We start from the raw sequence: 72,089 nt of genomic DNA on the forward strand, positions 1-72,089 counted from the left end.
ATGCACTTAGAAAATGTATACGTAAGTACAGTTACATGTTATATAATGTCCTTACTATTTGTTTATTCTACATTAATATAAGAGATAATGACCAAAATTTATTTTTATATTATTTATAGACTTATTTTTCTTTAAAACTTTTAACTTTTTACCAGCGTGTGATGAGGGATATCATGGAACTAACTGTAGCACAAAGTGCCACTTTCCTTGGTATGGAGTAAACTGTATGTCACAATGTAGCTGTTCTGAGACCGACTGTAATCATGTTCTTGGTTGTGTAGTGTCTAAAGAAGGTATGATATTTCTCTTCTTTTTTTTATTTCATACTGATTTTACATCTCTTCATTTTACTTGTATCCACATATACCTTATCAAACCAAGGATTTCTTAATTTCAAACTGTATTGTCCGAGACAATAACGTCCGCGTGTAAGTGTAATTATTACTCTTAATATCTTCATAGAATATAAGGAACAATAAAGAAATGATTCAACCTTTTATAAGTTTGTATATTTTTAAATCATTAATTTTAATCAATAACAGAAAGTAAACGAAATGATGTCAGTATAGTTCATCAGAATCATAGACAGAATGGTATTTTTTTTTTCATAAATATGTACTCTGGGTTTACTACAGTAGACCCAGAGTAGATCCGAGTTAACAAACAGTTAACCCAGAGTGGAAACAGAAAGTAAACCAAGATCAGAAGTATAACCCCGAAAGAAGACACTACATTTGTATTTTGAATATACAAGGCACACAAATTAATGCATTAAGATAATAAGATAAAAGACAGGTCTGCTTCACACGTTGGCCCATACAGAAGACCCCAAAAGCAAACCAAGAGTAAACCCAATCATCTCAAGTGGACCCACAGTAAAATTTTAGTGTTCAAATTTTTAAAAAACAGTCCCCCCCCCCCCCCCCCGAAAAATAACCAGAAACAAAAAAAAAACAAAAAAAAAACAAACTAAAACGACGTCATAATGCTCGAAAGGGGTGATATTTTCTACTGACTATGTATAGAATATACATAGTATCCACGTGACTGCTGTTAGCCAATGATTTTCCTACAATTTAGCAGGAGGTAAGATATATACAGATACATGCACATTACTATTCAATATCGGAAAGTTTATATGAGATATTTTCCGGAACATCTGTTTATGGATGGCTTATTAAGCAAATGAAAGGACCTTCATTTCACACATGAGCCTAACTAATTGATTTAAAGATACAGTTCAGTGCAATCATGTTTTATTGCAAGAATCACCACTATACCGACATGTACAGACAACTTTATATGTTGTCAAAAATTAACACATTAAACTGAGAGTGTTAATGGATAAAAACTATTTATTTTCAATTTTGTCTTAAATTATAAGTTACCATTTCACATATGTCCTCATTTTTGTAAATTAAATAGAAGTTGACTAAAATGATAATCTTAATATTTCTAGCTAAGAATAGAAAAACGGCACTTGATTACACAGTAATTTCAATCATAATACAAGTTTTTCCTTTAGTATAAAAAAAACATCCATCTGACAGATGTGACAGTGAATTATCTTAAACAACCTCTCCTATACTGCAATGAATGCATCATTAAAAATGTTATTATTGTGCACCTTGCAAAGTGAAAGAGGAAACACATCTGTTTAGTGAAATGTTTATTCTAAGATTCTAGTTGAAAAACGTCACTCCGATATGCTGTTTCATGTATGACCATATATCTACAATATGGATTATGTTCAAGTTCCCTGTTTCACAAAAATGCTATATACATGCGCAATTAAAAAATTGCAATATATAGCATTCCCTTTCGTCAACAAAAACCCTAAATAGGAAATTCAATAAGCTGATTTTCAATTGATTATTTTTTTATATAATACGCAACCATGTAAACAAGTTTTCAGCTCACCTGAGCTGAAAGCTCAAGTGAGCTATTCTGATCACATTTTGTCCGTCGTCCGTATGTCCGTCCGTCCGTCCGTCTGTCTGTCCGTCTGTCCGTCTGTAAACTTTTTACATTTTGAACTTCTTCTCTAAAACCGCTTATCCAATTTCAACCAAATTTGGCACAACACATCCTTATGGGAGGGGGGATATGAATTGCAGAAATAAAAGTCCAATCTGTATTCAAAGCGGAGAAAAACCTTGAAACTGTAGAAAAAGGGGGGGTGCATTTTTAAAAATCTTCTTCTCCAGAACTACCGAGGCAAATTCAACGTAGTTTAGCATAAATTATCCTTATGGAAGGAAAATATAAATTGCAAAAATTAAGGGCAAATTCTGTTTCAAATCTGAGTTATTACGAAAATAATGATAAAGGAAAGGCGTGTTTCAATCAGTTTATTAGCTTCGGGTTCGGCATCCGGTAAAATGGGAAGACAAGACTTGGCCTGGGCAAAACAAAAGATTGACAGTTATTAATCTGCCAATCTCATTAAAATTTCAGGATATTTGATGGACTAGTATATTTGTATTTGCTGTAAATTTTGCTGCAAAATAATGCGTATTTGGAATTGACGATTGCCGATCTGCCCCGGGTTTAATTTTGCCACGCCCCGGGTTTGCATACCCATTTTACCAAGACTCGTATTCCATACTTCTAAAACGAGGTTCTTTCTTTAAAGCAGCCATGACATACGAAAAAGGGTCGATCTGACTATGATGAATCTGCTTGTTGTGCAACAGTTCGCGTATGAAGGGAAATTTTGAAACATGCAAAATATATTGGTGCCGATTTTGTGAAGTAAATTGAGGCTAAATATTTCAATGCGTTGACAGTTTCCACACATGACGTTTGTCTTAGCTTGTTCTGATTTTCGTTTTGTTTTCATGATTTACGCTTTGTAACCTGGAAACCATCGTCTGTATTTCGTGATTTTTACGTATTAAATCAAACAGATACTTCGGTAAATCAAACAGTTAACTGTTTACCTGCGCAAATTAAGCAAAATCTGATGTAGGGGTACTGAAATACAATTCATTCTATCAGTAATTCGGCATTATCTTTTGCGTAATGGTAGATTAATGCAATAGGTTTTGTTGAGATGCTCGACATTTTCTCGAGTTTATTCAGTTTAAATAGAGTTTGATATCGCTGACGGAAATATGTAGGTATATACATGTATATATATGATTCATTTCGAAAAAATGAATTGTGTTCTTTGTTATACATGTAGTGCATGTTTCTTGTGTTTAATTGTTTACAATTTCTATTTACTAACCATATTTGAGTGTTAAGCTTCGAATTATAAGCAAGATACAAAGATTTGCTCACAATTCTATGTTTGTACACAGATCTTAAAAACTAAAGATTAAAAAAGTAAAAAATTTGTCATTATTTATTAAGAAAATTTTCAAAGTATGTTCCTCCAGAAACCAACTTTAACAACTTATTGTATTGCAAACTTTATCTTTTTAGCTCACCTTAGGGTGGGGCCACAATGGGGGGTCGAAGTTTAACAAATGAATATATAGAGTAAATCTTTAAAAATATTCTTCTCAGAAACCAATAGGCCAGGAAAGCTGACACTTGTGTGGAAGCATCCTCAGGTAGTGTAGATTCAAAGTTGTGAAAATCATGACCCCCGGGAGTAGGGTGGGGCCCCAATGGGGGTCGAAGTTTAACATATAATATATAAAGTAAATCTTTAAAAATCTTCTTCTCAGAAACTAATCAGCCGGCAAAGCTGAAACTTGTGTGGAAGCATCCTCAGGTAGTGTAGATTCAAAATTGTGAAAATAATAACCCCATGGTGTAGGTTGGGGCCACAATGGGGGGTCGAAGTTTAACAAATCAATATATAGAGTAAATCTTTAAAAATCTTCTTCTCAGAAACTAATTAGCCAGGAAAGCTAAAACTTGTGTGGAAGCATCCTCAGGTAGTGTAGATTCAAATTTGTGAAAATCATGACCCCTGGGGGTAGATTTGGGCCACAATTGGAGGTCGATGTTTTACATAGAAGTAAACAGAGTAAATCTTTAAAAATCTTCTTCTCAGAAACTAATCAGCCAGGAAAGCTGAGACTTGTTTGAAAGCATCCTCAGGTAGTGTAGATTCAATTGTGTGAAAATCATGACCCCCGAGGGTAGGGTGGGGCCAAAATGGGGGGTCAAAGTTTAACAAAGGAATATATAGCGTAAATCTTTAAAAATCTTCTCAGAAACTAATCAGCCAGATGATTCTTTATAATTGTTAAGACTTTGGCCCCAGGACAATTCTTTGGCCTCACGAGAAGGTTCAGAGTTTGATGTACATTTATATTCCATATATAAACTATTGTTAAGGATCTTTTTGAGAACTGCAATACTCAACATATTATATGAATATAAAATCATCCTGTTAGAAAAGGGACTAATGATTATAAACATAAGAATATCCAGGGGGAAATGGATTTTATATATACAGGATCTACATGTATTATTGTACATTGTCCAGATAGTTTGTATTATGACTCCATTCAGCTGATTTTATCATACCTATTGTTCCTCAGGTGAGCGATGTGGCCCATGGGCCTCTTGTTATTTTGTAGGGTTTGTATTCAACACCTTTCAAATATTAATGTTATTTTTGTGTTTAAGCGTGGCATTAAGTAAATAGTTATCGATATTGGTGTGGTGATATTTATACCATTAGAGGTCATGGGTGATTTTCTTTTTTGCAACCATTACCCACATTAGTATTTTTATCTCTTTTACGGTGTAATGTATTATTAATTTTTTTTTATCATTAAGTTGTTTTAATGTTGATTTTTAAACTAATGTTTTAGTGTGTTGAATCTTATAACTTACATGACCTCATTAGTACATGTAAATGTAACAAAGTAATTCTTTTAAAAATTGTTGAGAAGGCTTTTAGTAAATTTTAAAGCATTTTAAAGCTTAATATGTGCGCAATTATTCACATTTGCAATTTGCTTCGAAAAAATGGTAAACCACTGGTGATTTGGCACAGAACTTTATCATTCCTAGAGTTATTTTATCGTCCACTCGATTGCGACAGAAACGTTTTACTTGAAGAATTTGAATATTAGTTATATCTATAGGTAAAGAGTTCTTTAGAAGTATTACTTTGAAATACAAATCAAAACAGTCTCTATCCAACAAAATTAAATCTTAATGAAGCATGTTTCAACCAATATATAGCTGACCTTGAAATATTTTTTTGAGACTAATTCACGTATAAAACCGGAAGCGTATTAGTGTCACATTTGCACTTCGATTTTTCTTTTAAATTATCTATACTTTAAAATGCAAAATTCCCACTGTAATCTGTAAAATTAAAACTTTGATCTGTAAAATTCACTTGTTAAACTGCAAATTGTACATTTAAGCTGTTAAATTTACACTTTAATCTGTAAAAATTATATTGCGAGTTTTACACTCTAAAGTGTTCATTTTACAGTTTAAAGAGTAAAATTTACAGATTAAATTTTGAATTTTGCATATCAAAGTGTAAATTGCACAGATAAAAGTGTAGAATTTACAGGTTAAAGTGTGAATTTCATACTGTGTTTACAGTTTAAAATGTGATTTTTACAGATTGAGTGTGAATTTTACACTTTAAATTATATAGTGCATATGTGGCATCATATTTTTTTGCTTAAAGCAGGTTTTTGAAGACAACATTGAAAGGTTCAATCACAATAATTACCATTTATTTGATGATAGAATTTTGTCTATAGATAACATACAGAAAAAACGACTGTTCACACTGTAATTCTTTACACATTTTATTCTAAAGAATGTGTATTGTTTCATGTTTGCTCTTTTGGTGCTTTGTTAATTAAAACTGGGAATTTTTCCAGTGATATAAACGTATCTTCCACTTATTGTATGCACTTGCATAGCACATGTGTCAAATTTATTGTTTAGTATCATCATTTACTATTTCCGAATATAAGTATTTACATTAAAACATTTTATTCCAGTCAATATTATAGACAAGGAACAAGGATATAAAGAATACATATTGAACATACAAATCAATGTGAAAGGTTTATACAAGGTTTTTTTTCTTTCATAAAATGTACAAGAAGAAAATTTCAAAGAGAGCTACGTATAGAATGACAGTTTGCACTATTTTTGTCATATTGTTTCAAAATTTTGTAGTTGGGTCCTTGCGATTGTGTAACAAGTAAGTAAAAATTACAATTTTTTTCCCAATTACTGTTTCACTTTTGTTACACTAAATTAAAACAGTACTGTATTTTAACAACTTTGTAGCATAGATGGAACATTTAGTTGTTGCCAAGGTTACAAGCTGGATCAAGCACAAAATATGTGTATACGTATGTTACTTTTTTATTTAATACATGTATGCTTAATGATCAAGGATAATTTATCTAACACCCAAGCATAAACGTGTTTTCAAGAACCCTGCTCAGTATCTTGCAGAAGAAAAATAATTTTAATTTTTTGTTGATTATCAGTATTTCATGAAACATTTTCACATTATTACAAATTCATTAGAATTGAATATCGTTTATACAGCCTGTGACGCTGGATTTACTAGAAAAAATTGTGACACCACGTGCCGTTACCCTACGTATGGACATGACTGTCAGTCTTTGTGTGACTGTAATGCTACATTATGTGATTATGCGTACGGCTGTGGTAAGACTTCATATCCAAATTATTAATTATTATTATAATAAGCTCTATTTCACCTCTAATTTTAAATGGCAACACAGTAATATTGAGGATTTTATAAGATCTCAGTATGAAAGCAAATTACACCTAGGGTTTTTCATAATATTTGGTTTACAATGATTATTACTTGTTCTACGATTTCTCTAATGTGAATAAGATCAAGAATACTTTTAGGTAAAAAATGTCAATATTTTTGTCTGTGTTAAAGGTGCAATTTTGTTGTAGATCACCAGATTCAATCAAAATTACACATAGGCTATAAGAATGTCACAGAAAAACTTATGGTGAAAGATAGCGTCATTATAGATAAAAGTAAGTCCTTTTCTGCAAAGGTCAATTCTCATTTGTATTTTTAAATGTGTCTGTTTTTTGTCTATTTTGGAACGGTAGATTTAATGCTGAACGAAAACACATAATATACAGGTGACATATGTAGAAAAACAAACATTCCCTGGCTAAATCAACATGTACAAAAAGGCATTACGCATGACATTTTGTGAACATCTGGTTTAGTTTTGGGGAAATGATTCTGTTTTCGATATATACTTTGATAAAGATTGAATTATAAACGTGAATTATGTACATCTATTTATGATAAAATGTAACAACATATTATTTTATTATTGATAACAATGCAAGTCTTCTTCAGTTCATTTTCCAAAAACTAATAGTTAAGTGAGAAGAATTGTACTTACTAAAACAACTACAGAGAGTTGTTTTACATGTTACTCCGCGGTGTTAAAATTTAACGATTTCTATTAAAGTACCAATCGCGATGGTTTTAATTCTACGCTGCTTTAAAATGAATTGATCAGAATTTAAGCATTGAAACTTTTTTGAAATCTAATGATAGGATTCACGATGTGTTTAGTTTCGCGGGAAAATATTAAATCGCAAAACATAGTGAAATTAAAACCATCGTGATCATTTGCAAATCTACAGAATGTGGATTGTTTTATTTATTTAAATATTCATTCATTTATTCATTTTATGTTGTATTTTACAGGTACTTCCAATGTTACGGACAATGCGACAAAAATCTACACTTCTTCCTGCTATAATAAGGAAACGAAATCTAGTATGATTCACAGTTTAATGTTTGCAGTAATTGGACTAGCATCAGTGTCATTTTTCATTTATATACTGTATTTGTACATACGAGTGCTAGAAAATGGTAACATAAATTTTAACGCATTCACAGGATGAACGTCTGCAATGCAGTCATTTTAAATCTAAATCAAATGTCTGTAAAGTGGATTAAATGGGGAAAGGGGTGGGGTAAATATTCTGCAAAATTTATTTTGCCCTTTTAACAGACATCAGCGGTGTTTCTTATTGACTCTTAAATTATTTTTAACGTTAAGGCAAATACTAAATTTTTCTTTTAACCAATATACAAGATTGATAACTTTATACACACCAATTCAACTTGACTTTCTTAATAATAGTGATATGATATCGTTTTTCCCTGCGTGGTATCTTACTCACACTGATTTGTTGATTTAAACAAAAATGTGTAAAAAATTGAGAAACTTTATTTTTTAAACCAACTTTTAGTAATAACTGCTTCCCTTCGTGATTCAAAAGCGATCACATTAATTGAATTAATTGAAAAGAAACGCTTCACGACGATTACAAATCTTGCAAACAACGCATAGATTTTCAAAATACGGTCAATTTTTATAATATTTAAATAATATGTTATCAAACTAGTAGTTAAACTTAAGATCTATATAGTTCATTCAATTTTCCACTAGTGAAATTGCATAAATGGCAACTAGCTCAGGACTGCTTAGATTCTAAGATAAATTGTTAGCTAAAAAGCACGTACCTCAATACCAGTCATTTCCTTATTGATATGACATGAAGTTCAAACTAGGAGTGAAAACAAGATCTTGACTTTACACATACTTTCTTTTACAACTACAATGTACTGAAGCAGTTTAATATGCATCTTAATTGAAACGTCTGCTAAAAAGAAGTAAAGTGTGAAAGTTAATCTAGATTTTTGTAATTAGATATTATATTTGAAGTATGGTACACGTTTATTCCGTTAAAATGCATTATCTCCAGAACCACTTCCGTGCATACATACATGTTGAATGCTGTTCAGTCATCAATGTAAGTTGTAGACCAATTTTAGAGGATTTTGTTTGGAGATAATCCCTAGAATTAACTGATCATTGAAACGTTATTTTTAACAACGCATAGTATTAATAGAATTATTGGCAAGAAGTCTTGTATCTTTTAAACTGTGATTTTATTTAAATTTCTTAAAATTGACGAATATCAGTGTAGCCACGGTGCTCAGTTTAAACTTGAAATAATCTCAAATATCTTGGATTTCCTTTTGTTTTCTGAAAATGTCTCCGTTATTAATTGTTCGTGCTCTTACCTGGACTGTATGACTGATTCTTATTGCGAAATGGCAGTTTTGCGATTTTACGTGTCGCTAATTTGGTTGAAAATGAAACTGACAAACATGTATTGACACAAAAAAGGTTTTGTGCTCACAAGAGACCCTTTTTAGAAGCAGATATCATGGTATTATAAATATGTACATGTATGGAAGGTTACCTTCTTTTAATTTGCTTTAATTAAACTTGATTTATTTAATTCAATTTAAATTAAAAGTTCTTAAACCAATATACCAAATTATTTTCTGTGCACGGATTAAGTAGAAACATGAACTTTTCTTCATTTTTGTTATTTGATTTAATTTAATCATCTATTGGATCAATGTCTCTATACATGTTTGGACACTTCTTTTTCTTATTAAGATTAAATTTTCATTAAAAAACTGAAGTAATCAATATTAATCAGTGTACATGTATATACCGTTTTAAAGCTAAAACTTTATATTGTAGGCAATGAACGGTAGCGCAGGATGGGGGGGGGGGGCATTCGATTCGTGCTCATTGCACATGTTATGCATCGGTTTGATATATTATATTTTAATTGTAAACATTTAACTAATATTAAAAATCTTGTTTAGGTCATCTTACGATAAAAATGCTTAGCTGCGTGTAGATGTTTATACATTCTCGCTTTCTTCTATTCTCAAGCTAAAGCAAAAAAATAGGATACCATTGTTTTTTAAAAACAAAATGGTAGTTTACGCAAAATTCATTGAAATAAAAATAATTTGCTTCTTTTATCAAACTACACAGGATGAATGACCATCTTTAAGTCCTCCTTAAAGATAGCTTAAAGGTGTTTAAAGGTAGCTTAAAGACGATCTTTAAGCCACCTTTAAGCTACCTTTAAGCTATATGTATTGCTTAAAGGTGGCTTAAAGAAAGCGTAAAGATGGCTTAAAGGCAGCTTAAAAACTATCTTTAAGCCACCTTTAAGGACAACTTATAGGTCCTTAATGTCCAAACTTCTTTAAGCCACCTTTAAGCCATCTTTAAGCTACCTTTAAGCCACCTTTAAGCCATTAAAAAAAATTAATTCAATATTGTGCTTAATTTCCAACAAAATGTATTAACTTTATGAAAGAAAAGGTATTTAAACGGTTTTTGTTCTAGAAAGAAAAATGAAAAAAAAAAACACCAAAAAAACCGGCCGCGGTGAGAATTGAACCCGGGACCCTTAGTTTACTAGCATCACCACACATCCTCTGCGCCACGGCAACTTACTTGAATATGAGCGTTTTTATATCCTATATATCAGTGGATATTGAATCACTGTATTGAATGTGTTTACTTGAAAAGATTTTGACAAACCATTCAGTTTGTAACAATCAATTATATCTAATTTATAAATTACATGCATGCATATATTTAGAATGAAATACGGAACTTGGTCTTCAGTGAACAAAAATATATTATACCTAAATGGAAACCGTTAGGTTCATTATAGTAGGCTTTCTTAGTTAATAAATTTAAACCGAGTAGATATACGTTCATCTAATTTATAGCTATAAAAATGTAAGAAAGAAAATGAAATCATTTCTTTTATTAAATGCATGGATACTATTAGGGTATTTGTTCAATTTCCCGCAATTTCCCGGTTTTCATGATCGCGGCGCCGTTCCAATATGTTTAAATATTTACATGTAATTGTATGTACATGATTTTTAAACTATCAATTCTATAACAAACAAAATTACCAATTACCGGTGACGTATTTACTGCATGTGGCAATTGCAAATGACTTGTACATACAATTGTATGATGTGCCATGCCGGGTATATTTGACATATTTACCCTCATGCATATATTTAAATAATCAACCCCTATTTATGATCACCGGTACATTAATTAATTAGCCTCAAGTTTTTACTCTTACATACATGTATCGTTAATTTGTAGACGTAACATCTTTGAAACCCAGAGCTAGGAAATAATACTTTGAAAATGAATTACAAAATTAATGTAAATTAACTTTTATTCACTAGAATTATCGTATACTCGTACATACTAAGATTCAACGCCTTTAGAAACCCTGACGTGCACCTGGGCACACGACACACCTGTTGTGTATATCTTGTATATTCTGTGTTAGTTCCAGGGGTTTTCTTAAGTTGGACAAACAATAGACTTTAATTAGATATACACAAACATGCACCTGGGCACACGACACAACTGTTGTGTATATCTTGTATATTCTGTGTTAGTTCCAGGGGTTTTCTCAAGTTGGACAAACAATAGACTCTAATTAGATATACACAAACGAACAAAACTATGTCTAGACAAACAAAGCAGTAATATCCTGCCCGATATAACAAAGGCAGTTGAGAGTCTTTTCATCTTTAACATGTATCTAGCAGATCTAGAGTTAGAAATAATGAAAATTGAAAGAAAAAATACAAACCTTAAACCGATTAACAAATTAAATCATGCATTTTTGGTTCATTATCTTTATTTTGTTTAATAACCGGATGAACTGAGAGAGAGAGAGAGAGAGAGAGAGAGAGAGAGAGAGAGATTTTTTTCACCGATTAATTTATAATAGGAAACAAACATACTTTAATTAGTTTTATGCACATATTAAGATATAGAGACTGCGCTCATCCCTACAATAATTTTGAAACCCCCAAAAAATTATAAAGAATTTTATAACGGCAATCTGTGTCCATCGGAGCGGTGCTGATGATAGCGATCTGTGTTTAATGGAGCGACGATTAAAACCGCCTGGAACACCCCCCCCCCTTCCTTGGAAATTATATTATCACTCGGATGACCCCCTCCCATCTCTATAAAAGAGCTTTTGCATTTAATATAAGTTTTTATTGTTCAGCTTGATCAATATTGACTCAAAGGCCACTTAAAGACAGTGTAAAGGCAGTGTAAAGAGAGCGTAAATGTCACTTAAAGATGCTTAAAGGTGGCTTAAAGGTGGCTTAAAGGTAGCTTAAAGAAGTTTGGACATTAAGGACCTATAAGCACTTGCTTAAAGGTGACTTAAAGGCGGCTTAAAGGTTGTATAGCCTTTAAGCTCCTTTAAGTAACCTTTAAACCACCTTTAAGGACTTGCTTAAAGATGGTTTTTCGCCCTGTGCTAAAATTCAAACAAATCAATCTCCCACATTACAAATATTTGCCATTTTAGTGTATTTGCCACTCATTTGAAAACGCACAGAAAAACAGGAAGTATCGATATGTTCCAAGACATTTTGAACAAATTAGAATAAGATTACACTTCCGATTTTTATATTTGCAATACCGGTATGTAATTAAAAATCTGAAGCTTAATCTTGATAATAATTGAATAAAACATCGAAACGGGTTGCTCAATCAAAAAAGGTGAAAAAAATGATAAATCAATACTAAGTTCTAACCGTTTCAAAAAAAAAAAAGTATTACTAATTGACATGCTATGCTACTGTATTTTATATCTTATGAATATAACATGGCCAAGTCAAATATATACATGTATATTAAAATAAAACAATCATATAATTATTACAAATCTTCAATTTGACAAATATAATGAAGTAGTTATACTTTAATCACACGACATATCGAAGTAACTTTCACAATTACTGCAAGAAGTATTCAAAAATATTCTCTTTTGATCAACTTGTTTTTCATTTTATGCTACAAAAAACGCCATTGTTAGTTTCTTATATAATATCTCTAGTGATACATTGCAACGCAATGTAAGACGATTATATGTCATTTGTTCGGGGCATCTGTTAAAAAAATACTTTTACAGAGATAAAAGCACTTGTAAATCGTATTAAATAGCCGTAAAAGTCATTTAATACAGGTAACTCTGATACTCATTAAAAAGAAACATTGTCATAGACCGGAGTATTATTTAAAGAAAGAAAATCAATTCCACAATTTTGAACTGTAATTCACTCTTGTACATACATGTATATCAAAATTTAGATGTAACAGAAAATGAAGTCGTTTTGAATTGAATCTGTGATTTGATGAACATGCTTGTAGTGAATATATATTTTAGGGTGAATATAATAAAATATTCAGATTGATTATGTCAAAAATTGTAAATAAATTATGTAACACACAGTCTCTCATTTATAGCTTAATTTATGTTTGAATATGAGGGTAAATCCTGCTACATGTACCATGGGTTAGGGTTAGAGTGAGACAAACCTTGCACAAAACAGATGTAAATGTACGTTGTAATTGGGTTTTTTTCATGAATTACGTACATGTGCAATATTAAGGATTTCCTGCTGTTTGCATCTTCAGATTATTGCAAATCGTTATGGGTATTTTTTAAACATTCATGGATGTCCAAACAATTAGACTTATGTTATCATTATATCTTATGCCAGGTGATGCAATGGAATAAAAATGTGTAACTCTCGTGTTACATGTACGTACATTAGTCATGTCAATCTTTCCTTCCTCTATCTATCTCCTCTCTCTTTTCATCTCTTCTTCTTCTTCTTCTTCTTCTTCTTCTTCTTCTTCTTCTTCTTCTTCTTCTTCTTCTTCTTCTTCTTCTCACATAAAAGTAACAGTGGTTGCGTTAGAAAATTTTACTGATCAGGATTTTTACAAGCATGTAAATGGCAGTCAAAAATATGTCAGCAAAATATCATATTTTTCAGACAGTGTTATTGATATCATCAATATAAGTACAGGATGCATTGGGTGAAAACAATGTTTTATTTCCTCTTTATTACAATTTTAATTAAAACTTTCAATTCCCCATATCGTTGTCATTTTATTTAATATTTAAAGGGGAATTCGTTGTATGTTAATACGACTAGATAATTTAAACAGATTTTTTAGAGTCTCGGGATCAGAAAATATAACAGGAAAAATGAAAATAATCAATGTTGTAGTTATGTTGCATTGTGTGTTCATGTATGAGTATGCATGCCTGGACCTGTGTAACGGGTAAGTTAATTTGTACATTGTGATACTAACGCAACGTCTTTTAATTTTTCAATTAAGTTTTACAAATGTTGATTCTATTAATAGAGAAATGTACGAATATTGTAGAATAAATGGAACAGTGTGTTGTCCTGGATACAAGTGGGACCAGGATCAAGCAATGTGTACACGTATGTTACTCTACCATTAATACAGATTAATACCAATATATAAAACATTATTAAATGAAATTGTTTTATAGTTACTTCTATCTTATACCATGTTACTAAGGTTGTAACATAGGATATGTTGGAATAAACTGTGCCACAAGATGTCCTTTCCCTTATTATGGATTGGACTGCCAGTCAAAATGTAATTGTTTGGAGAAAAACTGTGATAATGTCAACGGATGTAGACATTCAACAAAAGGTAGATGTGTATGTTTTATGTATGACTGATTGTACCAATCCAAATGTATGTTAATTTATCTTCTGACTAGGATTTTATAAACATACATAATTTCAAAATGTTACATTTCTAGGAAACATGCAATGAATGGAAACCAATAACGTTCAATTTTTTTTCGATTTAGAGGTTTTGAAATCAAGATCATAATACATGTACCAAACAAGGTGTGTGTTTCTGTGCCAATTTTGGACTGGTTAATGAAAAAAAGGACAAAAACACATTTTATAATCTTTTCATAAATATTATATGGACAATTTCATAACACAGACATGATTGTTTTATTCAATACACCAATACATTGTTATCTATATCTTTCTTACTGTTTTCATTTTTTCCCCTAGAACATCCACCTTCTTCGTCTAGATACAGGGAGTTCAACTTCATAGCTATCATAACAACACAATATTCCATTAACAATCATAAAAGTAAATTGAAATCCCTCTAACATCTAATGTAATCTTTATCTTGTATTGATATTGTTTTCTTCATATGTTGTTATTATTTTAGACGAAAGGGTTGGACTAACGTCTTAATAACAAAACAAACCTTTATTATAATATCAAAATCTTAATTGCAATCATAAAACGTATTTAGATAAACAAACATATGTTCGATAAAATTAACAATTACTGATTAATAGTTTGTTTTTTTTTATTTGCAAAATTTGAAATAAAAAGGATAAAAAAAGCACAGGAAAATAATCTCAAAATGTGTACAAGTTATACTTGAACAGATGTATATATAAACGTCTGATTTCACAGATTAAAAAAAAACAAGCATATTTTAAAAAAAAGTTCTTTTTGAAAAAAAAAGAGTCCGGACGTAGCAAGTATGTTAACTTCTGTTCCCTTTATCTAGTAAGTATTTCTTATCAAAATTTCCAACGACAATCAGAATTTTGTGTTTCGCATAAGATAATATTACATAATTTTGGCCCATACTTTAGCATATTGTTAAACATGTTTTCTTGATTTGTATAACATTAAATGTTTAACATCAAATATACTGATGTAAAATTTATTTTACAGAGAGTTTCAACGTAACCGTAGTTAAAGGCGGTGCAAAAGATTTACAGATGGATCTCAAAACCACGGAGACAGCACCTTATGAAGCAAATAGTTTAATTTATCCAATAGTCGGACTTTCCGTGACAGCTGTTATAATAACTGTAATATACATATACACATGGAGAGTAGAGAAGCGTAGATTACCCACTTACTCAGTTTAATTTATGCAATGAAATTAAAGTTTGTACATGTATTGTGTTATAAATCCATTTATTTTTATGATGATGATTGACGCTAAAATTAGCTTATTGATCTTTCAGGCATAACTTTAAAATAAAGCATAATTCCTGTATTTTATTAATTTGAATTTCTATAATTAATTGTTTCTATATTGTGTTTTCTGTTGCAATTGAATCACAAACCAAGGAGATGTTTTATCAAGAACGTAAATATTAGTAATTCTCACACGACCTATTGTAGCGGAACAGTTACGCAATCAGTTTAATAGTAATAGAAATATCTTCCTTTAGCTACATATAGTACCAATATTTCCACAGAAGCGCGCGGTAGATAAAATTGCTATCATAAATCCATCCCATATCTTATATTGTTTTCCTTTGGACTGAAATGTCTCACTTTCATTGGTTTACACATAGCACTTGATTGCCTCATATATCTCTTTATTTGTTCGGTGAGAAATAATATTATGCAATATGGCCGTCATTGGCCGACGCTTCGGTTACTCATTTTGACATTTCATAGAATTTAATACATAAACCGCCTGCCGTAAGTTCTTAAAGTGTTTGGAGTAGTTGCCCTTTGAAATTCTAAAAAATTAGAGTAGTTGCCCTAAGAATATTGACGTCACATTGTTTTGTCTGGAGCAGAACTTTGCTCAAAATTTGCTCAAATCGCTGCAAAGGAAAGGGAGAAAATATTTAAAATCGAATAGCAGCAAACCATTGTAAGTAAACATGGGTGAAGCAGAACAATTTAAAGAGTATTTGAAAAGTGAAATTGAAAATGTTGAAGAGTTTAAATGAGTAAGATTGAACGAGATATTAAGCATCTTGTGAATGGCTTTGCGAAGATTATCGCTATTTGTGAATAAATATGTCGCTTGATAGTCCTTTGGAAAACAAAACACTTATAAGGTTTGTTACTGACTCACTACGGAAATATTTCCGTAGTGAGTCAGTAACTAACCTAATAAGTAATAGTCAAAACCCTGATATACGTTTCATTTGTGAGGTCGTAAGTCTATAAAAGATTAATAGTACATTATACATGTACCAATTTTTGTACCATATTGTAATTAAGATATTATTAGGTAATGAGTATTTACAAAACCAATTTTCAGATTTCAGAACTAATTACGGAATGTAGTCAAATAATTTAGATATTAATAAAAATTAATCGATATAAATTGATAAGTATAATGCATGTATTTGTTAACATATTGAAAACAATTTAAAACATTTTAAAATGATGGATGGATTGATACATATGATGTGCAAAGATTGATGCATGTCACTACATGTATCAACAATTCTTTACGTCAATATCCCGTTTTAAATACCAAGCCATATATTGACCATTTATCCGACTAAATCACTACCGTGCCAAGAAAAGCTAGCAGAAGAAGAGACTTCTAAATACCTATATACAAATCTAATGAACATTAAACATTTCTTCTTTCTAAGGTTAAGGCAGATGTTCGTGTATTTGTCGACATTGAAAATAGTAGATGGAATTTGGATTTCGACTTTTTTTTATACCTTAAACACAAATGTTCACAAGACTATAGACAAAAGGCAAATTCATCAATTATATTTAAAACAATGCACGTTTTATGCTTATGTAGGTCATACTGTACTTACTTTTTTTGGGTAGTAAGAAGGGAATTATATTTTTTACTATTACATAATCTTGATTAAGCGAATCCTTAGTTCTTTTATAAATTCCAATTATCACGTCTGCTATCTATGAAATCTGGTGTAAATTATTATGATGTTGATATATTATAATCATTATCAATGAATACATCTATTTAACTGAATTCTCATTTCCTTATTTTAATAATAACAAAGTCATTTTTTGTTAAATTGTATGCAAGGAAACGGACACATTAAATCAAATAATTAAACCGATGCCTCAAGGAACTCACTCTTTTTGAAACCACAAGAAAAAGTTAAAATGGAAACTTTATTGACGTTGTGCATTGCAACAGTGACAGTTCTGGGACTTTTTGGAAAGAAATCAAAAAACAACTGTGATAGGTAGAAGTTATTAATTAAAACAAAAAATTCACGAAAACATTTATAATATGTATATTTGTATATAATGTTGACTGTGTTATTATTGTAGCATAAACGGAACCAGATGTTGCTCTGGGTACATGTGGGATTCCTTGAAAGAACAGTGCATAAGTAAGTGCCAATGCAATATTCATGTGATAATAATAAGTATCTTTAGTTATATATTACCATTTTATTCTATTCAAACACACACTTAATGAACTTCTCGGTTTTTTCTTCAGTTTGTAAAGAAGGATATACAGGAATACACTGTTCAATTGCATGTCCTTTACCTTCATATGGACTGAACTGTCAGTCGACATGTAGTTGTACTGATGAAGACTGTAATTATGTCACCGGATGTAAATATCATGCTGGAGGTATCTATTAAAATGTTTTCATTGACAATCTTTTCATCTCATTTGGTAATGTTTTCTTCCCAGAACAAATTTCTCTTTGTTCAATATCTTCAAAATGTTATTAACCTAATTATTGTTAGTGTACATTAACCTCGGCTCATTTGCTTAAAAAACAAACATATCATATTTTGACAATTTGAGTATGATATCATCATGATTATTTTGCACAGTCCGTGGTTGTTTTAGGTTGGTGTAGGCTTTGACCAATCAATAAACAGGACGAGTAGATTTTAGATCGATCAAGGTTTTACTTTTTTTTCATTACTATGAATTACAATAAGTTTCCGTAAGAAATAGAAAGGATCACACTTGGACTTTAACAGCAGTTTGCTACTTATATCATACTTGCATTTGGGGTGAAAATATACCAAAACGTTGATGAATGGGGTTACATTTTATGATGTATGGGACCTTCATACATCAATGCTGTAAAATTGTTCCCAATCGTTAAAAGCCGAAGCCAACATTTCTGTCTAAAAGTCCAACAAATGTTATCTTCGTACCCAGTTAATAATTGTAAAAAAGGATGGATATCGCTATTGATGTTACAACCCTTATTGTACTATGTAATTTTTCAGAACACTATCAGAGAGAGAGAGAGAGAGAGAGAGAGAGAGAGAGAGAGAGAGAGAGAGAGAGAGAGAAAGAAAGAGAGAGAGAGAGTTTGTGTGTTACGAAAAAAATGAAGTCATTAAACATTTATTAAGAGCGTGAAATTAAACTAAAGGACTATGTGGGGTATGGTCAAATATATGCCCCCAATTTTAACCAATATCTAAATAGTATCGTTCTAAGATCAAATCGTCATAAATAATTGTACAGTGGACGCCTATCTTTAATCTTGATTTAGTCATCATTGCTCATTCGCTGTTTTTCTATGACGTCACCCAAATGACCTAATTCCCGCAAATTTTCAAACAAATGAAAATTTTCTCATTTTTGCTTTATATTTTGCATTCAGATATATAGAGCGCAGATCTGCTCAAGTACGATTTTAACATATGTTTATCTCCAGATAAATATACACATTATGCTAAAAACCGGTACTTGAGCAAGCCTGCGCTCGATGTTTCCAAGTCGGAAAACCATCGGAAAACACCCACTTTTTGCTACAAAACATCAATTTATCAAAATAAGGCAATCTTCATGACGTCATTTCTACATTATGACGTCAGTGTTGTGATAACCTTTTACACCCTTATTTTCAATATGATTTCAACTATCCTCCACCTTGTTTTTAAACTCGTTATGAAACTTTAATATTGGGGGGCAAAAAATGCATGATACCGCACATAGTCCTTTGTAATTTAAATAATGACTCTACTATAAAATACGTAAACGTACTAGACACTCAATCTGAAATAAAGATTACAAAGAATATTTTCGTAAAATTCCACGCATTATTCGATGTTAAATAAATCACGTACACAAAGAAATTAGCAGAAATGTTAGAAGAAAATATTCAATTTTTACAATACATTTTCATCATGTATGAAATCATGTTTTATTGATCGCAAATAATATACAGGTACCAGTTTTGATAGTTAAATGTAAAATACACTTTAACTTCTTACATTTTTATATTTACGATTAAAAGGAAAAAGAGATCATCATTTTGCAAAGTTTTGTAAGTTAACTTAACAATACAATTGTCTAAAACAACACATGCTGCTTTTCTTTAATTCCAAACACTGTGACAAATAAAGTATGAAAGAGACGCAAATAATGTGATGTAATGCTGGATTGTAATTTATTGAACCAGTCATGTTCTTTATAAAACAATGTCTATAATGATAACAAAACCTAAATAAAATTTTCCTTTCATTTTTGTAGATTTGTTAAATCATACAACAGACAAATCATCAAGATTCAACAAATCAGTCTCCAATATTCCAAACATTACTCCAAAACGTGAACCATCTGCCAACAATCGTTTTCTTTTTATTTTCAATTATTGTAGTTATTGCAGTGCTAATCATCATATTTGTTATTTTCCTTTACACTCAGCTATTTGAAAAGCGACGAGTTGTCGCTAATTTGTGACCAACTATAATATTTGTATCTTTATAGTCAAGCTATTCCGTAATTTTAACTTACTTAACTTCAATAACGTCCTACCCAGGGACGAGGGAGGAGAGATAATCGAGAAAAAATGGCACGTAGACTTGTAAATGACCATCAACCATGGATTATATTACTGTGGAATCGTTAGAATTCATGGTGGCTCAGTTTTTGTTGTATTTGTGAATAGCCCTACTCAACGAACTTACATCTCCGAGGAAAACAAACTTTAAAAGAGTTTTTAGTTATCTTACTGAAACCAAAAACCAATGCATCCACCAAATAACATCGGATTCCTAAGGAATAACAAAAGAATCCACAATCCACGAATTTATCTCTCTCAAACTACAAGGATACCACAGGCACTTGTTATGGATATAAAATCCCAAATTGGATATTAATTGAAAAGTGAAATTACATGCAATATTTTTTTTTCGGTTTGCAAGAGAAGTCAATTCTGTCTATGATTAAATGCAATGTCACAACTTTAAGAAAATAAGTCTTGTTGTTGTAGCTCACTATCCGTAAATTGATACCTATATATAGTTATATAGCTATATATGTATATTTTAAACTTCTTGGTGATCAATTTGACAAACTTTTGGATTAAAAAAAACTAACCAATTGTCGACGCATTTGATTCGAGTTTATGCATATTTATTCTGGAAATAAGAAGATCAAAAATTTTATTTGTTTGCATTTATATTTCATAAAGGGTATAACATGTATAATACCGATCAGACCCAATCTAACACCAGAGTAAACCCCAACTAAACCCCGGGTTTACTTTTAGGGTTTACTTTGGGTTTACTCTGGGTTTATTTTTTGAAAATTTGGGTCCACTCAGGGTTTACTTTGGGTTTAGTCGGGGTTTACTTTGGGTTTACTAGGATATTGCTTTTGAGGTCAACTGTACGCACTTAAGTGTGAAGCAGACCCGTCTTTTATGTAATCATCCTACTACCTGTAGTTTCTGACCCTTGTATACTCCGAATACACAGTTAGCGTCTATTTAAGGGGTATACTTCTGACTGGGTGTACTCTCTGTTTCCACTCTGGGTTTACTTTGGGTTTACATTGGGTCCACTCTAGTAAACGCGGAGTAAACCCAGAAAGTAAACCCAGGGTTTACTTTCTGTTAAGTTGGGTCTGATCGGTACTGTATATCCACAACAGATAATTATATCCAATTTAAGAGATTGGTCGTAACCTTTTGATAACTTTATAATTTTTATCAATCAAATACATGTCTTTCTTCATCGCCTCTATCGAGGATAACATACAAGAACATGTATACGCTAACTCTATAAAAACTAGCACTTTTTAAAGATATGAAATATATGAAGGAAAACTATTCAGATTTTTTTTTTTTTTTTGTTCTTTTATTACATATAGAGTATGCATTGTGTCTATGAATGTTACAAATCAAGTCTGATATTGTGTAATGCACTTGCCTTCAGAAATATCCTTGCCTACACAACAAGAATTACCAAATGAATATTGTCAGTGAAGTAAGTCTTCTTATACAAGATATAGTAAAGTTATGGAATAAAGGACAGCATGCATTTTTTTCACACTTGTAAGATATGCACACTATAGCTAGAAGGAATTATACATTTTTAAAAATATAATTATATCAAGCGAGTAGTTTTTACACGTATCACGTAGAACAGATGTTGGACGACTAACATCTAAATTTACCGCGGAAAATAGAGCCCTGGATACCTTTGAAGTCAAACATAAACTTCTTTTTTTTGTACAAAAAGAGAATGGCACTGGGGCGTAGTAGATTTTTTGGTTCTTACCAAAGCTTGTGCAATACTCAAGTTGAGTCTTCAAAGTTTACAGATCCGTTAATTACATGTACAGGACATGTGGTAAAAACGAACAATGTTCGACATCAAAAGTCCAAACAAAACAGAAAAAATAAGAGCAGAGCAAACATGGACCTCTAATTTAGGGGTAGGGTCAGGTGCCATGGAGGAGTGAGCAACTGTATGTTGTATGATGAAAAGGCCAGTCTTTTGGGGCTTAGCACTACAAAAGCTAGTAGGAATGCTACCATTGCAGCCATCATTTTTTTTCTTGAAGAATCTGTAGTTTAATCTCATGTTTTTATCCCACGCACTGGCTTTTACGCCTGAGATAAGTGGAATAGAAACAATCTTAGTATAACGGTCATGAAAATTTAACCGAACATCATTCGTTTTTTTTTTTGGGGGGGGGGGGTTCTTGGTTTTTTTTTTTTTTGTTGTTTTTTTTTTTCGGGGGGGGGGGGGTGGGTTGTTTTGTTTTGCTTTGAAAAGATGAAAGATTTTAAACGGGGAAATGTAGTTGGGTTTCAAATATTAAAAATTGAAGGAAAAACCTAAAATATCAATAGTAATGAATCAAAATGTTTAAAAGGCATTTAATGGGTATTATGTTTTCCTTATCACGATACTTTATATTTTATAAACAACTGTACTCAATTATATGTATTAAGTTAAATAATATAAACATTTTTAATTTCATTCAAAATAAGAACAAGTCGTGTATTGTCTTTGCCATCGTTTGCGTTGAAATAATGACAAAACAATTGCTTTGCTTTGTTTTGCTGGTTCAGATTTCTCTCTTTCAGTCTGAAATTTGTCTTGGGTAAGATTTTTCTTTGTTATTGTAATTGTCTTTTATAATTAAACGGATTTATTTACTTATACGTTCAATATTAAAGTGAATCCGGAAAACATTGCTGTGTTGGAGTTAGATGGAACGATACACAAAAGATATGTTTACGTAAGTATAATAATTTTCTTTAAATTATATTTGTTTTGGTTAAAAGTTATATTTAACGAATGAGTGTTTCATTCATTCGTTACTATTACAATGATGTTTTAACTAAACATTTTATTACATTACCAGCATGTGTTAGCGGATATTATGGAATTAACTGTAGCTCGGATTGCATATTTCCTCTGTATGGAATGAACTGTATGTCAAACCGTAACTGCTCTGAGAACGACTGTGATCGTGTGTACGGTTGTTTAAAGTCTAATGAAGGTATAAATTCCGTTTTTACTTTTCTCATTTGGTACAGAATTTAAAACTTTGCATTTTACTTAAATTTACCTCACGTCTTAAAATTTTACTTTATAAAACATGATACTTGTCTTTGTCTGAAGTTTTAAAACAAAAACACTGACATCGGTGTATAATATATCTGCTGTTGATAACGCTTTGACGTTTATTGCTGAAAATTAAAACTAGCTAACTTCGTGAGATGTTTATTTTTGCAATGATTGTTGCGTTCTTACACCGTATTAAACACAAAAGAAAACACTTTCCTTTTTATACGTATAACTTAGGTTTTAAAAATCGTTTGGTCAAATACAAGCATCAATAAAAGACAAGTGCATTTTTAATTATTGTTGATCAGCATCACAGAGGAAAAATATTACATTTTTTTTATAAATATGATAAACACCCTAATATCTACGACTACTGGCACTTTTCATATGTGCAAAGTCTATAACAATTCTATTATCTTAGCTTTATTTTCGACCGATAAAAAATACACACAAATTTAACATTTTTTCAGTTATAGCTAAATTCTTTAAGTTGACAATAATTTAGATAAACAAAGCCTTCGGTTTGTTTACGTTATTTATGTCGTTTAAGGCCCTGTCACACCAACCGCGTCCCCGCGGCGTGTTTACGGCGTTGTAAAATTCATTGAATCGCCGTAGGATCGCAAGGAAAATTAAGAAAAAATGTACAGTTTTATTTGAAAAATTTACAAGTGGAGTTGTCACGGCGTCCTGACGGCGACCGAGGCGTTCTTACGGAGCTCACACTGCGTGTAACTGCGTTTCCACGGAGTTCTACTTGGCGATTAACTGCCCTCTCACTGAGTCTCCGCCGCGCGCTCATGGCGTGCTAGGAGATTTTACCGCGCGTCCACGGCGTACTCTGCATGCTGACTGCGTGCACAAGACGTTCTTTACTTCTTGGTAGGTTGATATGTTGTACAATTGAATGGGAAGTGGGAAACAAACAAGAATTTACAACTAGTAAGCAAATGATTAAAACATTGTTTTGATTTTGTGAAAAGGTACATTGTAATTGAAACAAAGTTACTTTTAAACAATTTGTGAAGGACTAGGATTAAACTCTCAGTAGTCTGGTCTACAAGAAAGATCCGTTATTCGTTGTTAGAAAACATAGAACAGATTTGAAAACATCATAACTACAAATGTATATGGCATTAATTGCATCTACGTCCATTGATAGGTCTTGAAATATTAGTAAATTCTACTTTTTACATAGTCATCTACATCCAGTTTGATATTTATTACATCGCTTGCTATTGTACAACAGCAATTATTTTTAGTTTTCGTGGTCTTGATGACAACGAAGTAGAAACGCCGTGGGACCGCGGTAAAGACGCAGAAGAAATGTCACGAGAGCGCGATGAACGCAGCAACATCTCTTTGGGTCGCTATGTGAACGCATCCAAATGGAAAACAGCTTGTTCAAACGCTGTGGATGCGCAGTGAGAGCGCAGCGAGAGCGCGATAGAGACGCAGTGGGATCTCAAAGGACTCCGTGAGGTTTCCTTGAAAGCGCAATTGACTTATCACTGCGTCTACACTGCGATTAGCTGCGTTCCTTGAGCGCACCGACGGAGCTCTCGTGGCACTGTTGGAGATCTTACGGCGTTGTCACGGCGATCTCACTACGCTTCTACGGCGTGTTTATCAGAACGCCGAGCCACGGCACGTACTTTGTGCATGTTCAAAGTGCGCGCCGTCGCATGGCGTTCTTTAATGTTCAAGGCGATCCCACCGCGACGGACGAAAATGCTGTTGCATTCTTACGGCGCTGTAGGAGACTACTGCGTTTACCTTGGCGTTTTACATTATTGAAGGACGCAGCGGGATCGCCGTGAGGACGCAGCTCCGGTGTGACAGGGGTTTTACCTGTCAGTTTGTATAAACCCAAAATTAATGTACTTTAAATATGTAACATCATATCTAACACTCGTTTTAAAAGCAAATGGCACCCTCATTGACGATATAGATGGATTTGTGACGGTTATCAGAATAAGAGAAGAGGAACCATTCAAAATTCATGGTGTTGTGTACTCAATAATCGGATTTGCAGCCGCTTTTTCTATTTATAACTTTATATCTTTGTACACACATACTAAAGAAATGCAATGTGCAAAACATGATCTCCTTTTTGACGTATTTGTATGATTTATGTTTCCGGTAGTATCTGTTCTGGGATCATTCTGGAATTGTTTGTTGTGTGCAGATATTATCCGGATTCATTTGTTGTGCGTCCGGTTTGAAGAACAAAACTTACGCTTAATTAAATCACAAGAATTTACAATCTTTGAAAAACAAAATGATGTTTAGTGGACAGATAACCTAAAACAAAATTTTCATGTGGTTTCGCAGGAATGAAGAAAAGAGTTTAACAACAAAAAAAACAATCTTTAAAACAAATAGCTTAACATGTATAGCAATCACAATAAAGATCAGAGAATCAAAAAATCGTGATTGGGCTTCGTCTTATTCGATTAGCACTTAATCTAAGCACAGAATGACGTACTGAATATAAAAATGTATATGTGCTGAGGTCGATGTCCTTATACATGTATTTGGAGACATGAATTTTCATAAATAAAAGATATGATGAAAAAGATTTTTTCATAAATAAAGATATGATATTCTGAATACATGTATCCGCACAATGAAAACATTCATTTGGTATATCAAAATGATAAGGTATATACTGATAAGCGCTGAAAAAAAACCTCTTGCATCATGTTTTCTGTCTTGAAGCTTTCTCTATGTTTGCCGTACATGTATATTACCCAAACACCTTTTTTTTTTTACACCTTCATTACTTTTTTACCTTTGCTGCTGTTTTTCTTTCTTACATGTTTAACCTGTTAAAATTGCTAAAAACGATGTATGTACTTCTTTAAAACACGCCTGAAAGAGGAGACTCTATAAAACATGGAACGCAGTGTAGATATTATGCAATCATTATCATGTCTGCAATTTAGCATCAAGATCCAAATTTAAATACATACAGGATGTATCTTATTGAAATCAAATTATATTTCCTCTTATAATATGTTTGTCAAAATATATAAGTTCCTCATTAACATGTATAGAAGGAAGAAAAATAACAGAGTGTACATTCAGCTAAATCTGTCTTAGCAACTCTAGACATAGAATCAGAAAACATGAAATATAACGTGAGGATTGACTTTGTAATAATGCTATTGCTGGACAGTTTTGAAGTTGCACATATGCAGATTTGTCAAGGGTGAGTAGTATTGTAGTAGGATTTTACCTCCTTTTAATGGAAATATTGAATATGAATTCAAAAACACTTACACTGGTGAATAGATAGAGATGTTTAAATACATATATTGTAGACTGAACGGAACGATGTGTTGTTTCGGTTACGAGTGGGATCAGAACCAATCAATGTGTATACGTATGTGTTACATTCTTGTTACATATACTGTAGATGTAACTTAAATGTCTTTATTTCATGAAATTTTGAAAAAAAAATTATCATACATTTAGATCAATACTTTTATGTTAAGCATTTTAAGCTTGTAAAAAGGGATATCATGGTAAGAATTGTGACGCCAAATGCCCACCCCTATTTTTTGGATTAGGATGTCAGTCGCAATGCAACTGTTCCGACAAAGACTGTGATTACATCAGCGGATGTAGGCAATTAACAGAAGGTACTTTTTCTAAGAAAGTAATTTTTATTTAGAACAATTAGCAAATTGTCTTTATCAAAGAAAAATATTATGCTGTTTAAATAACTTTCATTATTTTTTTGAGTTTTTTTTTAGGCTGAGAGTTAACACAAAATAATTCCTACCTTTAATATACATGATAAAGTGTTTGATTGTATATCATTTCAGAACAACCTAATACTTTTACAATCGGTTTAAACTACAACGTCAAAACACCAGAATTTAATGATTATGAACACAGCTTTAATGGTAAGATAAAATGTGACCATTATTTAATTTAATGTTTGTTTAAATTAATTTTTGGAGGTATACTTTTGTTTTAGTTGTTTTCTAATACATGTATTCTAGTTGAATAACTACAAAGGGCTATTATCGTCAAAATACTGCAATATTTCTTTATTGTAGACATAAGGTGCGGTATTAACAGTTACTTGAAAACACCTTTCAGCAGGCCTACTGTGGTTTCATTAATAATCAAGGGTATCAGTTTTCGTGGATAAATTAAAAATCACCAATTCAATGATAAGTCAATTCGTGGCCAATGACCCAATCAATACACAAATGTTAATAGAAAATGCACTTCAAGAACTTGTAATTGTGTGGATCAACTTAACAACGAAATCCACTAAAATTTGAATTCAACAAATATTGATGAAACCACAATATATATGTTTCTGTGAATTTTTCCCAGAGATAAAATGATAATGTTTGATTGAAATTATCTTTGACATATTTTCTATTATAATTTTTATTGTACCTCTTCCACAGATATTTGTTTATCAACTCTTTGGAATATCGTTCCATTTATATAGGAGCTTTTAAAAACTCAGCCTCATAAATCAAAATATGACACATGTAAATAGATCAAAACAAAAATTAGTGGACATCAAAAATGAGTCCAAACCTATAGTCACTATACGCTACATGCCATTCTTATGAGATGACTCGTAGTTGTACACTGATGACATGTGAAGATTAAACAAGGCCAAACAGCTTTAAAAAAAATTATTAAATTCAACTTGTTAACAAAACAGAAATGATCTCGAACAAGATACGCATTTGTAAATACATCAAGCATGTTGTTTCTAAAGTATGTTTACATGAGACAGGAGTGTGCTTATAAAGTCATTTCATGCATATCTTTTACAAATTGATGCTATGCGATGGTATGCGATTTTAATGATATGCTATGAGATGTGTATGCTATGCTATGAGATTTGTATGCTATGCTATGAGAAATTGAAATGAAGGGCTTAATGATATGGTATGCTATGCTATGCTATGGTATGCTATGAGATTTGAACAAAAACGCCTCCATACACAGAGGAGTTCCACACATTTCGAAGTAAAATAATAAGAAGCCAAAGTTTACCACAAATCTATTATGGAATTTTTTTTTTCAAATGAAAATATTTAACACCGAGTTAAGAGAATGCTGTATGCTATGCTATGGTATGATATGACGAATGCGATTCTATGAGATTATATGCTATGGTATGAGATAACAATGCTATGCTATGAGATTTCAAAGCTATGCTATGAGATTTCAATGCTATGCTATGGTGTATGTTGTAAAAGATATGCTTGAACCGACTGTATGTATGTAATGGTAATATTGCATTACGAGGGTTGTCCCAAAATAGCGTAGACAATTGGCGTTATTCAGTTAATCGAAGACAAAGGAAGATGAAATTTGTGCCACAAAGGTTTCAAGAAAGTTGCATTAAAATAATGTTTTAAAATCGAATATTGCTTGAGATTAAATTAGTTAAATGAAAGCATGTTATATCAGAAATTCGACATGCGGCGCAATGTCAAAAACAAAAAGTTAAAATCAACTTAATGAATTGAAAATTGGGCGGAAAAGTTCTTTTCGAATGAAAAAAATTCAAATAAAACATACACTGATATTTTATAATAGTTCTATTATTTACTCAGAAAATGTTTTGGCTATCACAAAACTTTTAAATTATTTAAAGCGCGTTTTGTGACAAGTTGAAAAGTTATCTGGTAATAAAATGAAGTTGTCAGCGTTTAAGGCGGCGCAGCAGTAACTGATACAATTTTGTAAAGACCATGAAAATAATCCTGAGCGGTTTTGGAATTAAATGAAATTAACAAAATCGATGAGATATGCGTTTTGTGAATAAGTAGTTAAACAACATTAAAAATATTTGAACAAGTATGAGACAATAAGTGGAAAAAAGAAACCCCGAACGATATCAATGGACGTCAAAATGTTAAACGACACATTTCGGTAAGACGGACGTCAGACAACAAGTAATACAGGGCAAGTTTGGAGCCGACAGATCCTTTGTACTTAGAAAATGTTTAAAAAAAAAAAAACTAGAAATATTTATTGAATGTGCACGCAGGGTACATGTTCAAAGATAATATATAATCTAAGACATTTTCGGAAATAAAACGTAAATGTTATTGTAAACGATGTGGAGGGTTTAGCAACAACGTAAAACTGGAAATTTTCGACGTCGCACATTGCGCCGCCTGACAAAACTTGATGTTACTAATTATTCATTTTCTCGAGAAATAAATAAAGTACAGATTTGAACTTTTCAGCATTGTTTGCCAAAGGGTCATTGGAGAAAACATAGAAGTCTAATGAAAGTGCAGTGAACAGATTATAAATTATGTGTCCTGTCTACATTATTTTGGGACAACCCTCGTATATGCCATAATTAAATGAAAAATGCATTTTTAAAAAATATTAATCATACAAATATCAACTCGGAATTTGGACATGTTGTTTCTAGTACGTTTACATCCCAAAAACACACATCATTAATAAATGTTCATTAGATATACACACAAACCAAGCATGTTTTGGAACAAAAATATACATATTAATGTATTTTTTTTAATAAAATAATCAAATCAAAAGGATCATATTTAACTTCAATAAGCAATATATTTCATACTTAATTTATACAGTTATATAATTAATGTTCAGAGAAACACAACGATACTCTATTTAAAGACAGAACGATAATAATGCAGACCGTACTCACATCCAAGGACACGGCTCATTATCAATCTAAGCGTTTAATGTATGCAACGATCGGACTTTCAGTGGCGGCTTTTTTGATAACAATTACTTATATATACACTTGTCAACTAGAGAAGCGTAAAATTTTTACTAGCACAGTTTGATACCTGGAGTTTTACTTCTTATTTTTTTTTAAGATGGTGCTACATTTTAAATGATGTACCAATGCTTACAACTTTTATGTATCAATATTTTTCAACTTATTTTTATTCCATCTTAAGATAATCTCTCTCTGATCATTTTAAGTGACACAAATACTACGGAGTGACAAAAAAGATTTTGATCCATTTCTATTATTCTGTATTGCAATGTAAAGCTTGATAATGTTTGTATGATGCTCATTCAAGCTGAACACCGCTCGTAAATAGGCACTGTCCGCCATATTTCTCTTTAATCACTGCTGTCCCTACAACCCTTATATAAGGGACATATCTCTAAACAGTTAAAAGTACTTCGCTGTAGAGGTCTCACCTGTGTGGATGTACATTTTGCCTCGCCGTGTTACTCGGTCGCGATGAAATTATCAAATTTTACGGATCTTTTTGAAGCCAGGAGAATACTAACATCAAATAAATTGGTCAATGCATTATTTACGAACAGGAAATGAACATTAGATAAGAAAAAAATGCATAAAATCTAAAGACCACGAAAGGAATACTACATGTCGGCCACGAGGTTCAGGTGTGCAATCGGGTGTAACGAAATCGAGGGGTTTATATACCAGGTATCTGTGTAACGGTGCCTATTTACGAGCGGTGTTCAGCTTTAAGATTAACATTCCTAATATCAGATTTCATGTTTAAATTTTTGACTTTGAAGAAACATATTAAATGTAAACAACTTATTACATGTCATATTTTTAGAATTAAAAAAAGTCGAATGTAAAAATAATCATCATATATTATTCTGAGTTTTATAATAAACTGATATCTAAATTGTGTTCATTCTATATGTTTTACTTGATTATTGATAAGATATTTAATCAGGAAAAGTATATACAGAATTGTTAACCTAACTGTCGAGACAAAATAGTAAGGAAACGGTACCAACGAGATGTAACAGAAAGAAAAGAAAATAGTCATGTTGTGCATTATTACATGTACAAAACATGTCACACCATACTTATTGTTTTGAAGAAAATTACTAAGCTTAGTATTAAATTTGTCAAGTGTATTAGATGTTACAATTGATTTATCATCAAATCACAACGAATTTATTTACAAAACTACAACCTTTTTTGTAAAATGTGTACCATCTGCCAAAAATTATTCTTATTTTTTTCACTGATTGCAATTGTTGCTGTGCTCACCATAATATTAGTTGATTTTTTTACACACAGCTATTTGATTAGCTACAATTGACCGCGATGATGACTGAGGGGTATCTGCACTGATTGCATTGGTACATGTATCTTTATCGTCAAATCTTAACTCAATTGCTATTAATCTGTCTTTTAAAGTAATAAAGAGACAAAAAATCAAAGCATAGATTTGGTATACCTTTGGACAATAGTCGACATTAACATATGTAGGACAGTTCATTTTTTAAGATCACTTTTGTTTTCACATTATCTGTTAGTGATTACATCAGAGTAAAAGGATTTTAGAAAGCAAATCAAACTATCAAAAATTCAAAAAGGATACAGCACTGACATTAATAATCAGGTGAAAGTCCACTAAAAGTTACTTCAGAGTGTCTGCATAACTAAGCTGTGCCATTCAGTCACCTTTCAAGACAGTTTGGCTATCATTCATTTATTAAACGACCAAAGTCAATCCTATAAATTATGACAGACTAAGTGAAATAAGATTTATTATAGCTTTTCCTAAAACATAAGATCATATTACATGTAACTACAAAAAAAAATGTATTTCAAATATTGTAAAGTGAAGCATAATTTCTTGACATATATTTAAGTTATGGAATGAAATAAAGGGTGTTAATTTGTCAAACGTGTGTTAACTTGTGTAATGTACTCTAAAATTTCAGTATTTATCACACAAGGGTAAATTTTTTAATACTCGTATATCTTTTTAGGAAGCTCTGTTATGCTCATTGCGAATTGTATCTATCATATTGAAAATTTATTTTTAAAAAAAGAATGCTTCTTATGAGCAACAGACAATGGGTAAGTGCATGTACATAGGATCAAGCTATATTATCAGACTATGTGCTATCTGATATTAAATTTGTTATGGCAAAATAGAACTTATTTACAGGAAATCTATAAAATCTATTTTGTTGTTGTGTATGAAACTTAAAAGTATGGAGACACGAAACCAAAAATTGATTGCATATTGATATAACGATGAAACTACGGGAAGTAAAAGTTTATCTAAATTTATAAGTTAAATGTGTAATGTAATATACAAGAGGAAATTTAAAAGATTTCAAACGAGGAAATACAATACTTATTGATATGAATTAAAGTACATAAACAAACTAAAATACCAATGGTACCATTTTGGAATGTTACAATTAATTTGCTCTTTTTCCCCTCGAGATGTTTATAAAATCACAAAGTTATACAAGTATAAGGGAAATGAGAATTGGGTTTTATACTATAAACATAAAAGATTCCAGTTTTCATTTGAAACAAGTAGAAGGTTTTTTTTACAAATTTTTCTTCGGCAAAACAATGGCAACACAAAAGTTTTGCTTTGTTTTGCTAAATCAAATATTTCTAATTCAATCTGATCTGTGTCCAGGGTAAGATATTTTATTTTGGCCGCTTGAAACTTAGCAATTTGGGGGGGGGGGGCATCAACGTTTGTCTAACATTCAAGTTTAATATTTAAGAGAAAATGGTTACAAATGTTGTATTGGATTCAAATGGAATGATGCACACGGGAATTGTTTACGTAAGTACAATTACATGTATTATGATGTCCTTACTATTTGTTTAAATGTTACATTTAGAGATACAAACCAAATTGTATTTATATATTATTCATACACTTATTTTTCTTAAACATTTTCATCCTTTTTATTAGCGTGTGATGAGGGATTTTATGGGAGTAACTGTAGTTCAAAGTGCCGTTTTCCTATGTATGGAGTAAACTGTATGTCAAACTGTAACTGTTCTGCAATCAACTGTCACCATGTCTACGGTTGTGTAAAGTCTGAAGAAGGTATTACATTCTTTCTATTTTTTATGTCCTACTGTAGTCACATTTTTTAACTTTACATATATCAACATATACCTCATTAAGCAAAGGATTATTTAATTGCACGTGCATATCTGTCGTATTAAAGTTTTGAAGGTATCGCACTTTGCAGAATACAGGTAACTCTTTTCAGAGGGATGTGTATGTTTTTCTGCATTGATTAATACCTTCATAGAACGCATGGAACACAAAAGAAATGATTTATCTTTTCATATGTTCATCTACTTTTAAATCATTAATTTAAATTAATGACAGAAAAAAAAATTGGTATCATAATTGTCTATCAGCACTTAAGACAGAAGGAATCGTATTTTTTGATAAATATAAAAAAAATAGATTGTTGCATCCATAACTACTTGCAAGTCCGTAAGCTTACCGCATTATCCCATTGTAGCTTCATTTTTTATCGACAACGAAAAATTTACACAAAGTTAGCAAGTACAAAATCAATATCATTAAGCAATTTAAAAATCGTTTATTGTAGCTACAGTAATGATCAGAAGTAGTTTTAAAAGAAGACGCTACATGTGTATTTGAAATATACAAGGGGCAGGAATTACAGGCAGCAAGATAGTAAGATAAAAGACGGGTCTGCTTTACACTTAAGTGCGTTCACGCTCGACCCCTAAAGTAAATCCCAACAAACCCAAACAAAACCCAAAGTGGACCTAAAAAACCCAGTGGACGCAAATTTTCAAAAAGCTGACCCATATTAAACCCCATGTAAACCCCGAAAGTAAACTTCGGGTTTAGCTGGGATCTGTTCTGGTGTTAGGTTGGGTCTGGTCTGCACTGCACTTTATCAAATCTGAAAATCATTTAGTCAGACAGACAGACAGACAGACATTCTTTATTTCCTCTATAAGTTAGAGATTAAATCCATCAAACAAGTGTTTGGTGCAATGTGTTTACAATAAATAGTGCTGAAATTTCAAGCATAAAATTATCACGAACACATATATACAATTACTTATATACAGAACACAATCAATGTTCAAATATCATGGAGTGTTCATCTTGAATCGCACATATTTTAAACAATAAAACGTTACAAGAGTGCTCGCATGTCCTTTATCATCACTGTGATGCCTTCCGAAACTGAAAGCATATAGCTTGCCCACTCCTCCTCTGGAATGACGTCGTCGTCCTTCGATCCGAGAATAGTACCAACTATTACGCTGTCCGAGTTTTATGTCAACTTGACATATGTATTTACAGTCAACGAATTTACCATAAGATGCATAAGATACTCGCAACTTTTATATAGGACAGGACAGTCTAGAACAAAATGCTGTACTATATCGTTTACTTTCCTTTTACAGAGCTTACACGACACTTCCTCTGTTTCATATGTAAAAGAAAAGTTGATTAATTCAAATAGTTTCCAAGTGTATTCCGGATGCTGAAGGCTCAATGACCAGAGTGGATGAGGTTCAATATATTTATGCACTTCGGCAAAGCGACTAAGTTCTGGTCGACTTTTCAAAGATTCTCTCCATTCGTTCTGAGAAGAAATACGAATGAGAGTGTCGATGTATTGGTTCCAACTTGACTTTGAAGGTGTTTCCCTGTTACGGAGATAATCATGGAAGAAGTAATCAATTTTATAGTTTTTCATGGTTCTATAGATACAATGAACGAACCCACGTTTCTTTTGGGGCGTGTCTACCGAGTATGTACACAATCTTGCAATGAACAATTTTTTAAAAAACAACGAGTAACTAGATCTGCAGAGCCGATTCCAGAAAATTAATTGAAGTTTTTGAACCGTCTTTTCCATTTTGATAAGACCTAGTGAGTAAATAGTGCACGCAGAGGGAGATTGCTGATCAAAACCTTGAATCCTGCGTGCAGCAAATCTTTGTAAGATTTCAAGGTTTTCCAAAGATTTTTTAGATATATCTGTCCATAATTCACAGCCATAAAGGACTGCTGGTGCAACAACAGTTTTCCACATTTTGCAGCTCAGGATCGGGTTCATGCCATGCTTGAGCACTTCTATGTTTATATTTGTGATGTTTTTACATAATGTTCATTTTGATTCAACTGCCCATAATTTAGAAATATTACATCGTAAAGACAATCTTTTCCCGCCATTTTTGCATTTTTAGCATAAAACAGCTTGTTTTCAAGCAGTTTTTCTTTCAGAAAACAAAGAGCGCATTCTTGAACAAACAAAATACTTTAATCAGTGATGTATCTAGCCAAGACCTATAAGTGACAAAAATATTTTTCTTGTTCAAGCATGCGCTCTATATTTTTCATTCATAAAAATATAAGAAAAATGTCAATTTTTGACTAATTTTGATTAAATTATAGAAATAGCGTCACTTCTGACGTCATATACTGCCACTAAGTGCAATTAAATCAAATTAATATGTGAAAAATATATTTTACATAAACTCTTCTAAAAAAAAACATAACATTTTATTGTACCCGAAACACTTTAAAAAATGGCAAATAATGGGGGCCAAATTTAACTCATATCATATATAGTTCTTTGAGCAGATCGTTTTCCTTAAAAGCAAAATTTGATACTGGTTAGTTTGTATGAATTAAGATATATTTTCTATAAAGGCAATAATAGTATAAAAACCCACCAAAGAGGAATAAAATAGAATAGTTGTATCTGTCTCTCTATTCCCATGTATGTTATTACATTATTTTAATCATTTTATAACAGAAATGCTATTATTATACATATTATCATATCCAACACCTTTTTTACAGCAAATGTAACCACCACTGACTATTTAGATGAATTGACACTGCTCAGTGAAAAATAAAAGGAACCATTCAAAACTAATGGTGTTGTGTACTCCATCATCGGACTTGCAGCAATATCTGTTCTGTTGATAATTCTATATCTGTGTTCACACCTACTAGAGAAATACTCAGTTTAAAAATAAAACATCTTTTTATATTCTTAAACATTTATAATTAGATGAATTAAGTTTCCAAGAGCATCTGCTTTTGAATTTTTTCGGAATTGTTTGTTATGTCCAGATATAATCCGGATTTAATTGCTGCGCAACCTTTTTTGAGATTATAATACAGCTTTCACTTCGTAAGCACCGTGCAAAATTTGTCGAACCATTTTTCCGTCAGTTATTTTTTGTGATACAGAGACCCCAGTGTATGTTTTTTTTGTATTGTTCATATAACTTCAAAACTGATAAACGGTATACTCCTTTATTATGCGATTTGATTGATATGCAAAGCACTGATGTACTAAGGGAGTTGATTTAATTGATTATTATTTATTTTGATAGGAACATGTTTCGCATGGCAAGTACTCTCTTAGCTATATTTGATTCCTTATTAACGCAAATTGTTTTCAGATATGAATTAAAAAGCTTTTCTGACATGAATTCCGATCTACAGCCAAAAAATAATATTCAAAGGTACAATAACGCTTTCACACTCTACGTATATAGTGTGTCAGTTATCGAAATATTTCTGCAAAAGTGTATCAAAGCAAAGGTATTTATGAGTAAATTTTCTGGAACACACTGCCTCTAAATACAGGAAATCGAATTTATCGATTATTCTTAAGTACTACGTTTCGTCAGCGATGATGATTTGTGGTTTGGTCCAAACACTGTTTTACTTCCGGTTTGCCAGTGTACATGTAACTGCATGGGAAAGTTGATTGAAATCAACTCCTCAAAATTAAACCAAGTTTATTAATCAATAAAAACTTATTAATTGTCAATTTTGTTTTAATTATTAAGTTACAATGTACCCGTTCACGCATTTCCTCGTTTTGTCTAGATTAAATAGAAGTAGACTGATATAATGATATTACCAAATATTCTAACTAGAATGTAAAATGATAATTGATACCACAGTTATTTATTGATATGAAATACATTTTTTTTTTCATTTGTATATATATACATCTGAAATATATAACAGTGAATTATTCTAAACAACTTTCCCATTACTGTTTTGCAATGCAACAAATCATCTTACAACTTGCGAAATAAAAACAAACTATTGAGTTTAGTGAAATTGTTATTCTAAAATCGTCTCTAGTTAAAATAGGTCACTCCGATATGCTGTATGACCATATATCTACAATATGGATCATTGTTTAAGTTCCTTGTTTTAGAATTGGTGATATATAAATGAACCATGAAAATCATGCGATTAATAACATCTCCTTTTGTCCATAAAAACCCTACATAGGAAATTGAATAAGCTGATTTTTAATTGATTATTTATTATATCTATGCATATGAAAACAACTTTTTTATCCTGTAGGGTTTGTTTTCAACATCTTTCCATACTAAATAAATGCGATGTTTTGTGTTTAAGTGTGGCATTGAGAATATGTAAATAGTTATCGATCTTGGTGAAGTTAATAATAATACTTTTAGAGTTCATGGGTTTTTGTTTTACTTTATTGCAGCCACTGCACACCGAAGTATTTCCATCTCTGGAGGCAATTGTTGCCTTTTTCAGTGTCATGTATTATTACTTTTTTTTATCATTTTTTTTTATTTAGTTGTATTGATTTTGTTTTGTTTTTTTAACAATGTTTTCATGTGTTGAATCGTATTACTAATATTTATTAGTACGCGTAGTGTAACAAACGTAACAATGTAATTGAGTCTAAAGTATTTTGCTTCGAAATAATATTAAAACATTTGCGATTGGGCAAAAATCTTTATCATGCCTAAAGGTATTCTATCGTCCCCCCGATTGCTACAGAAATGTTTTTTCTTGAAGATTAAAGAAATGAATTCCATCTATAGGTGAAAAGTTCTTTAGAAGTATTGCTTTTAAATACAAATCACACAAAATGTCAAAACAGTCTCTATTCAGTGAAAAGTTTAATGAAATATGCCCCAACCAACACATAACTATAGAGGAAGTATTCTGTTGCGTTTAATTTACATATGTAAAACATTTTTTGAAGACGACGAGATAAGGTTTAATCACAATGTTTACTCTTTCATCATTGATAGTATTACGTTTATAATATATAGAGTAAATGACTGTTCACAGTAAAACCCCTCATTTCTCATTTTATACTGATATCAGCGTTATTCAAAAGAGTGATTTTATTAGATCGCTTGGTGCTCTGTCGTTCAAAGTTGTGAATTTTTTCAGCGATATTTCTTGTTTCTTAGGCTTAATAAATGCAATTGCATAACACATGTTTCAAATTAATTGTTTGGCGAAGTATCATCATTAATTATATCCGACTTAAAGTATTTACACCAAAACAATTCATTTCAGGCAATATTATAGACAAGGAACAAGGATAAATAGCATACATATTGAACATACTAATCAATATGAAAGGTTTATACAAGTTTTTGTTTCATGCGCAATGAAATGTACACGAAGAAATATTCAGCGACAGCTACGAATATAATGACGATTTGCACTGTTTTTGTAATATTGTTTCAAATTTTTGTAGTTGGGTCCTTGCATTTATGTAGCAAGTAAGTCAAAATTATATATTTTTTTCAATTACTGTTTCAAAATATTTGTGTTTAAATTAATCACTCACAACTGTATTTCTCAACTTTGTAGCGTAGATGGAACATTGGGTTGTTGCCAAGGGTACAGGTTGGATCGTGCACAAAATACGTGTATACGTATGTTCTTTTTTATTTCATAAAAGTATGCTAAAGCATCAGGGGTAATCTATTTAATTCCCGAGCGTAAACGTTTTCCAGAGAGCCTTTCACAGTATCTTCAAGAGGAAATTTAATTGAATGTATAATTTATTAACTGTATTTCATGAAACATGTCCACATTATTACAAATTCATTGAACTTTATTATCGTTTACTTAGCATGTGAAAACGGATTTACTGGAATAAACTGTGTCACCAAGTGTCAGTATCCTACGTATGGACAAGACTGTCAGTCTCAGTGTGACTGTAATGCTACAGTTTGTGATTCTGTCAATGGTTGTATTAATGCCTCAGAAAGTAAGATACCATATCAGTATTATCCATTAAGCTCTATTTGAAATGTGATTTCAAATAATAACTATAAAATTGAGGATTTGATACGATTGCCGTATAATAGTAATCCATCCCTGTTTTTCTCCATAATATTTTTTGTACAATGATGATAATTGATTTGCAATTTCTGTAATGTAACAGAGATAAAAATAATTCTGTGTAAGAAAGTATGATTGTGTTGCATAAAAGCGTGTAATTTATGTTGTAGATCATCTTCAGATTCAATCTACAATACACACAAATTACAAGAATGCCACAAAAGAACTTACGATCACTATGAAAGAAAACGTCATTAACGGTGAAAGTAAGTACTATTCTGCACTAGTCAAATATCATTCGATTTTTTAAATATGTCTGTTTTGTGCCTATTTTAAACGGCAGAGTATAACTGCTGAACGAGAACACGTGCATGTTACAGATCTAGAAAGACACACATTCCCTGGCTACATCAACTTGTATAAGAAAGCGCTACGAAATTTCATGACATTTTTTCAATATCACTCCTCGGGGTAGAATTATTCTATATATATATATATATATATATATATATATATATATATATATATATATATATATATATATATATATATACTTTGATTATAATAATTAAAGTTTATGTGTGTCTTACATTCATAAAATGTACAGTATATGATCAACTATAACAATGTATCATTTAAATACTAATGATAATTTTACAGTGAAATTTTTTAATCTACTTTGTAACAATAAATAATTAGATGAGAACAAAGAGAGGCTGGTTTCTATTCCCCATATACTAGATGTAACAAATTGAATATAAAATGCAATAATGTTGAAGAGTTTCTTATTGTATTCGCATAAGATACAGTGGTAACAACGTTATTGTTGACAAGCCAATCGTGTTAAATCGTTCGTGTAACGTGGGTGATCGTTCGTGTAACGTGCGGGATCGTGCGTGTATCAGGAAAATTGGTTTGCGTTTTTTACCGTGCGTGTTCGTGCGTGATCGTGCGGTTTTTTCGTTTTGTAACTTTTTTTACGGAATGCCAGGATTTATTCTTAAAACAAAGACAAGTAGTATTTGTAAAACAATGTGAATTTAAAACTTTTTATTATATAAGAACATTGACAGTTGTTAACATTCATTCTCTCTTTCGTCCTTAAATACATTTTATTATTTCTATAGCTCATTCAATCCTTTGTTCGGTCGAGTTAGTTTTGCTTAATTTTACAATCAGCATATATCAAACATCAATTGTGTCTTGACAAATAATTTCAATCATATTAGCAAAAGCGACACGTTGAATGAAAGCGGCTAAGCTTACCCATTCCCCGTTTTAAAGTAAACGATTATTCCCAACGTTTTTCTTTCAAATGAGAATACGATACGCATTATTATCTAGTAGATTGTATACACATTTGTTTGAAATAAAATTTATTTAGACGCTTTAAAATTTAGAATAAATAGAAATAAATCAATTATTTACTGTACATTATGAAAATATTGGATGTGAAAAATCGAAATTCTATGGAACAAGGTAACAAATTTACCTGTATCACGCATAATTAAATCGTACGTAAGAGAATTAAATTACATAAACAGTCAACTCGTATGTAATAATTTCGTGTATTTTATGCATTATCTTCATTTCAATTACACGTAATTTTCTTTAACTTATGATTGAAGTTAATATTTGTTATGGAGACAAAATATTAATTTGTGTGTGAATCCTTTATATTTATGTATGGATGTGTAAAAGTGTTAACTCGTAAAATACAAAACAGTGCATGACTAAAGTACATGCCGCTTTTCAATAACACACAAACATATAGCAATACAAATTAAAGAAATACGTTTCCTTAATTCTAATCTTAAAAATTAATTTTGATTTTGCGTGTTTAATGGTGTAGAATCGTTCGGTTGCGTGTTTTATCGTTTTTGTTCGTGTATCGTGAAGATTCAGTAAGTTAGTGATCGTCCGTGTATCGTGCGTGATCGTTCGTGTATCGTGCGTGATCGTTCGTGTATCAGAATAGTGCGTGTCGTTTGTCAACAATAACGTTGCTACCACTGTACCATAACATCAAGTATCATTATATCAAAACATTCCTTTTATAGAATTGTTTGTATTGTATATTTAATGTTATACTTCATATATGACATCGGTACAGGATTGTACATTCATTTGTGATTTGTTTAGTAGTTATATACTACATTCACATATTCATATTTCTGTATACGTAAGTGACTTTAAAAATATTAACAATGAGACCAGACGTTTTCTGTGTGAAATTATCCATAAAATGCTTAAATACTTTTATAAAATCCCTTTTAGGTATGCATTGCAAATCTTGACTTTACAAATTAAAATAACCATGCCGACTGTTGATATTTATGGTTTTGTTTTATTTGTGGTATTTTTCAGGTACTTCCAATGTTACAGACAACACACCAAAAATATACACTTCTTCCTGCTATAATAAGGAAACGGAATCTAGTAGAGTTCACAGTTTAATGTTTGCAGTAATTGGACTTACATCAGTGTCTTTTATCATCTATATGGTGTATATTTACACACGAGTGCTAGGAAAGCGTAAAACAATACTAGCTCATTCTTAGGATGAAAGTCTCTCATTCAGTCAACTGAATGCTCAATTAATGTTTGTGAAGTTTATTAAATGGCAAAGTTATGCTATTCAATCACATTTTATTTACCTTTTAGACAGCTTGCAGTTGTTTTATTCTTTGTGAGTTTTGCGTAATACGTTTCTAAATGGGCCTACTAAAAAGAAATTAACGTGTGAACATGAATTTAGATTTTTGTAATATGATATCATTTTTGAAATACGATACAAGTTTATTCCGAGAAAATGTATTATTTCCAGAACAACTTCCGTGCATACATATAATGCTGTTCAGTCACCAATATAAGTTGTAGACCAATTTTAGCGGATTTTGTTTGGAGTTTATCCCTATAATTAATTGATCATTGAAACGTTATGTTTAATAACGTATTGTATCAAGAGAATTATTGGCAAGAAGATTTCGTATCTTTTAAACTTTGATTTTATCTAAATTTCTTAAAATTGACGAATATCAGTGTAACCACGGTGCTCAGTCCAAACTTGACATAATCTCAAATATCTTAGATTTCTTTCTGTTTTCCGAAAATGTCGCCGTTATAAATTGTTCGTGCTCTTACCTGGACTGTATGACTGTGTCTGATTGCGAAATGGCACTTTTGCGATTTTACGTGTCGCTAAATTGGTTGAAAATGAAACTGATAAACATGTTTTGACACAAAAAAGGTGTTGTGCTCACAAGAGATCCTTTTTAGAAGCATATATCATGGTATTATAAATATGTTTGTAAGGTTACCTTCCTTTGATTTGCTTTAATAGTTCTTAAGGATGACGTTTACTCAGAATGAAAAAAAATTCCACTGATGATAATGAAAAACCAACTATTGTGTGTTATAGACCTTTTATTGTAGTGTTATTTTTCATTTTCAAAAAAGTAGGTCAATGACCTACTTTTTGAGTTAATGGCCATTGTATATTTTTGGAAAATTAAAGGAAAATCACTTAAAATTTTACACTATGATTGAGATTTTCTTAATTGTGAAAATAATACGAATTGCTCAACACATTTGAAAATGAAATACAATTTATGAATGGCAGTGACACTAAATACATACAAAGCATTAAGTTTTCCTTCACAATTCTTATAAATATTCCAGTCCGAATTTCCTCTATCACTTTTCAAATTCCTACCCGTTTTTGATCCAATTTTACAAAATATTGAATGATGATAATACAAAAACATTTATAGTATTAAACTACTTATATTGATCTTATTCTGTTGGCATATAATTTATATGAGGTCAATGATCAAAATTTTGAGATATGGTGTCTTTTCTCGTTTTTTAGCATATTTCAATATTTTTTAAATTCATGCCATACGGTTATTATAATGAATAAATGTGGTAAAACTACCAGAAAATATGCAAAATTATATAGGCTAAAATATAAAATCTTAACTTTTAATATTAGAGTACTTCCAAGAATGTTTTAGCAAAAAACAAAATCTGCAAAATTTAGTCCGAATTTCCTCTGTTTGGCTAAAAGTCTATTTTTGTTTTGGCATAATTCCATAATATAGTAGAAATATCGAATGTTATGTCAATAATAATTCATTTCATAGATACTTTTTGTGTTTAGAACAAATTTTACTCACGACATTGAACTTTATAACAATCCGAATTCGAGAACTCAAACCCTGAGTAAACAACACCCTTAAACCAATATACCAAATCATTTTCTGTTAACAGATTAAGTAGAGTATGAACTTTTCGTCATTTGTTATTTGATTTATTTTAATCATCTATTGGATCAATATCTCTATACATGTCTGTACACTTGTACTTGTACACTTCTTTTTCTTATTAAAATTAAATTTTCATTTTAAAAAATTGAAGTAATCAATATAAATATGTGTACATGTATATACAGTTTTAAAGCTAGAAATTTATATTGTAGGCAATAAAGGGTAGCGCATGATGGAGGGGGGGGGGGGGATTTGATTCGTGCTCATTGAACATGTTATGCATCGGTTTGATATTTCTTTTATTTTGATTGTGTATTACATGTACATTTAACTAATATCAAAAATCTTGTTTAGATCATCTTACGATTAAAATGCTTAACTGCATGTAGATTGTTATACATTCTCGTTTTTTTCTTTTCTCAAGCTAAAGCAAAACAAAAATTGAATATCATTGTTTTTTAAAACAAAATGGTAGTTTACGCAAAATACATTGCAATAAATATAATTTGCATCCTCAATCAAACTAAAATTCAAACAAACTAATCTCCCACATCACAAATATATGCCATTTTAGTGTATTTGCCACTCATTTGAAAACGCACAGAAAAACAGGAAGTATCGGTATGTTCCAAGATATTTTTGAAAAAATTAGAATAAGATTAAACTTCCGATTTTTATATCTGCAATACCGGTATGCAATTAACAATCTGTGGCTTAGTAATGATAATAAAAGTATAAAACATACCAAACAGATTGCTCAATAAAAAAAAGTTGAACAAATGGTAAATCAATATTAAGTTTTAACCGTTTCCAAAAAAAGTATCAGTTATTGACATGCTATGCTGTTGTATTTTATATCTTATAACATGGCCAAGTCAAATACATATATCATAATAAATCGATCATATATTACAAATCTTGATTTTAACAAATACAGTGAAGTAGGTATACTTTAATCACACGACATACATATCGACATAACTTTCACTATTACTATTAGAAGTATTCAAAATTCTCTTTTGATCAACTTGTTTTTTATTCTATGCTACAAAAAACGTTATTGTTAGTTTGTTTTATAGTATCTTTAGTGATACATTGCAACTCAATGTGAGACACTTTAATGTCATTTGTTCGGGGCATCTGTAAAATTATACTTTTACATAGAAAAGAGCACTTGTAAATCGTATTAAATAGCCATAAAAGTCATTTAATACAGGTAACTCTGATACTCATTAAAAAGAAACGTTGTCAGAGACCGGAGTATGATTTCTAAAAAGAAAGAAAATCAATTCCACAATTTTGAAAAGTAGTTCACTCTTGTACATACACTGTACATGTATATCAAAATTTAGATGCAAACGAAAATATAGTCGTTTTGAATTGAATCTGTGATTTGATGAACAAGCTTGAATTAATATATATTTTAGGGTGAATAGAATAAAATATTCATGTTGACTATATCCTAAATTGTTAATAAATTTTTGTAACACACAGTCTCTCATTTATAGCTCAATTTATGTTTGTATATGAGGGTAAATCCTGCTACATGTGCCATGGGTTAGGATTAGGGTTAGGGTGAGACAGACCTTGCACAAAACAGATGTTAATGTACGTTGTAATTGTTGTTTTTTTTATGAATTACATATGTACGTACATGTGCAATATCAAGGGTTTCCTGAGGTTTGCATCATCAGGTTATTGCATATCTTTATGGGTTGGACATTCATGGATGTCCAAACGATTAGACTTATGTTATCATTATATTTTATGCCAGGTGATGTAATGGAATAAAAATGTGTAACTCTCGTGTTACATGTACGTACATTAGTCATGTCAATCTTTCCTTCCTCTATCTATCTCCTCTCTCTTTTCATCTTCTTCTTCTTCTTCTTCTTCTTCTTCTTCTTCTTCTTCTTCTTCTTCTCACATAAAAGTAACAGTGGTTGCGTTAGAAAATTTTACTGATCAGGATTTTTACAAGCATGTAAATGGCAGTCAAAAATATGTCAGCAAAATATCATACTTTTCAGACAGTGTTATTGATATCATCAATATAAGTACAGGATGCATTGGGTGAAAACAATGTTTTATTTCCTCTTTATTACAATTTTAATTAAAACTTTCAATTCCCCATATCGTTGTCATTTTATTTAATATTTAGAGGGGAATTCGTTGTATGTTAATACGACTAGATAATTTAAACAGATTTTTTAGAGTCTCGGGATCAGAAAATATAACAGGAAAAATGAAAATAATCAATGTTGTAGTTATGTTGCATTGTGTGTTCATGTATGAGTATGCATGCCTGGACCTGTGTAACGGGTAAGTTAATTTGTACATTGTGATACTAACGCAACGTCTTTTAATTTTTCAATTAAGTTTTACAAATGTTGATTCTATTAATAGAGAAATGTACGAATATTGTAGAATAAATGGAACAGTGTGTTGTCCTGGATACAAGTGGGACCAGGATCAAGCAATGTGTACACGTATGTTACTCTACCATTAATACAGATTAATACCAATATATAAAACATTATTAAATGAAATTGTTTTATAGTTACTTCTATCTTATACCATGTTACTAAGGTTGTAACATAGGATATGTTGGAATAAACTGTGCCACAAGATGTCCTTTCCCTTATTATGGATTGGACTGCCAGTCAAAATGTAATTGTTTGGAGAAAAACTGTGATAATGTCTACGGATGTAGACATTCAACAAAAGGTAGATGTGTATGTTTTATGTATGACTGATTGTACCAATCCAAATATATGTTAATTTATCTTCTGACTAGGATTTTATAAACATACATAATTTCAAAATGTTACATTTCTAGGAAACATGCAATGAATGGAAACCAATAACGTTCAATTTTTTTTCGATTTAGAGGTTTTGAAATCAAGATCATAATACATGTACCAAACAAGGTGTGTGTTTCTGTGCCAATTTTGGACTGGTTAATGAAAAAAAGGACAAAAACACATTTTATAATCTTTTCATAAATATTATATGGACAATTTCATAACACAGACATGATTATTTTATTCAATACACCAATACATTGTTATCTATATCTTTCTTACTGTTTTCATTTTTTCCCCTAGAACATCCACCTTCTTCGTCTAGATACAGGGAGTTCAACTTCATAGCTATCATAACAACACAATATTCCAATAACAATCATAAAAGTAAATTGAAATCCCTCTAACATCTAATGTAATCTTTATCTTGTATTGATATTGTTTTCTTCATATTTTGTTATTATTTTAGACGAAAGGGTTGGACTAACGTCTTAATAACAAAACAAACCTTTATTATAATATCAAAATCTTAATTGCAATCATAAAACGTATTTAGATAAACAAACATATGTTCGATAAAATTAACACTTACTGATTAATAGTTTGTTTTTTTTATTTGCAAAATTTGAAATAATCAAAGTACTGAAAGTACTGGAAAGCGCTAAGCCGGGAAGAGATTGTTAAATCATAGACAGTCTCTTCTGCGGTATATTTTAGGGTATATCATTAAATTTAACTTAGTCTGTAGCTCATATCTTATCATACGTAAAAAGTAGTGTGTTTCAACAAGTTTAATTAAAGGATGTTGTCACGGACGCCGATTCAAATGTCACAACAGTATTTCACCGTAGGTCACGTCAAAACAGGGCTGAAGGAAAATAATTTCCTATTTTTCCTCCGAATTTGGGCCGTTTCCACCTGCAACAAGGGATAACCTTTTATGTAATAAAAAGCATGTGTAAGGTGTCTGACTATCCAAGTTTTTTTTATTATGCAAGATCATTTGAATTTTTTTATGCTTGTTTTTTTTTTGATGAGGATAGATGAAAAGTTCTTGACTGGTTTTGTGCTTTTCAAACACACGTGTAACTTCGACGTAACAAACTCTCACGCCTTGATGGGTGCACATGTGTTTTTGCTAAGTTATTCCAATTATTGCTTAACACCAATACACAACCAAATGCATATAACACCCATTTTTTCCCAAAAAAATATTTTAATTGGAAATAAATCATCATCATAAATGTGATATCTTTTGGAGCACCCATATCCGATAAATAATAATAATATTCATTAAAAGAATTTATTCCCAATTTTATATTGATAGAATTGATAGAAAAAATGTATCTGCATGCAAGATAACTTGAAGATAAGTTTCCCCTACTGCATAGTTATGAGTTCTCCCGAGTACGACTTCTCCAGGGTACGACTTCTCTAGCATCCGCCAGTAGGTGGCGGTATTTCGGAAATGCGAAATCGAAAGTGGAAGTAGGATCAGAAATCTGGCGACAAAAAAGCGCTGCAGCTATGCTTAGCGCTTTAAAAAGGATAAAAAAAAAAAGCACAGGAAAATAATCTCAATATGTGTACAAGTTATACTTGAACAGATGTATATATAAACGTCTGATTTCACAGATTAAAAAAAAAACAAGCATATTGTAAAAAAAAAGTTCTTTTTGAAAAAAAAAGAGTCCGGACGTAGCAGGTATGTTAACTTCTGTTCCCTTTATCTAGTAAGTATTTCTTATCAAAATATTCAACGACAATCAGAATTTTGTGTTTCGCATAAGATACTATTACATAATTTTGGCCCATACTTTAGCATATTGTTAAACATGTTTTCTTGATTTGTATAACATTAAATGTTTAACATCAAATATACTGATGTAAAATTTATTTTACAGAGAGTTTCAACGTAACCGTAGTTAAAGGCGGTGCAAAAGATTTACAGATGGATCTCAAAACCACGGAGACAGCACCTTATGAAGCAAATAGTTTAATTTATCCAATAGTCGGACTTTCCGTGACAGCTGTTATAATAACTGTAATATACATATACACATGGAGAGTAGAGAAGCGTAGATTACCCACTTACTCAGTTTAATTTATGCAATGAAATTAAAGTTTGTACATGTATTGTGTTATAAATCCATTTATTTTTATGATGATGATTGACGCTAAAATTAGCTTATTGATCTTTCAGGCATAACTTTAAAATAAAGCATAATTCCAGTATTTTATTAATTTGAATTTCTATAATTAATTGTTTCTATATTGTGTTTTCTGTTGCAATTGAATCACAAACCAAGGAGATGTTTTATCAAGAACGTAAATATTAGTAATTCTCACACGACCTATTGTAGCGGAACAGTTACGCAATCAGTTTAATAGTAATAGAAATATCTTCCTTTAGCTACATATAGTACCAATATTTCCACAGAAGCGCGTGGTAGATAAAATTGCTATCATAAATCCATCCCATATCTTATATTGTTTTCCCTTGGACTGAAATGTCTCACCTTCATTGGTTTACACATAGCACTTGATTGCCTCATATATCTCTTTATTTGTTCGGTGAGAAATAATATTAGGCAATATGGCCGTCATTGGCCGACGCTTCGGTTACTCATTTTGACATTTCATAGAATTTAATACATAAACCGCCTGCCGTAAGTTCTTAAAGTGTTTGGAGTAGTTGCCCTTTGAAATTCTAAAAAAATTAGAGTAGTTGCCCTAAGAATATTGACGTCACATTGTTTTGTCTGGAGCAGAACTTTGCTCAAAATTTGCTCAAATCGCTGCAAAGGAAAGGGAGAAAATATTTAAAATCGAATAGCAACAAACCATTGTAAGTAAACATGGGTGAAGCAAAGCAATTTAAAGAGTATTTGAAAAGTGAAATTGAAAATGTTGAAGAGTTTAAATGAGTAAGATTGAACGAGATATTAAGCATCTTGTGAATGGCTTTGCGAAGATTATCGCTATTTGTGAATAAATATGTCGCTTGATAGTCCTTTGGAAAACAAAACATTTATAAGGTTAGTTACTGACTCACTACGGAAATATTTCCGTAGTGAGCCAGTAACTAACCTAATAAGTAATAGTCAAAACCCTTATATACGTTTCATTTGTGAGGTCGTAAGTCTATAAAAGATTTATAGTACATTATACATGTACCAATTTTTGTACCATATTGTAATTAAGATATTATTAGGTCATGAGTATTTACAAAACCAATTTTCAGATTTCAGAACTAATTACGGAATGTAGTCAAATAATTTAGATATTAATAAAAATTAATCGATATAAATTGATAAGTATAATGCATGTATTTGTTAACATATTGAAAACAATTTAAAACATTTTAAAATAATGGATTGATTGATACATATCATGTGCAAAGATTGATGCATGTCACTATCAACAATTCTTTACGTCAATATCCCGTTTTAAATACCAAGCCATATATTGACCATTTATCCGACTAAATCACTACCGTGCCAAGAAAAACTAGCAGAAGAAGAGACTTCTAAATACCTATATACAAATCTAATGAACATTAAACATTTCTTCTTTCTAAGGTTAAGGCAGATGTTCGTGTATTTGTCGACATTGAAAATAGTAGATGGAATTTGGTTTTCGACTTTTTTAATACCTTAAACACAAATGTTCACAAGACTATAGACAACAGGCAAATTCATCAATTATATTTAAAACAATGCACGTTTTATGCTTATGTAGGTCATACTGTACTTACTTTTTTTGGGTAGTAAGAAGGGAATTATATTTTTTACTATTACATAATCTTGATTAAGCGAATCCTTAGTTCTTTTATAAATTGCAATTATCACGTTTGCTATCTATGAAATCTGGTGTAAATTATTATGATGTTGATATATTATAATCATTATCAATGAATACATCTATTTAACTGAATTCTCATTTCCTTATTTTAATAATAACAAAGTCATTTTTTTTAAATTGTATACAAGGAAACGGACACATTAAATCAAATAATTAAACCAATGCCTCAAGGAACTCAATCTTTTTGAAACCACAAGAAAAAGTTAAAATGGAAACTTTATTGACGTTGTGCATTGCAACAGTGACAGTTCTGGGACTTTTTGGAAAGAAATCGAAAAACAACTGTGATAGGTAGAAGTTATTAATTAAAACAAAAAATTCACGAAAACATTTATAATATGTATATTTGTATATAATGTTGACTGTGTCATTATTGTAGCATAAATGGAAGCAGATGTTGCTCTGGGTACATGTGGGATTCCTTGAAAGGACAGTGCATAAGTAAGTGCCAATGCAATATTCATGTGATAATAATAAGTATCTTTAGTTATATATTACCATTTTATTCTATTCAAACACACACTTAATGAACTTCTCGGTTTTTTCTTCAGTTTGTAAAGAAGGATATACAGGAATACACTGTTCAATTGCATGTCCTTTACCTTCATATGGACTGAACTGTCAGTCGACATGTAGTTGTACTGATGAAGACTGTAATTATGTCACCGGATGTAAATATCATGCTGGAGGTATCTATTAAAATGTTTTCATTGACAATCTTTTCATCTCATTTGGTAATGTTTTCTTCCCAGAACAAATTTCTCTTTGTTCAATATCTTCAAAATGTTATTAACCTAATTATTGTTAGTGTACATTAACCTCGGCTCATTTGCTTAAAAAACAAACATATCATATTTTGACAATTTGAGTATGATATCATCATGATTATTTTGCACAGTCCGTGGTTGTTTTAGGTTGGTGTAGGCTTTGACCAATCAATAAACAGGACGAGTAGATTTTAGATCTATCAAGGTTTTACCTTTTTTTCATTACTATGAATTACAATAAGTTTCCGTAAGAAATAGAAGGGATCACACTTGGACTTTAACAGCAGTTTGCTACTTATATCATACTTGCATTTGGGGTGAAAATATACCAAAACGTTGATGAATGGGGTTACATTTTATGATGTATGGGACCTTCATACATCAATGCTGTAAAATTGTTCCCAATCGTTAAAAGCCGAAGCCAACATTTCTGTCTAAAAGTCCAACAAATGTTATCTTCGTACCCAGTTAATAATTGTAAAAAAGGATGGATATCGCTATTGATGTTACAACCCGTATTGTACTATGTAACTTTTCAGAACACTATCAGAGAGAGAGAGAGAGAGAGAGAGAGAGAGAGAGAGAGAGAGAGAGAGAGAGAGAGAGAGAGAGAAGAGAGAGAGAGAGAGAGTTTGTGTGTTACGAAAAAAATGAAGTCATTAAACATTTATTAAGAGCGTGAAATTAAACTAAAGGACTATGTGGGGTAAGGTCAAATATATGCCCCCAATTTTAACCAATATCTAAATAGTATCGTTTTAAGATCAAATCGTCATAAATAATTGTACAGTGGACGCCTATCTTTAATCTTGATTTAGTCATCATTGCTCATTCGCTGTTTTTCTATGACGTCACCCAAATGACCTAATTCCCGCAAATTTTCAAACAAATGAAAATTTTCTCATTTTTGCTTTATATTTTGCATTCAGATATATAGAGCGCAGATCTGCTCAAGTACGATTTTAACATATGTTTATCTCCAGATAAATATACACATTATGCTAAAAACCGGTACTTGAGCAAGCCTGCGCTCGATGTTTCCAAGTCGGAAAACCATCGGAAAACACCCACTTTTTGCTACAAAACATCAATTTATCAAAATAAGGCAATCTTCATGACGTCATTTCTACATTATGACGTCAGTGTTGTGATAACCTTTTACACCCTTATTTTCAATATGATTTCAACTATCTTCCACCTTGTTTTTAAAGCTCGTTATGAAACTTTAATATTGGGGGGCAAAAAATGCATGATACCGCACATAGTCCTTTGTAATTTAAATAATGACTCTACTATAAAATACGTAAACGTACTAGACACTCAATCTGAAATAAAGATTACAAAGAATATTTTCGTAAAATTCCACGCATTATTCGATGTGAAATAAATCACGTACACAAAGAAATTAGCAGAAATGTTAGAAGAAAATATTCAATTTTTACAATACATTTTCATCATGTATGAAATCATGTTTTATTGATCGCAAATAATATACAGGTACCAGTTTTGATAGTTAATGTAAAATACACTTTAACTTCTTACATTTTTATATTTACGATTGAAAGGAAAAAGAGATCATCATTTTGCAAAGTTTTGTAAGTTAACTTAACAATACAATTGTCTAAAACAACACATGCTGCTTTTCTTTAATTCCAAACACTTTGACAAATAAAGTATGAAAGAGACGCAAATAATGTGATGTAATGCTGGATTGTAATATATTGAACCAGTCATGTTCTTTATAAAACAATGTCTATAATGATAACAAAACCTAAATAAAATTTTCCTTTCATTTTTGTAGATTTGTTAAATCATACAACAGACAAATCATCAAGATTCAACAAATCAGTCTCCAATATTCCAAACATTACTCCAAAACGTGAACCATCTGCCAACAATCGTTTCTTTTTATTTTCAATTATTGTAGTTATTGCAGTGCTAATCATCATATTTGTTATTTTCCTTTACACTCAGCTATTTGAAAAGCGACGAGTTGTCGCTAATTTGTGAACAACTATAATATTTGTATCTTTATAGTCAAGCTATTCCGTAATTTTAACTTACTTAACTTCAATAACGTCCTACCCAGGGACGAGGGAGGAGAGATAATCGAGAAAAAATGGCACGTAGACTTGTAAATGACCATCAACCATGGATTATATTACTGTGGAATCGTTAGAATTCATGGTGGCTCGGTTTTTGTTGTATTTGTGAATAGCCCTACTCAACGAACTTACATCTCCGAGGAAAACAAACTTTAAAAGAGTTTTTAGTTATCTTAATGAAACCAAAAACCAATGCATCCACCAAATAACATCGGATTCCTAAGGAATAACAAAAGAATCCACATTCCACGAATTTATCTCTCTCAAACTACAAGGATACCACAGTCACTTGTTATGGATATAAAATCCCAAATTGGATATTAATTGAAAAGTGAAATTACATGCAATATTTTTTTTAGTTTTGCAAGAGAAGTCAATTCTGTCTATGATTAAATGCAATGTCACAACTTTAAGAAAATAAGTCTTGTTGTTGTAGCTCACTATCCGTAAATTGATACCTAAATATAGGTATATAGCTATATATGTATATTTTAAACTTCTTGGTGATCAATTTGACAAACTTTTGGATTAAAAAAAACTAACCAATTGTCGACGCATTTGATTCGAGTTTATGCATATTTATTCTGGAAATAAGAAGATCAAAAATTTTATTTGTTTGCATTTATATTTCATAAAGGGTATAACATGTATAATACCGATCAGACCCAATCTAACACCAGAGTAAACCCCAACTAAACCCCGGGTTTACTTTTAGGGTTTACTTTGGGTTTACTCTGGGTTTATTTTTTGAAAATTTGGGTCCACTCAGGGTTTACTTTGGGTTTAGTCGGGGTTTACTTTGGGTTTACTAGGATATTGCTTTTGAGGTCAACTGTACGCACTTAAGTGTGAAGCAGACCCGTCTTTTATGTAATCATCCTACTACCTGTAGTTTCTGCCCCTTGTATACTCCGAATACACAGTTAGCGTCTATTTAAGGGGTATACTTCTGACTGGGTGTACTCTCTGTTTCCACTCTGGGTTTACTTTGGGTTTACATTGGGTCCACTCTAGTAAACGCGGAGTAAACCCAGAAAGTAAACCCAGGGTTTACTTTCTGTTAAGTTGGGTCTGATCGGTACTGTATATCCACAACAGATAATTATATCCAATTTAAGAGATTGGTCGTAACCTTTTGATAACTTTATAATTTTTATCAATCAAATACATGTCTTTCTTTATCGCCTCTATCGAGGATAACATACAAGAACATGTATACGCTAACTCTATAAAAATTAGCACTTTTTAAAGATATGAAATATATGAAGGAAAACTATTCAGATTATATTTTTTTGGTCTTTTATTACATATATAGTATGCATTGTGTCTATGAATGTTACAAATCAAGTCTTATATTGTGTAATGCACTTGCCTTCAGAAATATCATTGCCTACACAACAAGAATTACCAAAAGAATATTGTCAGTGAAGTAAGTCTTCTTATACAAGATATAGTAAAGTTATGGAATAAAGGACAGCATGCATATTTTTCACACTTGTAAGATATGCACACTATAGCTAGAAGGAATTATACATTTTTAAAAATATAATTATATCAAGCGAGTAGTTTTTACACGTATCACGTAGAACAGATGTTGGACGACTAATAATAGCCCGGGATAACTTTGAAGTCAAACATAAACTTTTTTTTGTACAAAAAGAGAATGGCACTGGGGCGTAGTAGATTTTTTGGTTCTTACCAAAGCCTGTGCAATACTCAAGTTGAGTCTTCAAAGTTTACAGATCCGTTAATTACATGTACAGGACATGTGGTAAAAACGAACAATGTTCGACATCAAAAGTCCAAACAAAAAAGAAAAAATAAGAGCAGAGCAAACATGGACCTCTAATTTAGGGGTAGGGTCAGGTGCCATGGAGGAGTGAGCAACTGTATGTTGTATGATGAAAAGGCCAGTCTTTTGGGGCTTAGCACTACAAAAGCTAGTAGGAATGCTACCATTGCAGCCATCATTTTTTTTCTTGAAGAATCTGTAGTTTAATCTCATTCTTTTATCCCACGCACTGGCTTTTACGCCTGAGATAAGTGGAATAGAAACAATCTTAGTATAACGGTCATGAAAATTTAACCGAACATCATTCGTTTTTTTTTTTGGTTTTTTTTTTTTGGGGGGGGGGGGTTCTTGGTTTGTTTGTTTTTTTTTTGTTTTTTTTTTCGGGGGGGGGGGGGTGGGTTGTTTTGTTTTGCTTTGAAAAGATGAAAGATTTTAAACGGGGAAATGTAGTTGGGTTTCAAATATTAAAAATTGAAGGAAAAATATCAATAGTAATGAATCAAAATGTTTAAAAGGCATTTAATTGGTATTATGTTTTCCTTATCACGATACTTTATATTTTATAAACAACTGTACTCAATTATATGTATTAAGTTAAATAATATAAACATTTTTAATTTCATTCAAAATAAGAACAAGTCGTGTATTGTCTTTGCTATCGTTTGCGTTGAAATAATGACAAAACAATTGCTTTGCTTTGTTTTGCTGGTTCAGATTTCTCTCTTTCAGTCTAAAATTTGTCTTGGGTAAGATTTTTCTTTGTTATTGTAATTGTCTTTTATAATTAAACGGATTTTTTTACTTATACGTTCAATATTAAAGTGAATTCGGAAAACATTGCTGTGTTGGATTTAGATGGAACGATACACAAAAGATATGTTTACGTAAGTATAATAATTTTTCTGTTTTTTTTTCTTTAAATTATATTTGTTTTGGTTAAAAGTTATATTTAACGAATGAGTGTTTCATTCATTCGTTACTATTACAATGATGTTTTAACTAAACATTTTATTACATTACCAGCATGTGTTAGCGGATATTATGGAATTAACTGTAGCTCGGATTGCATATTTCCTCTGTATGGAATGAACTGTATGTCAAACCGTAACTGCTCTGAGAACGACTGTGATCGTGTGTACGGTTGTTTAAAGTCTAATGAAGGTATAAATTCCGTTTTTACTTTTCTCATTTGGTACAGAATTCAAATCTTTGCATTTTACTTAAATTTACCTCACGTCTTAAAATTTTACTTTATAAAACATGATACTTGTCTTTGTCTGAAGTTTTAAACAAAAACACTGACATCGGTGTATAATGTATCTGCTGTTGATAACGCTTTGGCGTTTATTGCTGAAAATTAAAACTAGCTAACTTCGTGAGATGTGTATTTTTGCAATGATTGTTGCGTTCTTACACCGTATTTAACACAAAAGAAAACACTTTCCTTTTTATACGTATAACTTAGGTTTTAAAAATTGTTTGGTCAAATACAAGCATCCATAAAAGACAAGTGCATTTTTAATTATTGTTGATCAGCATCACAGAGGAAAAATATTACATTTTTTTTATAAATATGATAAACACCCTAATATCTACGACTACTGGCAATTCTAGGTTCAGTCTTTTCATATGTGCAAAGTCTATAACAATTGTATTATCTTAGCTTTATTTTCGACCGATAAAAAATACACACAAATTTAATATTTTTTAAGTTATAGCTAAATTCTTTAAGTTGACAATAATTTAGATAAACAAAGCCTTCGGTTTGTTTACGTTATTTATGTCGTTTAAGGCCCTGTCACACCAACCGCGTCCCCGCGGCGTGTTTACGGCGTTGTAAAATTCATTGAATCGCCGTAGGATCGCAAGGAAAATTAAGAAAAAATGTGCAGTTTTATTTGAAAAATTTACAAGTGGAGTTGTCACGGCGTCCTGACGGCGACCGAGGCGTTCTTACGGAGCTCACACTGCGTGTAACTGCGTTTCCACGGAGTTCTACTTGGCGATTAACTGCCCTCTCACTGAGTCTCCGCCGCGCGCTCATAGCGTGCTAGGAGATTTTACCGCGCGTCCACGGCGTACTCTGCATGCTGACTGCGTGCACAAGACGTTCTTTACTTCTTGGTAGGTTGATATGTTGTACAATTGAATGGGAAGTGGGAAACAAACAAGAATTTACAACTAGTAAGCAAATGATTAAAACATTGTTTTGATTTTGTGAAAAGGTACATTGTAATTGAAACAAAGTTACTTTTAAACAATTTGTGAAGGACTAGGATTAAACTCTCAGTAGTCTGGTCTACAAGAAAGATCCGTTATTCGTTGTTAGAAAACATAGAAAAGATTTGAAAACATCATAACTACAAATGTATATGGCATTAATTGCATCTACGTCCATTGATAGGTCTTGGAATATTAGTAAATTCTACTTTTTACATAGTCATCTACATCCAGTTTGATATTTATTACATCGCTTGCTATTGTACAACAGCAATTATTTTTAGTTTTCGTGGTCTTGATGACAACGAAGTAGAAACGCCGTGGGACCGCGGTAAAGACGCAGAAGAAATGTCACGAGAGCGCGATGAACGCAGCAACATCTCTTTGGGTCGCTATGTGAACGCATCCAAATGGAAAACAGCTTGTTCAAACGCTGTGGATGCGCAGTGAGAGCGCAGCGAGAGCGCGATAGAGACGCAGTGGGATCTCAAAGGACTCCGTGAGGTTTCCTTGAAAGCGCAATTGACTTATCACTGCGTCTACACTGCGATTAGCTGCGTTCCTTGAGCGCACCGACGGAGCTCTCGTGGCACTGTTGGAGATCTTACGGCGTTGTCACGGCAATCTCACTACGCTTCTACGGCGTGTTTATCAGAACGCCGAGCCACGGCGCGTACTTTGTGCATGTTCAAAGTGCGCGCCGTCGCATGGCGTTCTTCAATGTTCAAGGCGATCCCACCGCGACGGACGAAAATGCTGTTGCATTCTTACGGCGCTGTAGGAGACTCTACTGCGTTTACCTTGGCGTTTTACATTATTGAAGGACGCAGCAGGATCGCCGTGAGGACGCAGCTCCGGTGTGACAGGGGTTTTACCTGTCAGTTTGTATAAACCCAAAATTAATGTACTTTAAATATGTAACATCATATCTAACACTCGTTTTAAAAGCAAATGGCACCCTCATTGACGATATAGATGGATTTGTGACGGTTATCAGAATAAGAGAAGAGGAACCATTCAAAATTCATGGTGTTGTGTACTCAATAATCGGATTTGCAGCCGCTTTTTTCTATTTATAACTTTATATCTTTGTACACACATACTAAAGAAATGCTATGTGCAAAATATGATCTCCTTTTTGACGTATTTGTATGATTTATGTTTCCGGTAGTATCTGTTCTGGGATCATTCTGGAATTGTTTGTTGTGTGCAGATATTATCCGGATTCATTTGTTGTGCATCCGGTTTGAAGAACAAAACTTACGCTTAATTAAATCACAAGAATTTACAATCTTTGAAAAACAAAATGATGTTTAGTGGACAGATAACCTAGAACAAAATTTTCATGTGGTTTCGCAGGAATGAAGAAAAGAGTTTAACAACAAAAAAACAATCTTAAAAACAAATAGCTTAACATGTATAGCAATCACAATAAAGATCAGAGAATCAAAAAATCGTGATTGGGCTTCGTCTTATTCGATTAGCACTTAATCTAAGCACAGAATGACGTACTGAATATAAAAATGTATATGTGCTGAGTTCGATGTCCTTATACATGTATTTGGAGACATGAATTTTCATAAATAAAAGATATGATGAAAAAGATTTTTTCATAAATAAAGATATGATATTCTGAATACATGTATCCGCACAATGAAAACATTCATTTGGTATATCAAAATGATAAGGTATAATACTAATAAGCGCTGAAAAAAACCCTCTTGCATCATGTTTTCTGTCTTGAAGCTTTCTCTATGTTTGCCGTACATGTATATTACCCAAACACCTTTTTTTTGTACACCTTCAATACTTTTTTTACCTTTGCTGCTGTTTTTCTTTCTTACATGCTTAACCTGTTAAAATTGCTAAAAACGATGTATGTACTTCTTTAAAACACGCCTGAAAGAGGAGACTCTATAAAACATGGAACGCAGTGTAAACATTATGCAATCATTATCATGTCTGCAATTTAGTATCAACATCCAAAATCAAATACATACAGAATGTATCTTATTTAAATCAAATTATATTTCCTCTTATAATATGTTTGTCAAAATATATAAGTTCCTCATTAACATGTATAGAGGGAAGAAAAATATCAGAGTGTACATTAATCTAAATCTGTCTTAGCAACTCTAGACATAGAATCAGAAAACATGAAATATAACGTGAGGATTAACTCTGTAATAATGCTATTGCTCGACAGTTTTGAAGTTGCACATATGCAGATTTGTCATAGGTGAGTAGTATTGTAGTAGGATTTTACCTCCTTTTAATGAAATCTTGAATATAAATTAAAAAACACTTACACTAGTGAATAGATATAGATGTTTTGATACATATATTGTAGACCGAACGGAACGATGTGTTGTTTCGGTTACGAGTGGGATCAGAACCAATCAATGTGTATAGGTATGTGTTACATTCTTGTTACATATACTGTAGATGTAACTTAAATGTCTTTTTGTCACGAGATTTTGAATAAAAAATATCATACATTTAGATCAATACTTTTATGTTTTTTTTCGTAATTTTCGTAGATTTTTAGAATGTAAAAAGGGATATCATGGTAAGAACTGCGAAGCCAAATGTCCACCCCTATTTTTTGGATTGGGATGTCAGTCACAATGCAACTGTTCCGACAAAACTGATTACATCAGCGGATGTAGACAATTAACAGAAGGTATTTTTTCTAATTAAGAAAGTAATTTTTATTTAAAACATTTAGTACCATTGTCTTTAGCAAAGAAACATATGATGCTGTTTAAATAACCTTCATTTGTTTCGAGCTTTTTAGGCTGAAAGTTAACACACAATAATTTCATACCCTTACATATACATGATAAAGTGTTTGATTGTATATCATGTCAGAACAACCAAATATTTTTAAAATCAGTTCAAATTACAACTTAAAAATATCAGAACGTAATGATTATGAACACAGCTTTAATGGTAAGATAAGGTGTGGTCATTATTTATTGTTAATATAATGTTTATTGAAATTAATTTTGCGAGGTATACTTTTGTTTTAGTTGTTTTCTAATACAACTGTTGCTAATTAATGAACATATACTAGTTGTATAACTACAAAGAAGTATTATCGTAAAAAAAACTGCGATATTTCTTTATTGTAAACATAAGGTGCCGTATTAACTGTAACTTGGAAACACCTTTCAGCAGGCCTACTGTGGTTTCATTTATTAATAATTCGTGGATAAAGTGAAAATCACCGATTCAATGAAAATTTAATTCGTGGCCATTGACCCAATCAATACAAAATGTTAATAGAAAATGCACTTCAAGAACTTTTAATTGTGTGGATCTACTTAACGACGAAATCCACGAAAATTTGTATTCAATAAATATAGATGAAACAAAAGTATATATGATCCTGTGAATATTTCCCAGCGAAAAAATTGATAATATTTGATTGAAATTTGACATATTTTCTTTTATAGTTTATATTGTACTTCTTCCACAAATTTTTGTTTATTAACGCTTTGGAATATCGTTCCATTAATAAAGGAGCTTTTCAAACTCAGTCTAATGTATCAAAATATGAACCATGTAAATAGATAAAAAAAAACAAAATTAAGTAGATATTAAAAATGAATCCAAACCTATTTCCAATATACACTGCATACAATTATAATGATATGACTCGTAGTTGTACATGTACAATGATGGCATGTGAAGTAAAACGGCCAAATAGCTTTCCAATTTTTTTTTTATAAATTCCACTTGTTAACAAATCGAAAATGACCTCGAACAGGATATGCATTTGCAAATTCATCAAGTATGTTGTTTCCAAAGTATGTTTACATGAGACGGGAATGTGCTTATAGGTGTGTAATGGTAATTATATGCTGTTTTACAAATGTATTGCATGATATGCCATAATCTAAATGAAAAATTCATTTCTTAAAAAATGATAAATTATACAATTATCAAATTATAATTTGGACATGTTCATTTCTATTACTATTCTATTTATATCCAAAAAACAAATTAATAATAGATATCTATTAGATTTACACATAAGCACGTGCATGTCTTGGAACAAAAGTAAACATATTAAAGTAATTTTTTTTTGTCTAAATAATCAAATCAAAAGTATCATTTTAACTTCAATAAGCAATATTTTTCATACTACATTCATACAGTTATATGAATTTATTTTCAGAGAAACCCAACGATACCCTAGTTCAAGATGGAACAATAATAATGCAGACGGTATTCACATCCAAGGACATGTTGCAATATCAATCTAATAGTTTAATGTATGCTATTATCGGACTGTCAGTGGCGGCTGTTTTAATAACTATTATTTATGTATACACATGTCAACTAGAGAAGCATAAAATATCTACTAGCGCAGTTTGATACCTAGGTGTTTCATTTATTTATTTATTTTTATCTTTTTTAAGATTATGCTTAATGGTGCATCAAGGTTTTTCTACTTTTATGTATACATATTTTTCAATTGATTGTTTATCCTAAACATAAAATAACTACCCACCGATCTGTTAAAGTGACACAAATGCTATAAAGTAATTATTTCTATCAATTTGTATTGTATTGTTATATTGTAAAGCTTAGAAAATTTTGTACAATGGTCTTTAAAATTACGTTGCTAATTTCGTGTTTCAATTTTTGAATTTGAAAGAAAATATAATTCGTAAACAAGTTATAAATATTTTTAAAAGAAGTTTAATGTCAAAAGAAATTCATCATGTATTTGTTTGATTTCTAGATAAATCACTATCTGATTTGTGTCATTCTATCTGTTTTACTTGATAATTGATGAGATATTTATTCAGAAAAAGTGCTTTTCATAACTGTTAAAAGAGCAGTCCAGACAAAATAGGACGAAAACGGTACCTATGAGATATTACAAAAAGGAAAGAAAATAGTAATGCTGTGCATTATTACAAAACATATGTCATCTAATTTATTGTTTTAAAGAAAATAACCAAACTTCATATAACGAGGACAATTACAGTTCTAGTACGCACGCTTTCGCGCGGCATTTCATTTGCATTGTTTTGTTGACGCCATTGCGTTATCGTTTCGACCGCAAATATTCAGCAAAATTGGTCAAAATAGCCCGTTTAATGCAAAGGATTAATATCATATTGTAGAATAAATATAAAAGACTTGAAGTATAAGCTATATTTGGGCTCGGGTCGAAAACGTGAGGGGGGTTCAGCAAGCCTAGCCTTCTTTCACGTTTTCTTATTACCCCGCCTAAATAAAGCTTACTACATGTATTTCAAGACAATAACAATTTGTTTTATATTAAGAACCCTTATATACAATGTGATGTTATATAATTATTTATTACTTAAATAGGTCTGGATATTTTAAAAATACTTTGTTTTGCCTCGGACTAGAATGTTTCGACGTCATTGGATGAATTGCGCCACGTGATTGCCTTATACATTTCTTTACACGGCGGGCGTCAAAATTTGTACGACAACATGGCGGACGTAACATTATTTGAGCTGATATTTTACACAAATGTTCAACCATACCTTTAATTTGAAAGCTCCAACATATTTAGAGTGACCCGTTAGGTCCTCGACAAAACAAAAAAACTTATTAGGTTTGTTACTGTCTGTTTAGAGAAAGTTGTGGTGTCGGTAAAGTACATACAAGGCTAGGCTCTGCCTCGCCTTTTATGGACTTTACCGACCCCACACATTTCTGTAAACAGTCAGTAACAAACCTAATAAGTAAAAAGATAGCTCACCATTTTCGCTTTTGTCAAATAAAAAATAGCCTTTATCTGAAAAATCTTGAAGATTGGGCATACAAAAATAAAACAACTTTGATAAAACCCCAGGAACAAACCAGAAGGTAAAAGGTTTTTTATTTGACCTGTTGACGCTTTTGAGCAATAACTTTCTCATGTAGAACAGAAAAAAGAAATCCATAGGACAGAAGTTTAAAAACAAAAGTAAAAAATGTGCAAAATTGATACATTTCAAACAAAGTCCCTTTGAGTCCTCTGCTTAAAATTAATCAACTTTAAGATGACCCCTTAAGCAAACCATGTGATAATTATATGGTTTTTTCATCTGAAAAAAATATAATAATTTCAGTAAAAATTCATGTAAACACTTCATTGAAAAATCTAAGACAGAACAACTTAGACCCGGCCGCGTTAAATATTTTTTAGGTAACAATAGAGAATCATCAATTTACAACGACTTTATCTACAATGTACAACACTACAACTTTTATCGCAAAATGTGAACCATCAGTCAACAATATTTCTTTTTTTCACTGAATGTAATTACTGTAGAATCATTAGATTTCGTGGTGGCTCAATTTTCGTGGAATTCGTGGGTACCTCTCATCCACGAAATAAAATCACCCACGAATTAATACATTAGTGTAATAAAGACATATTTCCTTTGTAGATTTAAGAGAATACACGAAATTACTTCCCCACGAACCTGTAAAACCTGTAAAAATCCACGAAAATTGCCCCCCTCGAAAATTAATGATTCCACAGTACTGCAGTGCTCATCATAATATCAGTTGTTTTTCTTTACACACAGCTGTTTGTAAAGCGAAAGTTGATCGCCATGATCACTTAGGGTATAAGCAGTGATTGCATTGGTATATTTATGGTCAAGTCTTGACTTAGCTACATGTCTTACCGAAATATGAAAAAGAGTCCTACCTACAACAATCAACGTTTGAATGTTGTATACGTTGGGACAATAGTTAAGCATTATTATTTGAAGGACAATTCATATCATAAGATCACTTAATTTGTTTTCAAAGTATCTATCAAGGATGACATCAGAGTAAAAGTATTTTAGAAAATATGAATAACACCTGGAATGGGGAAAATAAACTGCTGGATACCTTATTGTGGTCCAAAATGCATTTGATATTATATTAAATATCCCAAATTCAAAAACGTATACAGCACTGACATTAATAATCAGGTGAAAGTCGACTAAAAGTTACTTTAAAGTGTCTACATAACTAAGCTGTGCCATTCAGTCACCTTTCAAGACACTTTGGTTAATATTCATCGATTGAATGACCTAAGTCAATCTTGTTAATAATAACAAAGTGAAATAGGATACTTTCCACTTTGTCTTCATACATAAGATCATATCATATGTAACTACACAAATGTCAATTACAGACCCTGAAACGTGCTACTACACCTCTAAAACGAACCGTACCGTTCCGTGCAAGAAACGAACCGTACCGTTCACAAAACGAAACGTACCGTTCACAAAGCGTACCGTACCGTTCACAAAACGAACCGTACCGTTCACAAAGCGAACCGTACCGTTCACAAAGCGAACCGTACCGTGCCAAAAGCGTGCAAGATAATTTATGCACGACCCGCCCCCAGACGGACAAAAAAGCGTACCGTACCGTGCAATAAGCGTGCAACTTCTATATACGGCTTATTGACCTAATGTCTTTAGATGAATACGGACGGAGATTATCGCTGACCAGATAAGTTCAATATTTAGCTAGATTTTTTATACGGGATAAGATAACACATACTAAGATTTAAAACTGTTATTCTTATTAAAACAGTTAGAAAAATATTTCCTTTCTTAGACCGTAATCATTTCTTTGTTTTTCGACAAAACTTGCATCGCCGATTTCTAAAACATTGTAAACTATTATCGTTCACTCAATTATAGTTATACTTTTTTAATTATGTTTATGTAATATTTGAAACATTAGGTACATACTGGACTTTACATACTAGCTTTAAGTGATTCTCAGGAGAGAGAGAGAGAGAGAGAGAGAGAGAGAGAGAGAGAGAGAGAGAGAGAGAGAGAGAGAGAGAGAGAGAGAGAGACAGAGAGAGAGAGAGAGACAGAGAGAGAGACAGAGAGAGAGAGCATTCCATAAAATAACTTTCAACTTTATTTCCCGCATAGCTGGTAATGGCGTCGTGATTTCACATGAACAAAAATCACTCGTGCGAAACACGAGTACAGAAGCTGATCTTTGGTTCTATACACAACAGGTGTTATTGTCTTTCTTTGTTTTTTAGCAGTTATTGTACTTTACAACTAACTCTGTATATTTGGACGCTTAAATAGGTGTACACGAGATGCTGGTATTCACACCTTTCCACGGACACCTGTTAGGTAACTAATCACAGTCTGTCGTGTGATTAGTCTAAATATATCTTACTTCTACTTTGTTAGTTTCATGGCTTTTCTTAATCTCTAAAAAACAAAAGAACTGTCTGTAGAAATGAACACAAACAACTACACGTAAGACTATCGGCGCGTGGATCCGTAGAATAATTCAGCGACTCTGTACATGCGGGATTTTCACATATTAACTTGCGATAAAAATATCACTTACCGGGTCCATGAATGTACCAAAAAATGATTAATTACATCATAAATAGTTGAATGAGATAACAAGTACATGTAAGCACAAACACAGCTCTTTTTAATTTTTTTTTTCAATCTAATATGTGTGATGTGAAATAGCGTCGAAATTTTAACCGTCGAGATCAATCTATATATACATCGTCCACTGAACAAACTTTTAGTCATTGTGTTGAAATCGTTGTGAAAACCATGAGTCTAAAATAAATGAATTAAATTCATACAAATAAAAATCTAATAATTCAAAATTGTTTGCACACAATCACATACACCCTCAGATTAAGAGAGAGAGAGAGAGAGAGAGAGAGAGAGAGAGAGAGAGAGAGAGAGAGAGAGAGAGAGAGAGAGAGAGAGAGAGACAGAGACAGAGAGAGAGAGACAGAGAGAGAGAGAGAGAGAACTCGTATGTTGATTATAATACTTTAATTAAAGTTTTATTACTGAACTTTATTATTTCGCTTAAAGTTTCTATAGTTGGTCATTTGAGCGGGATTTTATCTCAGGACTCCACGTGCTTTGCCTGTCAATCAGTTTAGGTATAACAGTACAGATCACGCCATGCACCGCGTGCTACTTGGCCCCTCCTATATGGCTAGAAGAAAATTATCGAATGAAACATTTTTGTTTTATGTTTTCTTAAATCCCTATTGAAAAGAGTGTTCCTATTTAAAATTATTCAACAGTACTTTCTTTGGGATTTCATGAGTATAATTCATGTACTGGCGATCAGAGTCGTTTTCCCTCGCTGTCGTACTATTTTGTTACTTGATAAATTCTTACATATTTATCACTTTTAACATTCATTTGTTGATTACCGGGTATTTTTTCGTGTCCCGTTTACAACAAGTATATGTGTAAAAAGGTAAATAAAATATAAACAGGTTAGTCAGCATTTGTAAAACGTCAGCTAAATCGCATGCATACAGTGATGTTCAACAGAATGATATCATAAATATCGCCATTATATAAATAAAAGTTATTGACTTGTTGTGTATATCCTATTGTGTACATATCGTAAGAAATATGTTACATGTACATGTATAGTTTAACGAAGAACCAAAAACTAATTGTCATATTTTGACTATACATGCGATCTTAGTTCAGATAAGAGAAGCGATGACGGGCTACATGTAGGTATCATCTGTGTATACGAAAAATTGCAGAAAATCATAGAATCCATATTTAAATGAATAAAATTCGTGTCGAAAAACTATATAACAGTTTATTTCATGATTTCTTATCTGAAATTCATTGTTTATCTTATCATTAATTTTACATCGTCTATTCACTAGGGCAATCGACGACCGGCAGTAGTACGCTACAGTAGTACGCAATAAAGAATGATCATACGAATTATGAATACATGTGTAATAGCAACTAGCCGAGAATCAAGACAACGATAAAGAAAACTTAAGAAATATTGGAATAAAGTCGGGGCAATTTTTCGTAGCAATTTTTAATGGATTAGAAGTATTTAATGACTTCAACTCAAGTACATGTAAAGAAATAAAAACTTAAGACGATTTGTAAAATTATCGACAGCTCGCAGACGCTGAATTAACAAAAATATATCGGATTAAAGTCAAACAGTTCTTTTAATCTATCTTAATGATTACATTAATCTAAATTAAATACTAAAAATAACAGATTGATCAAAATTAAAATTACCTCCGCTTCCCGTTTGTCACTGAGTACACGTTTCACGCAACGTATCAAAAACGGGGGAACGGATGGAAGTCCTGATTTTAAATGGATCGATTGAAATACTTTTGTAATATATCATATAAATAAAGAACATTTTTTGTCATAATACCACCTTGCTGAAGTAGATCGGGCAAAAACTAAACAAAATTATATTGACAAAAATCAAAGCGTTCAGGCCACGCCTACCTCATTAATAAAGCGCGCAAACCGTTCACAAAGCGTGCAGCTATTTTTAGCAAAGCGTACCGTGCAAGAAGCGAACCGTTCCGTTCACAAAGCGTACCGTACCGTTCACAAAGCGAACCGTACCGTTCACATAACGAACCGTACCGTTCACAAAGCGAACCGTACCGTTCAAAAAGCGTAACGAACCGAACCGTGCAACTGGTGTAGTAGCACGTTTCAGGGTCTGTAAATATTGTGAAGTGAGGCATAATTTCTTTTAAGATTTGAAATAAAATAAAAGATATTAATTTGTCAAACGTGTGTGTACTTGTGTAATGTATTCTTAACTTTTAGTATTTATCACCCACGGGTGATTGTATACATGTATAATACTGGTAACTATCTTTTGATAGTTCTGCGATGCTCATTGCAAATTATGTAAATTATATTGATTACTCATTGTTAAAGCGATGCTTCTTATGAGCATAAGGCAATGTGTAGGTATACAGTATCAAGTTCGATTGCCGGAGTATGTGCCATGTTAATTTGTTTGTGACTAAACAGACTTTTTATTCAAACAATTATAAAAACTGATAACGATATGGTGTAAGCTTCTTAAAGGTATAAAGCAGCTAATTAAATACACAATCAATTTTTGTTTTTAATACTGAAATTACGATCACACTACGATACTTAACGTTTATTTCGATTTTATTAGTTATATGTATAACGTAGTACATAAGAGGAACTTTAAAGATTCTGAACGAGGAAATAAATCATCAATTGATATAATTAGAATTACATAAACAAATTAAAATACCAGCAGTACCATTATGGAATGTTACAATAAGTGACCGTATTTCCCCTAGAAATCGGTGTATAATTACAAAGTGGTACACGTATAAGGGAAATGTTTGTTGGGTTATACTATCACTATTCTAATTTTCATTATAAACCAGTAGAGTTGTTTTTTGCCAATGATTTGTTCGGGAAAACAATGACAATACGAATAGTTTGCTTTGTTATGCTGAATCAAATATTTTTAACTCAATCTGAACTGTGTCCAGGGTAAGATATACATGCATTATTATGGCTGCTTTAGACTTAGCAATTTTTTTAAAGAATCAACGTTTGTCTAACATTCAAGTTCAATATTTAAGAGAAAATGGGGGAAAATGTTGTATTGGATTCAAATGGAATGATGCACTTAGAAAATGTCTACGTAAGTACAGTTACATGTTATATAATGTCCTTACTATTTGTTTATTCTACATTAATATAAGAGATAATGACCAAAATTTATTTTTATATTATTTATAGACTTATTTTATTTAAAACTTTTAACTTTTTACCAGAGTGTGATGCGGGATATCATGGAACTAACTGTAGCACAAAGTGCCACTTTCCTTGGTATGGAGTAAACTGTATGTCACAATGTAGCTGTTCTGAGACCGACTGTAATCATGTTTTTGGCTGTGTAGTGTCTAAAGAAGGTATGCTATTTCTCTTTTTTTTCATACTGATTTTACATTTCTTAATTTTACTTATATCAACATATAGGTGGCAGGGGACAGTTTTTTTTATCCAATTCATTGTAGCCAAGGGATGCATGTCTTCGGAACTCTGTAACTAGAGTTTCCTCAGTTCCCATTCAGCACAAATACCTTTAATTCACTCTTTATAAGGCCAATCACCAATTTCTGAAGAAAATTGCTAATCAAAACCTGTAAAATTCTCTACATACTGGTTTTTATGATATTTTGACCCTTTCATATTTTGCTAATTTTTCATGATTTTTCAGCTTTTTAGACCTCCCCCAGCTAATTCCCTGCAGAGGGTTGACCTTCCGTACCGCGTGCATGCTGCACTATCACATGTCAGAAACTTACCGGTGTATAGTTTACAATGTCCCATCCACCTACTTTTCGTGTTATTTTACCTCCCGTCTGTAACTTGCAATTTCACTGTGTAAAGTCAGCACAACAGTCAAAGCCGCAGGTTTCGCATTTTACTTCTGATTCTCATGTACCTAACATAAGGGGCCTACATATTGCATATCAATTTCAACAAGAGACACCCCTCTAACTAATGATATTCATTAAAAATCATTTCATGAATTTTAGCAACACTCATAAGCCTTCAAGTACAGCAACTCTCAATTTTACAAAAATATTGACGGGTACTTTATTCGAAACTGTCCCTTGCTACCTATACCTTATTAAACCAAGGATTTCTTAATTTCAAACTGTATTGTCCGAGACAATAACGTCCGCGTGTAAGTGTAATTATTACTCTTAATATCTTCATAGAATATAAAGAACAAGAAAGAAATGATTCACCCTTATATAAGTTTAAAGGTCATGGGTTAATTTCTTTTTTGCAACCATTACCCACATTAGTATTTTTATATCTTTTACAGTGTAATGTATTATTAATTTTTTTTTATCATTAAGCTGTTTTGATGTTGATTTTTAAACTAATGTTTTAGTGTGTTGAATCTTATAACTTATATGACCTCACTAGTACATGTAAATGTAACAAAGTAATTCTTTGAAAATTGTTGAGAAGGCTTTTAGTAAATATTAACGCATTTTAAAGCTTAATATGTGCGCAATTATTCACATTTGCAATTTGCGTCAAAAAAATGGTAAACCACTGGTGATTGGGCACAGAACTATATCATTCCTAGAGTTATTTTATCGTCCACTCGATTGCGACAGAAACGTTTTTTCTTAAGGAATCAAACAATTAATTATATCTATAGGTAAAGAGTTCTTTAGAAGTGCTACTTTGAAATACGAATCAAAACAGTCTATATTCAACAAAATTAAATCTTAATGAAGCATGTTTCAACCACTTTATAGCTGACGTTGAAATATTTTGTTGAGACTAATTTACATATAAAAACAGAAGCGCATTAGTGTCACATTTGCACTTCAATTTTTATTTTAAATTATCTTTACTTTAATCTGCAAAATTCCAGCTTAAATCTAAATCTTTGATCTGTAAAATTTACTGGTTAAACTGTAAATTGTACATTTTAGCTGTTAAATTTACACTTAAATCTGTAAAATTTACACTTTAATCTGTAAAATTGACTCTTTAATCTGAAAATTTACATTTTAATCTACAAAATCTGAACTTTTTTTCTGTAAATTTGACACTTTGATCTGTAAAATCCAAACTTTAAAGTGAAAATTGTACAGATTAAAGTGTCAATTTTACATTCTAAAGTTTAAAATTTACACTTTAAAATGAAAGTGTAACAATTAATTTCAAATTTTACAGATTTTCTATAGAGTGTGTATTGTTTGCTCTTTTGGTGCTCTGTTAATCAAAACTGGGAATTTTTCCAGTGATATAATCGTATCTTCCACTTATTGTATGCAGTTGCATAGCACATGTGTCAAATTTATTGTTTAGTATCATCATTTACTATTTCCGAATATAAGTATTTTCATTAAAACAATTTATTTCAGTCAATATTATAGACAACGAACAAGGATATAAAGAATACATATTGAACATACTAAACAATGTGAAAGGTTTATACAAGGTTTTTTTTTCGTTCATACGGAATAAAATGTACAAGAAGAAAATTTCAAAGACAGCTACGAATAAAATGACAGTTTACACTGTTTTTGTCATTTTGTTTCAAATTTTTGTAGTTGGGTCCTTGCGATTGTGTAACAAGTAAGTAAAAATTACAATTCTTTTTCCAATTCCTGTTTCCGAATTTTGTTACTCTAAATTAAAACAGTACTGTATTTTAACAACTTTGTAGCATAGATGGAACATTTAGTTGTTGCCAAGGTTACAAGCTGGATCGTACACAAAATACGTGTATACGTATGTAACTTTTTTATTTAATATATGTATGGTTAATGATCAGGGAGAATCTAACACCAAAGCATTAACGTTTTTTAAAGAACCCTGTTTAGTATCTTGTTGATTAGCAGTATTTCATGAAACATTTTCACATTATTACAAATTCATTAGAATTGAATATCGTTTATACAGCCTGTGGCGCTGGATTTACTGGAAAAAATTGTGACACCAAGTGCCGTTATCCTACGTATGGAAATGACTGTCAGTCTTTGTGTGACTGTAATGCTACATTATGTGATTATGCGTACGGCTGTGGTAAGACTTCATATCAATATTATTAAATTAAGCTCGATTTGACCTTTAATTTTAAATGGCAACACAATAATATTGAGGGTTTTATAAGATGTCAGTATGAAAGCAAATTACTCCTAGAGTTTTTCATAATGATTAGTTTACAATAATTAATACTTATACGATTTCTTTAATGTGAATAAGATCAAGAATACTTTTATGTAAAAAATGTCAATATTTTTGTCTGTGTTGAAAGGTGAAATTTTGTTGTAGATCACCAGATTCAATCAACATTACACATGGACTATAAGAATGTCACAGAAGAACTTATGGTGAAAGATAGCGTCATTATAGATGCAAGTAAGTACTTCTCTGCATAAGTCAAGTATCATTTGTTTTTGTTTTTAAATGTGTCTGTTTTTTACCTATTTTGGAACGATAGATTTACTGCTGAACGAAAACACATAATATACAGGTGACATATATAGAAAAGCAAACATTCCCTGGCTACATCAACTTGTACAAAAAGGCGTTAGAAATTTCATGACATTTTGTGAATATAACATCTGGTTTAGTTTTGGAGAAAAAATTCTTTGTTTGATATATACTTTGATAAAGATGGAATTATAGATGTGTCTTACATTTACA

The 72,089-nt window shown here is 31.5% G+C and overlaps 1 protein-coding gene, 1 long non-coding RNA gene and 1 pseudogene across 2 annotated transcripts; all 3 read left to right on the forward strand.

The window, feature by feature from the left end:
* The first annotated feature begins 17,632 nt into the window (after positions 1 to 17,632).
* LOC128162916 (protein draper-like) lies at positions 17,633 to 20,195 on the forward strand (annotated as a pseudogene).
* Positions 20,196 to 26,420: 6,225 nt separating this feature from the next.
* Positions 26,421 to 26,961, forward strand: LOC128162839 (uncharacterized). The gene is made up of 3 exons (XR_008240716.1): positions 26,421 to 26,534; positions 26,647 to 26,708; positions 26,830 to 26,961. It is a non-coding gene; the product is annotated as an uncharacterized LOC128162839 (long non-coding RNA).
* Positions 26,962 to 50,384: 23,423 nt separating this feature from the next.
* On the forward strand, positions 50,385 to 52,953 carry LOC128162829 (multiple epidermal growth factor-like domains protein 10). The gene is made up of 4 exons (XM_052826231.1): positions 50,385 to 50,467; positions 50,556 to 50,617; positions 50,728 to 50,865; positions 52,745 to 52,953. The coding sequence occupies exons 1-4, from the start codon at positions 50,385 to 50,387 to the stop codon at positions 52,951 to 52,953; spliced, it is 492 nt and encodes a 163-aa protein (XP_052682191.1).
* The last annotated feature ends 19,136 nt before the right edge of the window (positions 52,954 to 72,089 follow it).

This window comes from Crassostrea angulata, chromosome 9, assembly GCF_025612915.1.
Source record: "Crassostrea angulata isolate pt1a10 chromosome 9, ASM2561291v2, whole genome shotgun sequence".
Lineage (NCBI taxonomy): Eukaryota > Metazoa > Mollusca > Bivalvia > Ostreida > Ostreidae > Magallana > Magallana angulata.

Bases quoted from the DNA above. Each gene is read 5' to 3' on its own strand.
- LOC128162829 (XM_052826231.1), top strand. From the start codon at position 50,385: ATGGAAACTTTATTGACGTTGTGCATTGCAACAGTGACAGTTCTGGGA. The intron at 50,468-50,555 runs GTAGAAGTTATT...TCATTATTGTAG, and splicing joins TCGAAAAACAACTGTGATAG to CATAAATGGAAGCAGATGTT. The intron at 50,866-52,744 runs GTATCTATTAAA...TCATTTTTGTAG, and splicing joins ATGTAAATATCATGCTGGAG to ATTTGTTAAATCATACAACA.